The sequence below is a fragment of the Zootoca vivipara genome, chromosome 2, assembly GCF_963506605.1.
Source record: "Zootoca vivipara chromosome 2, rZooViv1.1, whole genome shotgun sequence".
NCBI lineage: Eukaryota > Metazoa > Chordata > Lepidosauria > Squamata > Lacertidae > Zootoca > Zootoca vivipara.
Window position 1 is genome coordinate 50016523 of NC_083277.1, and position 72089 is coordinate 50088611.

At 41.1% G+C, this 72089-nt stretch overlaps 1 protein-coding gene across 3 annotated transcripts; it reads left to right on the forward strand.

Annotated features, from left to right (window-relative positions):
• The first annotated feature begins 762 nt into the window (after positions 1 to 762).
• On the forward strand, positions 763 to 30077 carry RFT1 (RFT1 homolog). 3 transcript variants are annotated; one of them, XM_035106170.2, is made up of 13 exons: positions 763 to 968; positions 3890 to 3975; positions 4867 to 4983; positions 6618 to 6807; positions 7747 to 7848; positions 9060 to 9194; positions 12091 to 12169; positions 14031 to 14081; positions 14878 to 15008; positions 16430 to 16574; positions 18986 to 19091; positions 25010 to 25259; positions 26674 to 30077. In XM_035106170.2, exons 1-13 carry the CDS (start codon positions 906 to 908, stop codon positions 26839 to 26841), a joined length of 1623 nt encoding a protein of 540 aa, XP_034962061.2. In that variant the 5' UTR covers positions 763 to 905; the 3' UTR covers positions 26842 to 30077. The 3 variants fall into 3 exon arrangements, with proteins under 3 accessions (XP_034962061.2, XP_034962063.2, XP_034962062.2); XM_035106172.2 differs by having other exon boundaries at positions 911 to 968; positions 3890 to 3970; XM_035106171.2 differs by lacking the exon at positions 763 to 968 and having other exon boundaries at positions 976 to 3970.
• The last annotated feature ends 42012 nt before the right edge of the window (positions 30078 to 72089 follow it).

Here is a 72089-nt window from a genome sequence, read left to right on the forward strand (position 1 = left end):
GTGAACTCCTCCCTCATAGGTTCAGGTTGCATATGGTAGTGTAAATAAATCATACTGTATATCATAAAGGCACCAAGGTCGCTGCTGTGTCTCATTTCCAAAAGGACCCATGGCCCTTCAGCAACATTATCAGGGCCCTTTGCAATACTTCCCTTTACAAACACACACTAAGCTCCCGACCCTCTCCATAGAGATGGCTAGCAGTCACTTGGGGGTGCAAGGCTGTTCAAATAAATCCCTAGTCCTTAACCCGGCTGCACCTGCACTTGGTGTGTTCGATAAGGAAATCCAGAATGGGCAGGGAACCGGGAAACAACTTTGATCCCGCACCCCGAACTGTGGTGAGGCAGAGAAAGGTTGCCCTGCCGCCCTCCCGTGCCAGAAACATAGCTGCCAAGTTATCCCTTTTTTAAAGGGATTTTCCCTTATGCTGAATAGGCTTCCTCGCGAGAAAAGGGAAAACTTGGCAGCTATGGCCAGAAAGCACCGGCACAGCGTGGAGGGGAAGGGAGCGGCGCTGCTGCAGGGGACACGCAGGCTTTTTGCGCGCCATGAGCCTGCAGAAAGATATTGTGGCTCTTCGCATTCCCCAGCTATGCTATGGCAGACGAGCAGCAGCCAGAGGATTCCTGCCTCACTCCGTCCCGTAGTACCGGTAGCTACAACGAAGCCGAGCGGCCGCCTCTTTCTCTGGGCTGACGCGCTCGGAGCGCGACGGGGAGGAGCCATATTGGGCTTCGCCCTCTGAGGAAGCGGCGCTCGCCGGGTAGCAGGACAGGGAGAGAGGAAGAGGAAGGGAGGAAAGGAGGCTGGCGGGGCCGCGGGGAGCGCCTTCCCCTTATGCACGCGCCAGCTGAGGCGGCGGCGGAGGGCTCGTCTGTGGCAGGGAGGAGGCGGCGGCAAAGATGGGCTCCGAGGACGTGCTTCGGCAGACCAGCCGGCTGGCCTCTTCCAGCGCCCTCTTGCAGGTATCCGTCGGAGGCAGGTGTGGCAGAGGACGGAGGCGAGGCGGTGCTCGCTCAGCCTTTTAGCCTCGTCCCTTTCGGTGACTGGTTTGCAGAAAAGCCCTCTCGATTCAGTCGTGGATGCCTCTTCCTCCAGTTTGAATTGCTTGCCTCCTCCCTGCAAGAGGGTTTGCGCAACGGACTCTCTGGCCACCCCTGTGGCTTGGTTGCGTTTGGTTTGCTTGCTTGCTTTTGCCTCCTGTAACCTGTTTCCAGCTCCAAACTATTAGATGTGCGTGTGTGAGAGAGAGACATCCACATATCTTTATTCCCTCGCAGAAAAGACCCTTCGCCTACGATGGCACATTACCTTGTTCAGTGGGTAGACTCAGCTGATGTTGAACTAAGCTCCCATCATCCCGGACTGCTGGCGCAGCTAGCTAGGGATGATGGGAGTTGTAGTGCAACAACAGCTGGGTCCTCAAGTTTGAAAAACACTCTGGTAGAGCATGAGACTATTAATCTCAGGGTCGTGGGTTTGAGCCCCACATTGGGAAGAGGACTCCTGGCAGGGGATTGGACTAGAAGTCCCTTGTATGATCCTGCGTAGGATCCACACATTTGCTTTCCATTTGCATTTGTGGTCGTGGAAGAAATGAGGCATGGATTTTTTGGAGCCGGACCCAATTGGCGTATCTCGTCAGATAGTACTGTCTCTGTACAACATTGTCATACTGATCACACAAGAGTGTTCTTCAACATATGTGAACAGGACTATTGGCTTCCCAATAGTCTATTGGACTGTTGGTGTCCCTGTACAAGTACACATATGTACTGTATAGTATGGACACACTCTATACATGGACACGCTCTATACAGTGCAGTCTCCTTCACATATGTCTGGAGCACCTTTCACAAAAGTGCCATCTCTAGGGATAAGTAGTATTTGTAATATGTTCCTGAGCATCAGTTCCCAGCAATGCCCAGTATTTAGTTGTTGAAATAAATTCAGAAAGCTGTGAGTTCATGCAATTCAGTTAATTGCTTCAAATAATTTGTGACCTGTGGCAGAATATGTGTATAGGAGGGAGCTGTTAATCAACAACACAAAATAATACGATTTTAGGCCTGTTCCTTATATTCATGTTTGAGTTCTGTCCTTTCTGTATGTCTCAGCATAAATAAACAGATTGTTTATTTATTGTTTGGTTCCTTGTGTCTGAGTAGGACCTAGGCATAGCTGCCAAGTTATCCCTTTTTTAAAGGGAAATTCCATTATGCTGAATAGGCTTCCTCGCGAGAAAAGGGAAAACTTGGCAGCTATGGACCTAGGTTCAAATTCCCACTAGGCCAATAACGCTCGCTGGGTGACCTTGACTTAGTCACCTCTCAGCCAGACCTACCTCACAGGGTTGTTATGATGTTAATAAGGAGAGCCACGTACATCACTTTGAACTCCTTGAATGAAAGTTGGGATATGAGTGCAATAATAAAGTGACTTCCCTTTCAGGAATGTGGTTTTAGAAGCCTCAGGATACAACCATATACTTATATGCACACAGTGGAGACCATTTCCCCCAGCACTAATGGCATCAGGTGGATTTTTATTGAGATTGTTGCTGGACAGGAAGGAACAAATTTCTCCCTACACTCTTCTGTCCTGTGGGAAATCTGTTCTCTCCTCGCCTGCTCTAAATTAAAATCAAACAAACCCTGATGTGCTTTCAGGTGATGTTCTAAGTGCCCTGCCTAGCTTGGTCCTGAGAGGAACATGCATAGAATTTATGTAGTTGTGTAGTCTAAATGACTGTCTTCCCATGCTCAAAATTATTATACAGTGTACCTTGGGTTAAGAACTTAATTTGTTCTGGAGGTCCTATTTTAACCTGAAACTGTTCCTAACCTGAGGTACCACTTTAGCTAATGGGGCCTCCCACTGCTGCGGCACAATTTCTTTTCTCATCCTGAAACAAAGTTCTATTTCTGGGTTAGCGGAGTCTGTAACCTGAAGCGTCTGTAACCTGAGGTACCACTGTACAAGAGAAAAGGTGCCTATGTTTTCCTAAGTTTGAGTTATGCTGATGGTTATACTCTAGGTTGGACCATGGGAAGACAGGGCCAATTTCACATGAAATGATAAATCATGATTTAAGGTTGTGGATTGTGTCCCGCTTCCTCCCATGTGGCTGGGAGGATGAATTTTGATTTTAGTTTGGTTTTGAAGAATCTTCGCTTAGTGTTACCTATGAACCAGAGCTAAATTGGCAGAAGGACAGCGGAAGTGTGTAAGAGCAAAGCTTTGTCATGCTCCTGATGGAGTTTTGTGTGAACTGTGGTGAGGAATCCTGTGAATGTCATAGAAGAGAAAACTGAGGGCAGAAACAATCTGCATATTTAAAAATGATAGGCAAAGCTACAAATACTGTAAGGGATTGGCCTACAAATTTGCAGATGGGAAGCAAAACAATGGCATCAAAGAGGGAAATCCAGCTAGCTGAATTACCAGGATCCAGAAAAGTTGAGCAACTAGTATAAAACCAACAATAATGAAAATATTTAAAGATTCCATATATTGTGCAATTAAGTATTGCACATTACGAATGATAAATTAGAAGTTTATTATAAGTACTAGTCATTTAATAATAAAGAAAATGGAAGTTAGCTTCATTCTGTTCAGTTGGGCTTGCTTTCACATAACTGCAGTTAGGAGTATAATACTACAATGCTATACAGCCAAGAAGTAAGGTGTGTTAACTTCAGTGGGCCTAGTGTAAATCTGTATCATATTGCAGCCTTAGTAAGTATGGCTGAGGTGAAATTTGTATTCAAGACTTCCAGTTTACATAATTAGTAAGTTGCTCCTTGAATCTGATTTTGCTTACATGAGTTGAAAGCTGGTGTAAATTTATTTCCTGTTTCACTGTATTTTTATTTTTATTTTACAGATACTGTTCCGCCTAATTACATTTGGGTTAAATGCTTTTACCCTACGATATGTTTCAAAGGAAATCATTGGCATTGTGAATGTAAGGTAATAAATAGTAATCTGTTTCTTTTAAGGTATGAGTGATTCATGATTCCAAATTATGGCAGTTTGTCTCATTATATTCTGTTCTATTTGATTTCTTTTTAAACCTGGGCAGTGACAAAGTAAATTATTCCACTTAACTTTGTGCTTGGCAGGGATGCTGCAAAGAGACATTTTGAATGGTTTATTTGAATTAATGTCTGCTGTGTTGTCTAAATGCAAATTTGAATTTATGATTCGGTTTCTTGGACAAATGAACTTCCATCCTCTAGTATGCAAATCTATGGTACTATTGAGAGTGTTGTGTTTATGCAGTAGTTTATGACTTGGGTGGAGATTCAGTAATTTTGAGTCTTTCTTGAAATATGATATGTGGTGTGTACCTCTCTGATTTTTATCATATTCTCATGGTGTTCTTCTGGGGCGGGCTTTCCAATTCTACCAAATGTTAGTTTTGAAACATATATCTATTTTTATTGAAAATCTCATCTGTCTTCTGGGCTGCAAAGTTCTCTGGTTTTTTCTTTTCTTTTTGCTAGCAGTGAATTGAAATATTGAAGTTTCTTGCATGCTGTACTGTTCTTAAGTTGTTGTTGCTGTTTTATCTTGATGTTACTGTTATAACAAAGCCAATAACAATTTTAACATATAAAAAAATAATTGATACAATTGATACAAAATATACTGCTGAAACATTTGTTTGTCTGAGGCAGCAGTATAGTTTTGCATTTGGTGATATGTTACTGTAACAGTTGGCATTCCCTGCCCCCAACCACTTATATAGGGACAAACAAAATTTGGATTGGTTGGTTAACGGTATTATTGGAAGCTTTTGCCTCGTTGACAGTTAACCTTGTACTGAAATTACTCATTTTCCTTTTTTAAAACATTTAGGCTGATGCTGCTTTATTCTACAGTTGTTTTCTTAGCCAGAGAGGCATTCCGAAGAGCTTGTCTGAGTGGAAGTACAAGGAGAAACTGGACCAAAACATTTAATCTTTTGTGGACAATGTATGTTTAAATAAGATGTTGGGATGCTCAGATTAAAAAACAAACTCACTCAGTTAACCCTTCCCCCATTTATCCTCTTATGTCTAAGTACATAGGTAAAATCAAAATACTACCATCCTAATTTATTTTCTCTGGCAAGGGTTCCACCTGTCATCCTGGAGATTATACTTGCATTTTCAAAGATTCATAGCAGATGCTCCACTTGCTGTAGGAAGCTTTATTCTACAGCAGGCAGTGAAGTGTGGGACGCGGGTGGCGCTGTGGGTTAAACCACAGAGCCTAGTGCTTACCGATCAGAATGTCGGTGGTTCGAATCCCCGCAATGGGATGAGCTCCCATTGCTCGGTCCCTGCTCCTGCCCACCTAGCATTTTAAAAGCACATCAAAGTGCAAGTAGATAAATAGGTACCGCTACAGCGGGAAGGTAAACGGCGTTTCCATGTGCTGCTCTGGTTTGCCAGAAGCGGCTTTGTCATGCTGGCCACATGACCTGTAAGCTATACGCCGGCTCCCTTGGCCAATAACGCGAGATGAGCACCGCAACCCCAGAGTCCATCATGACTGGACCTAATGGTAAGGGGTCCTTTAGGTAGTGAAGTAATATAGGATACATTGGCTCATTTGGCTTCATACATTTTAAGGGAACAGGTAGGATGCCTGGAATGATAGGTGGCCATCCTAGTTTCAGTTTGTAGCACTTCTGATAATCTCAGAAAGGTTAAATCCTTTTGAAGTGCCCGTTTACCAGTACAGTAATTTATCTGAATTTTATGTGTACTTTTGAAAAGGTAGGGCAGCCTCTTGCTTTCAAACCATGAATGACTCAAAGAGTGAGCAGTTTATTTTTTTAGTTTAGTTAAGGTAGAAAATGGAATACTTAAATAACTCAGTGCCTCTCTAAACTGCAAATGAAATGTTGTGAGCTTATCTGTGGTGCTGCGTTTCTGGGGATTTAACTCTGTTTCATGAGAATCTAATGCATATATTAACTACCATGTCTACATGAAGCACAGCTGGGGATTGATGTAGCTTCTAAGTCAGTGTGCAGAAAGCTGCCCTAGATTGATGTAGTGGTCGGGGGTTTGTCAAATGGAAAAGTGTAGATTTCTTGAGGAATCGGGTATTTGTATTGGAAAGTTTTTAATGTTTTATGGTGTTTTTATGTTTGTTGGAAGCCGCCCAGAGTGGCTGGGGCAACCCAGCCAGGTGGGCAGGGTTTAAATAATAAGATGGCTGATGAATTTCCCATGCATTCTAAGGGGTAGTGTGAGTAACCTAGAAGTTGCATATAAATACAGTGGTACCTTGGTTTACAAACACAATTGGTTCTGGAAGTCTGTACTTAACCTGAAGCATGCTTAACCTGAAGCGAACTTTCCCATTGAAAGTAATGGAAAGTGGATTAATCCGTTCCAGACAGGTCCGCGGAGTACTTAAACTGAAAATACTCAAACTGAGGCGTACTTAAACCGAGGTATGACTGTACAGATGTACAGAAAACAGATGCACATATTTTTGATGTTGATTTTATTTGGACTCCTGGCTTGCAAAACATTGAACTTAACTCATTTATAAAAATTGCAAGGGAAAGGACAACATGTGATACTGTCTACTCATCTTTTCAACTTTCATAGAGTCCCCTTGGGCGTGTGTTGGTCTGTATTCTTGGGCTGGGTCTGGCTAGATAGACTTGAAGTTCCTGATGAAAATGCTGTTCCTTACTACAACTTTGGAGTGGTTGCCTTTGGTCTTTCTGCTGTGATTGAGCTTCTAGGTGAACCTTTTTGGGTTTTAGCCCAAGTACACTTATTTGTCAGGCTAAAGGTTAGTAAAATGTATGCAGCATTGTTCTTGTTTGGGTTTTTATGAATGTTATATTATATTATATTATATTATATTATATTATATTATATTATATTATATATTCACTACTTCATTCACTACTTCATTCATGAGTCCATATGGACTCATGAATGAAGTAGTGAATTGTTTTTTTAAAGCTGTTTAGTTTTTTATATATAAAAAAGAGCTAGTTTCACTCTAAATTTGGAGAACGTGATGTACAACAATAAAACATTTTTTCTCACTGTCTTATATTAAGTATTGATTTAGGAGCTGATCTAAATAATTTGTCTGGCTTGCACACAATGCTAAATCATGGCTTATTTCCAATCATTTATATATCACTTCCATTTATATAGTGAATTTTTAAATGTATCTTTTTTGTATGGTTTTTTCTTTGCTTTTTTCTGGTTTTTCTTTTTTCATGGTATGAAAAAGTGCAATTTTCTTTACTCTTTTAAAAAATTTGAATAAAAATTATTTTAACACGCTAAATCATGGCTTATTGCACCATGGTTTAGGGTTGTATTCAAACCTTGCCCAGCAGCTTAAGTATGGCTTGATTATTTCCAACAAGCCGAGATCTGAAGCCATTGTTTCTTGTTGGTTTATGAACCTTGGTTTGTTTTCTGTGGCTTGGTGTTATGAGCAAACTTCTCCTTGCAAGTTGTGTAAGAAGAGGAGGTGGGGACCATGTGAGCCCAAAGCTCACTTTGGCCCATTTCTACTTATACTGAACTTTACCTTTTATGAAAATAGGCTCAATTGCAGAGACTATTCATCACTATTCACAATTAAACATTCTTAAAGATGTTTGAAAGGCAACATCTGATCACAGGATTTTTGAAGCCAACACATGTAAGAATTACCATTAGGAACATAGTGTGTGTGTATAACATGCTTTTTGTATATTCTTTGTAGGTAATTGCTGAAAGTCTCTCAATCATTTGCAAATGCTTTTTGACAGTTATTCTAGTAGTTACGTATCCTCACTGGGGGCTTTACATCTTTTCTTTGGCCCAGGTACGATTTCTGCCATTCTTACTATTGTCTCTTTGATCTGATATAATAATTTTAGTTGAAGCAATTAACATTATTTTTGGTATAGCTTCCATGCTTTGGTCCCTTCAGTTTTTCATGGATAAAAGCAATGTTACAGTCCACACTATTAGTACCTCTATCCCAATATTAAGCTAGCTTAAGATAACATCAGATCAGGGGCATAGTCATATGCAAATGCACTTTTATTCAACAAATGTTTACTTAAAATCGACCCATTATACATAGTTCTTAGGCTGTTGAGTAAATTGCTTTAAAGTCAGTTGTATTTCAGTTAAGCATATAAAGAAAATATTATTTTGGACTGTTAGGCTGCAACTCTTTACTTGCATACTTTGGCGTAAGCCCCAGTGAACAGAGCAGACATACGGTATATATATAATTGTGTTGTTAATTTAGGAGGAAAAAAACTATAAGAAGTTGACCTTTTTCTGGTCCATTTAAGTCCCCCACAAAAACTGGTGTGGAAAGGATCAGGGATGAACTTGTAACAGAACTCACGAAAACCCTGGCTCTAATGTTTGAGAATTTTCTTAATTGTATTAATTTGGATTAATGGTAAGGATAAAAGTGCAAGAAGTAACTACAGAGCCTGAATAGCTCAGCTGGTTAGAGCATGGTGCTGATTATGCCAAGGTCGCAGGTCCGATCTGCGTATGGGACGGCTGCATATTCTTGCAATGCAGGGATTTGGAGTAGCTGATACTCAGGGTCCCTCCCAAATCTACAATTCTATAATTCTATGAACTGCAATACATAAATTGAGCATCATAATACCAGATTGTTCATTGAGCATCTTTGTGATAACAGTCAACAGCATGTTAAGCTCCTCTACAACTGCTTGTATCTCAGTGCTTTGATTTAGGACTGCACATCCTTAAAGGCCTTGTGAGAACTGCACAATCACCTGTGTTCTGTTGATGAGGTTTCTGCAGTTCCAGTAGTCTGAAAAAGGCCCACTGCAATTGCAGTTTAGGCAATCCCCACATGGAGCCGCTGGTTCATGCAAACAGTGCCCGTGCCGTGAGGCCTTAAGCCTGGGAGCTGCCATCATGTCTGAACTGGAGCTGAGTACTTGGCAACTGAATTTTACTGGTACCATGTATTTTGTTGCTGAAGTGGAAATGCTGCAATAAATGGTATGCTGTGTAGCTAATGAGATTTTGTTCTTGCAGCTTCTATATACCAGTGTTCTGGTTTTGTGCTATATAATGTATTTCATGATGTTTCTGGGTTCTCCTGAAGCAACCAAAAAATCATTTCCAGTTACTCGTATGATATCTGTTTTACCTAATTTTGGACAAGATGAGGTAAGTAAAACAGCTTTATGTTAAAAACCAACTATTCATAATTATGACACAAGAAAAAATGATGATCATGTAAAGCCATTGTCCCAAGTTAATACTTATAGTGAATCTCATTATAGGTGACTTGCTTAGTGGCCATCAAATCAGTGCCATGCTGCCATTTTCAAAGTCTCTTTAATTGCATTTCCCCTGTTATATTTTATTGTCAATCCATGCTTTCATTCATACTCTTTAATTATACAACAAATACATTTCTAAATGTAGCACCAATGATAGAAAAGTGAAAAAAAACCTTCATACCTCAAATGGTCTATATACAGATTTTGTTGACTGACTTTCATTTAGAAGCTATTTTTCTAGTATATTTCTATTTCCAATAGAGTAGTAGTCTCTGTTCACCAGCTACTCACAATTTTCCATATATAATTTAACAAAAACATGTGTGGATTTTTATGAACAGCATATCCCAATATTTCTTGCATTACATTTATAAGTCTCTACATACCTGTAATTTATATTAGTGTGTATTTTCACTTTGTATGGTCCTCTTTTTAGCATAGCATAGCTTTTAAATATATGTATTTATATTTCCAAATTTATCTATATCTTAAAGATCCATGTAGTCGTCGTTTTTTTAAAAAAAATATTAGAATGTTGAACATAGTGGCTATTTTGGTTTCCCTACATCTTTTGCTATATCTTGCTGCCATTTTATCGCAGGCAGTGTAATTTCTTCTGACAAGTTCCATAATAATACATTATTTCTGTGAGTCAAAGCAAAAATGTTTAAAAGAAGCCAACACTAGATGAAATAAGGTTTTTCTATATACTTTTTACTCCATTACGTTAAGCCAAAACAGTAATATTATCTCAAAAGGAGCTTTACAAACCTCTATGCTTAAATTAATATTTCAGTTATTAAAATACAGTATCATCCCCAGTATTTTGATTATATGTGCCAGATACATTTATAAAAGACGACTTGCATGAATTGAAGATGCTGACTCGTCTGGGGCACAATACATTCAATAAATTATGGAGCAGAGATTAAATTTAATATAGTTAAGAAATCCATGCATGAAAAGAAATAAAGGCCTCGTTTTTCAGCCTCTGTATCATTGAATATATTAAGGTGAAAACAGACCTTCTAACTTTAATGGAACTTGACATTGCTCGGTTTGCATAAAGTTTGTAAAACTACTCTGAAATATTTCAGAGAGGAAAGGGCTGAGGTGGAATGAACTGCTGTAAACTAGCCTTATTAAGTAAGAATATAGTTTCAGCTACTCTAATATTAGATTTAAATTTTTCCTCCATAGAATTCCTATTTATATAACCAATGTATTACATTTAAATCTCCAGAGACTATTCTTGTCTCATAGCACAGTATATTCGACCTTCTTTTGTCTATAGCTGATCCTAGCTAAATCTTCCTTAGTGGGGATGGTACTGCAGGGAAGTAAAATAAAATATTAACACTGTATTGTGATAAAAAGCAGCACACTTGACTCATACGAAAAAGCATAAATTAGCTTAAATGGCAGTGAAGTATAGCTGCTTTGGTTGTTCTGTTAGGAATTTTGACAAACAGCTTACATACTTGTGAAGGAAACTAACAGTGCAGTAGCCATAACATTAGAAGGATTTTCCGTATTCTGTACGGAAATATTTATAATGAGTATTTATAATAATACATTTCTGAGACCAAGCTGCCTGGATTACTTTACTAGCAAAATATTAATTGCAGTTCAGAATAAGAGAATGAGAGTACAGGTTCACATAGCATATTAGATTATATTCTTGAATTATATATTTGATTACCGGGTAGTTATAAGATTAACTATACCTAACCAGATCTATAATATCATGCAGCAGAAAGTTTACCAGTCAAAACTCTAAATATCAGCAATTTGCCTTTTTTGTTTCTGCAAAGAATATTTCTAATAATTGCATGCTTCTCTCTTTCATGTACTTACTTAATTACAGTTGATATAATAAAAGGCAAGCTTCATCAAAACTGTTTTTCAGAGTAAAGCATAATGGTCACAAAAATATTGAGAGTGATCAAATACCAACAAGCAATTATCATTTCGAAAAGCATACTTGGCTAGAAACCACTTCAAGCAGACTTTAATATCAATATTTTTTTTTTTGCATCCTGCCATGGCATCAAGGTATAATTAGGCAACTGAAATAATTTAAATACCTTTCCCTTCAAAAGGCCTTGTCTTACAAATGTCTGTCTGCTTTGCTTATCAGAAAGCTGAAGCTTGCTGTTCCTATCTACAAAGTCAAGTGAATTTTTTGTTTGTATTCTCGGTGTAAAAATGTATGCTGTCTCTGATTTGGACGATGGAGCGCTGGTTTTGGAGCTGGACCAGCCATGGCTTTGAGGCAGTTAGCTATCCCCTGCCCTAATTGTGCAGGGAATTTTGTGGCAGCCCGGAGGGCCACAGTGTAACAACCCTTGGGCTACAGGGAACTTGTGCAGCCCTGAGCAGAGAACCAAAAGGTTATTGGGTTTGTAATGCTGAGTAGCCACCTCCAGTTACTCAAGTTACTCCAGTTACCTCCAGAGTTCTCAAGGATGATAGTATTGTATGAACTGATGCTCCATGGATGCAATTCTGCTGCAGTTGTCGTGATGTAGTATCTCCAAAAGTGGTAACTGTAGAAATCATGGTAGGAGTTCATATGTCAAGCTCAAGCTCATACAATGCCATTTCAACATAATCCTTGCACCTGGAATATGTCTCAGGGTACCATGTCAAGATTGTTCATCTGTGGAACCACCAATAGATAGTATTACATGCATGTTGTACACAGTTTACTATTGATGTTTTAGGAGTATTAATTCCTTCAATACTTCACAGCAATTTTATATCTATTTAACTTTCAGGAATTTGTTAACTGGGAAGAGGCTAAATTGACTTGGAGTTTCTTTAAGCAATCATTCTTGAAGCAGGTTTTAACAGAGGGTGAGTATGGTAGCCTCTTCAGCATCAATTTAGCCCCTCTCTGCAAACACCTACCCCTCATATTTTGCGGTTTCCAGAATTGTTTTGTTTGTATAGCTTGGACTTAGACAGCTAGGAGAAACGTGTTTGTTGTTGAAGGATACCAATTTGGTTTTGCATATTCATTGGAATGTGAAAGTTGTAGATAAAATATTTAGGAAGGCATATACTTTGGGTTTTCTCCTTAGTCCTTCATGCTGTGGTTTCATTGTTAAATATTCCAATATGCGCTGAATGCTTAGTGGAATCATGTCACCATGGTGAAATGATGACACTATAATGTCATCATTCCTCTTTATTCATATGGACCAAAAATTGTACAATTGGCAGTTGTAACCTTCGGTAAAAGTATATTAGCGGCTCATAATCATTATTGGACTTGGCTCCGAGCTGATGTTGAAACAATAATTGATCAGATGTCTCTAACAAAAGCTGACTCCCCACCTTTTTCCATTCTCAAGTACAGTATCTATCCCCTGAGATACCTATCAGATCATTGCTAGGGTTCTAGTCATAGCTGCCAAGTTTTCCCTTTTCTCGCGAGGAAGCCTATTCAGCATAAGGGAAAATCCCTTAAAAAAAGGGATAACTTGGCAGCTATGGTTCTAGTTCCACAGCTTCAGAAGTTCTGTTATAGTAAAGTCGCTACATTATTCACTTTGCTTAGATCTTATTTTTCAACTTATTTTGCTGTTAGCAATACGTTTACAAATACCTATTGCTCCAAAATGCAGGGTTGTAACAAATGCAGGTGGGAATGGAACTGCTGAGAAGCAGATTTTGGCAGAGCATTAGAAAAAGTCTTCTAATGGTAGCTCTTTGACAGGGGAACCCACTGCCTTAGGAGGTGGTGAACTCTCCCACACTGGAGGTAATTAAGCAGAAACTAGATAGTTATCTTTCAAGGATGCTGCAGTTGCATCCTCCTGAAAAATTCTCCTTTTAAAAACAATTCTCCACCAATTAATAAGAGAAGGAACCACATTTGAAAATTATATTAAAAAGGTTTAGCAAAGTAGATTTGAAAAAAAAACCCAAAAGAAAAGGGAGATAAATCCTTACGGGTAGAACACAGGCTTTTTGTTGCAGGTATCTATCTTCTGAGATGGTCAAGGTGTGTTTTATTAGCATCTGTCCTTTCATTCTGTATTTTGCAGCCTTCTCAAGTGCCTGTACTTCCTAAAGTTCATTTGATTTCCACAGCTGGGCTTCCTTCTAAGAGCAAGCGAGTGGGGAGACTGCCTACTGTGGGCCTGAAAACTGTTTATTTGTTTTTAAAGTGATGCCTTTTTACTTCTAAAGAAATAATCAGTATATATATATATATATATATATAAATAAGAGGAAGCTCTTCCATTAAAGACAAACTCAGGAAGTGTACTGATCTCTGCAGCCAACTTCCCCAGCTTCACAAGTGTCAGTTAAAAGCTATGGGGAAGATCCCATGTGGTAACGGTCGCCTATGAGATATTTTGAGGTCAGGAAATGGAGGCTGCAGAATCCTGGAGAAATCTGCAAAAATCCTAAAGTAATTCTGAAGTACGTTGAGAACGGATGCAGAAAAAAAATGGAAGCCTCTCTTGCAAGAGAAGGAAACTTTTGAGAAATTGGAATACAGGATTCAGCACAGTGCTATCCTGCACTGCAGCTTCTGCACTGAGCAAGCTGGGAGTAAGTGACCTCCAAGATGACTGCCAGCTCTTTGATTTTGTGATACTGAACAGCAGTGACTCAGGATAAGTTTGAAATTTCTTGTTGTGCAATCGCTTGTAAGTATAATGGAAAGATAAATAAATACTAATATTAAGTATTACTCTTGTAGGTGAACGGTATGTCATGACGTTCCTGAATGTGTTAAATTTTGGAGACCAGGGTAAGCAAGACATTTTTTCACATTGCCTTGGTTCTTGAAATTGGAAGAAGCGTTCTTGGCTTACTTATTGTGGTTTGTTTGCACCAACCAGCATGCTTCATGTTCTCCTTTAAACCACAGTTTATTCATGTGAATAAGGCCAGTAAATGGTAATCTGATTCCACATTCATTTAGAAATGTGGTAAGTCTGCAGATGAATGGCTATAAAATAAGTGCAAAGGCGGCAGGTTTCTTTTTAATTTGAATATGGAAATGCATTTAATTATTTTTTAAAGTTTGGAACTTTAAAAGTGATTTACCTCTTCTGCTAGTGTAGGGCTGTCCAACTTCCAAGAGACTGCGATCTACTCCCACTATGAAAAAAACTGGCAGTGATCTACCCGTTGTTGAGGTTTTTTTCTTTTGGAAAAGCTTCCTCAAAGTTGTTGAGCTTTTTGGGGGGAGGATGAGCCAAAGTTGTTGGATCAACCAGGGGCATCCAGTGATCGACCGGTAGATTGCGATTGACCTCTTGGACACCCCTGTGCTAGTGGAAGCTAGCACAAGGCCTCTTGCTAGTGCAATAGGACTTTATACCATTCTGCACCCACCACACCACCCTTAGCTCCACTCTGGAGGGCCAGGAGAACCCTTGGAACAATGCATGGGGGGGGAAGAGTGGGGAAATGGGTCCGTTGGGCAAGCAGAAATGTTTGTACTGGAACGGGTGCCTTAGTGTAATTTCCCCCCTTCTTTTAAACCAAGCAATAATTTTACTATTAAGCACTTAATTATATGTTTCTGTTTATTTATAAAGGGGTGTATGACATAGTGAACAACCTTGGTTCTCTGACGGCTCGATTTATATTTTTGCCAATAGAGGAGAGCTTTTATGTTTACTTTGCTAAGGTTCTGGAACGCGGAAAAGATATCAGGTTTCAAAAACAGGTAAATTAGTCTTATTATTCAATAGTCTAAAAATGTACATTTAAAGCGAAGGATGAATAACATTTATTGATTTAAAGTAAGTATATGCCAACTTTCATTGGGCATTTTACACAAATAGAATAATTCCTGGGGTTGGATCCAGTGTTGTTGATGGGGAGGAGGCTATTTTCACCTGCTTGCCCTTTTCCTTCACTTCCACAACATCCCACACTGTTCTGATAGGTCCTCTCTACCAGATTTGGGGACGTGATGGGGGCTGCAGATGGGAGGGTGAATATATCAGGGGGGAACCTTTCGTATTCTGGTGACAGAAGCCTCCTCTAAACCAAGAAGCTTTCTGTTATCAGGGTACCATTGGATACAACCCTTTCAAAATATCAGGTTTGAAAGATAATTAGGGGAAGGAAGTGAGAATAAAAGTTAATTGTGCAAGCATTATCAGAGATAAGTAGATGATAAGGTTATGGCTGTGGTCTTATTTGTTTCATTTTTTAGGAATGGTTTTAAATACTTTTTTTCTTCATAAGTAGCCTTGAGTAAGATTTATCATAGAACGAGTATGCATGTTGAAATAAATAAAAATAATGGGTTGTATTCAGTGAATATCTACTCACAGTAGAACTGTTGTAATTAAATGTTGGTTGAGTACAACCCAGTAAATTTAAATAATGCTGTGGTCCTGGTGTGTATATTTGTCAATCTACTGAAATTATATGGTGGGGGGGGGGTCTCTGGTTCAAAAGAAGGACTTATGGCAACTGAAGAATGTGTACTTGAATGGGACTTACTGTGGTTAGAAGTGAGCTATTAGTGTCTAAAGAGACGCTGTGCCTATTTTTAGTAGAGAAGCTAACGTACGCTAATATATCTCATATATTGTATTGTATTGCAAATAAAGTATTAGGATCAAAGTATCAGGATCAAATGCTCTAGTTAAGCATAGTTTTAGTTCAGGAACTATATTCTATATCATACAGTACAATCTCTTATTTTTAGATTCTTTAAAATTTTCTGCAGAGGTAGAAGTTGCATACTGTTGTGTAATTTACCAGAAGTGTTAGTGTTCTTGGTTTTCTCTGATGCATTAGAAGCTAGTTTTTGTCAACCTGTTTCCTTTGTCGCAGCAGATTCTTAGGCATTTCCTGATCTTCTATTTAATGAAGGGTTTTGTGCAGATTAATTAAGTTCTGTCTGGAACTTGCAGCACATTTGATATATAAATATGGCCGCTATTGAATATGTTCATACTTCTGAACACAAATAGTCTAGAATTATTATTGAAAATTATTATAATTTGCCATTAACTAGCCAAGTAAAAATAGTGAATTGTAAAATCTAATTATTCCACATATAAATTTAACACAGTAATCTGGCATATGTTGTTTTGTTTTGCCTATTAAATGAATGCAATTCTTTTTTAGGATGATATCTCCATGGCAGCAGCTGTATTAGAATCACTGTTGAAACTAGTGCTTCTGATTGGCCTAACTATAACAGTTTTTGGTTACGCGTATTCCCAGTTGGCACTGGATCTTTATGGAGGTTCAATGCTCAGTTTGGGATCAGGTAATGTCACATCGCAGCTACCTTGCTGAAAAGTAGCTTCATAAGCATCAAACAATTTGTGAAAGCCTCCTCGGTTTGCTTTTCATATATGAAAGTACTACATCCACATGGAAGAACTAACACAGAAAATCCGATCCGTTCACATGGCATGCCCTAATATGTCTGTTTCAGAAATGGTGCTTTTCCTTGTGTTAGAAAATTTTATTATGTATATCTTATGGAAGAGCAATCTAGGATGGTTGCAGTATAACACTTTGCATGTCGCTTTTAGTACTGAGAGAAACAGGACATCTCTTTTCAGCAGTATTAATCATTGTATTCTTGAGTACTTAGCCCTCTTGAAGATAGTAATTACTACACTACAGTATTGGGATATACATGTTTAAAAGCTCTAAAAAGAAGATAAGATGGATTCCTCAAAAAATTGATCCAATACTGATTAATAGAGGAACGTTCATTTTCTATTATGTGCTGCTTCTCAGCAAAACCGGACTTAGATCAGGCTTCTTGGCATGCAGTTTGAGCTTTGTGGTTTAAAAAATTATCAGTAGAACAGTTAACTGGAAATAATCAGCAGCTACATTCATTTATTTATCCAGATAAACATGCATAAGATCAATCTGCATTAGCAAAGCTGCTATACTGTCTTCAAAAAGGCCTTTGAAACATAGCTGCCAAGTTCTCCCTTTTTTTTTAAGGGAAATTCCCTTTTGCTGAATAGGCTTCCTCGTGAGAAAAGGGAAAACTTGGCAGCTATGCTTTGAAACTGTGTGGCAGGGTTCCTACCTAGTAAGAATTGTTGTCCTGTTCCAGTTACAGGTAGGTAGCCGTGTTGGTCTGGATCGAAGTAAAATAAAAAAATTCCTTCAGTAGCACCTTAAAGACCTGTTCCAGTTAGGGGCATGTACTTGCTTCAGACAAATCCTGAACCCAGACTGAATCAGGCTGCTTTGGAGAGATTTGGTAGTTGTTTGAAGCAAAGCAGAAGCCCTTCAAATTGGTTTTAAGCTAATCAGACTGTTCCTGAACATCCAGGCCCAATTCAGAGGCACATAGACACTGGGTCTTTTAAAATCCATACTTTCCCCCCAGCTCCCCATATAAGCAAAATGCCAGGGAGGGAAGGAGGAGGAGCTTTGTGAGCACTACTGTATTAAAAAAGAGAGAAGTAAATAAAATTTCTATCTCACCCTTCCTCCCAAAGGAGCAGATCCCCTCTTCACTCCTCCAATATAAAATTTAAATGTGACTATTCATCCCCTGTGCATTTTACCAATCTCCCCATGACACCTCTCTCTCTCTCTCTCTCTCTCTCTCTCTCTCTCTCTCTCTCTCTCTCTCTCTCTCTCTAGCAAACTCAAAACTTAAAGTCTACTTGCACAAACATCCCTGCACCTATTTTTTTCTGATATTTTGTAGGCATCATTCACTCACAAACTGCTACTGTTTCTGTCAATTTCATCCAATTCTGTAAAAAAGCAAATAAGCTGTCACTGCTTATTGATTCTCCCATTATAGTCAATGAGACGACATGAAGCTTCACGTTATGTAAAGTGAAGTTCTGATTCAGCCAAAATGTGAAGTGTGTCCTCCAAAGCAGTCTGAACTGAATTGACTCACTTCTTGAAGTGGCGTTGAGATTGAATTTTGTATTCACTGCATGCCCCTAGTTTCAGTCAGAATTGGGTACAGTGGTATCAGATGGAATATACTTTTTGTGCTTCCATTATTTATTTCAATAAAGTACCCATCTAGAAGTGATCATTCATCATGGTTGAAGTGAAAAGGGAGGAGGGAAGCCATGTGTCCATTTGAATTGGGAGACCAGGTGACTGAGTGGAAGGTAACAAATCAGAAGAAAGGAAGGTCTTCCTCTCTTGAACATAGATTGAATTTTGCAGATGCCAAGAGTGATATGGGGATGGGGAAAGAAATCAAGGAGCTCTCCAAAGTATTGTGGTAATAAATCACTCCAAACTCCCTCATATTGGTTGGATAAATGCAACAAAAAAGGCAAAATTTTGTAGACTGGGTCTTAGAACTGCTTGTCATAGGCCAACCAGAGGAATGGCAACAACCCTGGATTAAATTCTAAATGTGACTTAGTACAAAATGTCGTACTGTAGGCGATTTCTGACTAAGTCATGCTCAGAGTAGTCTCACTAAAACAAATGGACCTTCTCAGAGTATTACTAATATTGGATATTGGCCATTGTGTCTTGCTGCTCAAGTAATAGTAGGGATTTTTTTTCCCTGAGCATGATTTTTTTAAATAAAAAATAACATCGATTGCAAGTTGACAGTCTGATGCTGTTATAATTCATTAATGACATATTAAATTGCGTTAATGCACAGATCTCAGCAATGAGGGGTTTCATTTTACTAATCTTCTTGTCATAATATTTTCTCAGGGCCAAGTCTCCTGCGCTGCTATAGCTTATACGTCTTGCTGCTTGCTGTTAATGGCGTAACAGAATGTTTTACGTTTGCTTCAATGTGTAAAGAAGAAGTGGACAGGTGAGTTTAAAAAGGCCATAGTTCCATACTATTATTTAGCTTTTCTTTGATTCCTTGTAACTTTGTATGAGGGTATTTTGTACAATATACACCTCAGCATAATGTGCCTGATAACTGCTTGATGTGTCCCATCAGTAGAAAATGTAATGATATGAGGAATAAGCACTTACATTTGGATATCTTATATGGTTGGGAATACTGGGAACCGTCTGAAGGGTGTGGATTATATATGGTTCCTCCTTCCTTCTCCCCCCCTTCTTCTTCCCCTACCCGGCACCAGGCTCAGCCCACGGGGGCAGGTGGCTCCTTGCGTGCGCCGTCCCCCCTCCCTCTGCTCGCTGGGCGGGGTGTGCGGGTGCCTTTAAATTGCTTTCACGGGAGCTGCCGCCTGCTCAGTCTCATCTGTGATGTAAGGAGACTTTTAGGTGTCTGCGCCTGACTTTCTTTCCTTCTTTCCCCCTTCCCCCCCTTCCCTCCTGCCGCCGGTTCTCCTGCTTGCTCTCTGCGCTACTGTCCTTGGCCGCCCTGCTGCTGAGGCGGATTTGCAGGTCTCCTCCTCCTCGGTGGTCTCGCTCCAGCAACGCGCCCCGCTGAAGCACCGACAAAGCGCCCAGCAGCGCCACGCGGAGCACCCCGAGCCAGCGGGACCCAGCAGCGCTCTGTAGCACTTTGAATCCTCCTCTTCCTGCCGCGGCTCAGAGCACCCCGAGCCGCAGCAGCAGCAGGAGGATTCAAAGTGCTTCAGAGCACTGCTGGGTCCCGCTGGCTCGGGGCGCTCCGCGTGGCGCTGCTGGGCGCTTTGTCGGCGCTTCAGCGGGGCGCGTTGCTGGGTCCCCCTGGCTCGGGGCTTCACTCGGCGCACACTGTTGGGTGTTTTGGTGGGGCTGTAGCAGTGGCAGCATCCGGTTCCGGGCCCCAACCCGACAGGCCTCTTCCTCTTCCTTGGTGCCCTCCAGAACTGCGCCTAGCACTACGGCTTATTTTCGGGGTATGCCTTATATTTTGTCAACGCATAAAAATCCTGCCATGGCTTATTTTATAGGTATGTCTTATTTTATGAGAAACACGGTATATATATATATTTCGTATCAAATTTGGACACAAACACCACATTCCACAATGGGGAGTGTTCTTAGCAACATAGGGTATACAAATGTCACACCTGCGCAAGGTAAAAGCCCCTTTTTGGGACCTCAAAGCTCAGCCAGCAGACCCTGCCGGGCATGCTGGGAAAAGAACCTACAGGAGAGGTAGCAAAACATCGTCCTCTAGCAGCGTCTATACTGTTACTGCAGCTAAAAAAAGCTTCCTTGTATGTTAGATGACCCTATATAATGTTGTATATATGTGACTCTAAAGCTTGGGTTCAGTTTAATATCTGCTTACAGTGACTTCAAAAATGGTCAAAAAACTGATAAATAAAATTTTTTGAATCATTTTGTGCGTGAGGTTTTTTTTTATCAAATCTTTTTGAAAGTAAGATTTTATCTAATCTTTAATGAAAGCTCATCAAAATATGATACAGGGAAATGAGGTTGTAAAAAAGTCATCACCCTAGTGTTTATTATTACGAGGGAGAGTTCTGTTGCATTCAGGTCCTGTTTGTAGGTTTGCCATAGTTGGCTACTGTGAGAACAGAGTGTTGGATTAAATGGTCCTCTGCTCTGATCTAGCGGACTCTCCTTATGTACTTAGATTATTATTATTATTATTAATTGAATTTATATATCACCCTATACCCAGAGGTCTCAGGGCAGTTCACATAATAAAATCAAAATATAAAACCACAAAACACATAATAAAAACAAAAACAACCAACCCAGGTGTAATGATCTCTGGCAGGCAAGCAAGCCCGATAAGAAGTAATGACTCTCTGGCAGTTTTATGTATGTTTATTTACAAAAAGACACATCCAGAGCATGGCTTCTCGCCTGCTCACATTGATGATAGTTGGTCAGTCTGAATCATTGCCCCTCCCACAGCAAGTAGAGCACCAAACTCCTGCCTTTCCCCTCTTGCCCTTCCGTTGCCCTCTGAACTTATCCAGTCTCCTAGAACAGGGACTGCCCTTCACACTTGCACTTGACACAGTCTCAGACCTCTGCTTATCTGCTGATTGCCTAGCAATGCTCTGGCTGCCTTCCAACTCTTCCTCTTCTTGAGAGCTAACAGTGTCTTCCTGTGGAAGGGGGGTCAAACTGCCCTTTCTCGACTCTGTCAGCCAGCTCTCATCTGCAGAGCCTGTCCCTCTTCCACTTAGCTCAATTTCTGAGTCTGACTCTTCTTCTGCGCTCTGGTGAGTCACGTTCCTGACACCAAAAAAAAACCCCAACACACACACACACACTCTCTCTCTCTCACACACACACCACATTTTAAAAGGGCATGGCTATCAATCAAATCAACCAAAGGCCTGGTTAAAAATGAACATTTTTGCCTGGTGCTTAAAGGTGTATAATGAAGGCACCAGGCAAACCTCTCTGGGGAGAGCATTCCATAGATGGGGAGCCACTGCAGAGAAGGCCCATTCTCGTGTTGCCACCCTCCTGACCTCTTGAGTAGGAAGCACACAAAGGAGGGTCTCAGAAGATGATCTCAGGGTCTGGGTAGGTTCATATGGAAAGAGGCAGTCCTTGAGTTAGCTTCTGTCTGACACAGCTGCATATTACTGGAGGGCACAGGTAGATAAGAGCACCTATAAAGCTTGTGACAGAGTTCCCTGAAGAGCCAGTGTGGTGTAGTGGTTAAGAGCGGTAGACTCGTAATCTGGGGAACCGGGTTCACGTCTCCGCTCCTCCACATGCAGCTGCTGGATGACCTTGGGCTAGTCACACTTATCTGAAGTCTCTCAGCCTCACTCACCTCACAGAGTGTTGTGAAGGAAGAAGGGAAAGGAGATTGTTAGTCACTTTGAGACTCCTAAGGGTAGTGATAAAGTGGGATATCAAATCCAAACTCTCTTCGGTGCAGCTCTTCAGTGCGTAGATTCTAATGCCAGGGGCTCTACAGACGTCAGTGCTTGCTTGGGGTACCTTCTGTGCTGCAGTAGCTGAAAGATCTTTTAAGTCCCATCTATCTTTATAGAAATGTCACATTGCTGAAAACAAATGTTGAGCTCCATGCTCTTTTGAGCTTTTGAGTTACATATTTAGGGTAATGCAACGTACTTTGCTGGCCACTGTCACTGCAACTGAGAGAGCGAGAGAGAGGTTTTTTTGTTATTTCATTTTAAATTTGCTTTTTTTCCAAGTACAATGCACTTTTAAGGCTGTGGATTTGTAAGATGTGATTAATTGGAAACTACAGCACCAGCAAATGTATCCTCTAGTGAAAGAGAACATCCTTGAAGATGCTCATTACAGCATTCTAGACGAAGATCAGTACAATGTTGACTTATCCTCATTTATCATTTTCATGAATTAGTTATTAGCTCACATTTCCTTTACATGTGTGTCTTTGTGAACTAATGAAGCCGTCTGACATAGTACAACTGTGTGTCAAGTAGAGATATGAACTCATTTGGAATAAAGTTTGGGATAATATGCAAGGATCTTGTGCCTTGGGAAAATATTTCTGTAAGTTAAATGTAAATGGAGAGGGGCAATACGATGTTCTGAACTATCATAGAATTGTAGAGTTGGCAGGGACCCTGAGGGGCATCTAGTTCAACCCCCTTGCAATGCAGGAATCTGAACGAAAGCATCCCCAACAGATGGGCATCCAACCTCTGCTTACTTTCATTTTGGGACATCCCATGATACCATTATAAGCCTACATGCACAGAGCAGAAAAATAAATATTGAGAAACAATAATTTTAAGACCCTTGTCCTGCTATTCAATATAATCAGTGTTGTTTTGATATTAGCTGATCTAGTTATTATATGTGTAATCTCACTTATAATCAACATTTTCAAGAATTTATGAGCACTTCATTTTAGAAATAAAACTTTGTGGCTGTTTAACTGAATAAATCTTTAATGCTGAGATGAGAAGAGATACCAAAAAACAGTTTTAATATGTTTATTATCATTTGCATTTGACACTTGAGGTGTATATTTTTAGGCTCCAATGTATTTATGTGATTAGGAGTTGTTTTAAACTGTTTTTAATACAGTACAGGGTTTTAATGCTGTTCATGGTGAGTGCTGTGGCCTGGACAGATTCCCAGGAACCTGACAGAGTTCCCTGGAGGGCCACAGTCAGACTCCAGGCCTAGGGTTGCACAGCCTTGGTTTAGTGTTACAAACTCCAGGTTTTTGTGCCTATCTCCCTCTGCCCTTTCTCTGAGGTAGGCAGGAGGAGATAAGAACTTATTGCTTTCCTTTTCAGTTAAAAGTAGTTTGTTTTGTTGTTGTTTAGTCGTTTAGTCGTGTCCGACTCTTCATGACCCCATGGACCAGAGCACACCAGGCACTCCTGTTTTATCTAAACCCAATCATGTTTAATCTTAACAATGGTATGTTTTCCTGTCATTCACCTGATGTCACGTAATGTCAAGTGATTCAGCTTGAAAGGAGTGCACAAGCATGTATCCCCAGTTCTTCCTTTCCAGCTATAATGCGACACTTTTAAAGTTGGCAAGTCTTTCTGTGGCAGCAGGTGCCCAAATTTACCTCTGCTATGAAAGAACAACTACCAAGTTGGGGAGTGCAATATTTTAAAAAATCAGTGTACTTCTCATGTTTATAAAGCCAATTTTATAATTACAGTGGTACCTCGGTTTATGAACACAATTGGTTCCGGAAGTCTGTTCATAAACTGAAGCGAACTTTTCCATTGAAAGTAATGGAAAGTGGATTAATCCGTTCCAGACGGTCCGCAGAGTACTTAAACTGAAGCGTTCATAAACTGAAGCGAACTTTCCCATTGAAAGTAATGGAAAGTGGATTAATCCGTTCCAGACAGGTCCACGGAGTACTTAAACTGAAGCGTTCATAAACTGAAGCATGGGTGTAATTGGTTCCGGAAGTCTGTTTATAAACTGAAGCGTTCATAAACTGAAGCTAACTTTCCCATTGAAAGTAATGGAAAATGAATTAATCCGTTCCAGATGGGTCCACGGTGTTCATAAACCGAAAATTCATAAACCGAGGTGTTCATAAACCGAGGTTCCACTGTATATTAAAAAACAGCTTATTGTGTCGCTAGAATAAACAAACACGAAGTCCTTTGTAACAATAATAGATGTGTTTTGACCATTACTTGTTAATCTACATCCCCAGTATCACAATCATCACAATTTAATATATAAAAATATTGAAAGTAATATCCTGGCTCTTTGCCCAATATAGTATAATAACAGCAATGGTATAATAGTGATTATATCTGTAAAGTGGACAGAAACGGAATGTTCAAGGTATTGTGATTATGAAGAGCAGGCGGAAGAGATTGAATCTCTCTCTTTCTCTCCTACTATGTCTGTGGCACTGCTGCTTTGGCTCAGATGGATAAGTTGTCTGGTTAAAGAGGCTAGGGGAGAAAGTGGACAACTTTTGAATGTCATATTAGTTCAGAAAATAAGCCAATCTATTTCTAATTTGGGCGGGTGGGTGGGAGGTAGTTCGGCTTACTTTCTGAGCCAATGGCTGAGAGTTGATCCATCTCTATTGCTATTCTCATATTGCAGATAGCTGGTGTATAGTAGCTCATCTGTGGCTATCCATTGAGTTAATAGATACGGGAAGATTTTTATTGGGGACTTGCCAATGAGTCATAAACAAATCAACAAATCAACAAACAAAACAAAACAAACAATTGAGACTTAACCTATATGCAACCAGATATAGGTTTGCTGCACTTTACCATTGATAATGAATTTTCCTTCTCCATCCCATTCATCTTAGAAAGCAAATTGTCAAGCATGTAAAATACCTATACTGAAGCCATTTATACCGTTCCCTTTTTGTTTTGTTTTTAGGTACAATTTTGTCATGCTTGCTTTGTCCTTGGTTTTTCTGTGCATGTCCTATTTCTTGACCTATTGGCAAGGCAGCATAGGATTTATCTTTGCAAACTGCTTCAACATGGGGATCCGAATAGCCCACAGCATCCGCTACATCCACAACTATTTTGCACAGAGCCCTTACAAGCCTTTAAAGGGCCTCCTTATATCACCGTTGCTGTTGGTTGTTTATGTCGTCTGCGGAGTAGCCACGGCATTTTCAGAGGTGGGGAGTGCTTTTTCTTTGTGCTTTTGTTCTGCCAGAACAAGTTAATAAAGTAGTCTTTTCTTGCTAGTAAGTAACCCGCAAGTTAGTTCCAATTTATGATGTACACAGAGCATATCTACAGATATGCATAAGATATGAAACATACCCACATGTAGAGAATTAATTTTTTAATGCTTTGAAATGTTATTTCTTTATTTGTGTTATTTATTTATTTAAAAAGTTTCTCCAGTACTTCTCACCCAGATTTATCACAGCAGTGTACAACTTATTTTTATGCACACAAAAAAATCTAAAACTACATAAAGGTGCAGCATACAGTAGACATGAATGAGTCAGCTGTTGATTCAAATGCTTGGGTGAATAAAATTGCTGGGGAAAACACTAATGAAGGTGCTAATGAACAGTCTCTGCGGGAAGACTGTTCCGTAAAACAGAGTGACAGAAGTTTGCAGAACCTAGATTAGCTTTTACCTAAACTACAGTGGTACCTTGCAAGACGAATTTAATTCATTCCGTGGGTCAATTCGTTTTACGAAAAATTCATCTTCCAAGGCACAGTTTCCCATAGGAATGCATTGAAACTTAATTAATGCGTTCCTATGGGCTCCGGGGGACTGTCGTCGTCGTCGTTTGCTTGCTTGGCTTGGGGAAGGCAGGCAGACAGGTGGCAACAGCCCAACAAGGCTCCCCGATGCCAGCTCTGTGCGAGGTGGGGGGGGGAGAAGCGGAGGAACAGATCCGTTCCCCTGCTTCTCCCCCCCCACCAGACAGAGCCGGCATCGGACGGGGCTTTGGAGAGGCGCAGCACTTCTCCAAAGCTCCGTCCGATGCCGTCTCTGTGCGAGGCGGCGGGGGGAGAAGCGGAGGAACATATCCGTTCCTCCGCTTCTCCCCCCCCTCTTCCCGCACTACAGCTGGTTCCCCTTTGTGTTCCACTGGTCTCTGCTGGTTGCCCCTCACCACTCGCCACAACTGGCAGAGACCAGCAGAACACAAAGGGGAACCAGCTGTAGTGCGGGAGGAAGGCAAAGGAAGATCAGCTGGCAGCTGATCTTCCTTTGCCTTCTCTCCGCGCTACAGCTGGCTCCCCTTTTGTTGCCGCTCACCGCCACTTTGTCTTTCTATGGCCACGCTTCGCAAGACGAAATGGCGGCCATAGAAAACCTTGTCTTGCGAGTCTCCTCGCGCAACGCAAAACGCTTTCGTTGCACGAGGCATTCGTCTTGCGAGGTACCACTGTATCTTAAAAACACAGGGAGGCTTTACTGGGTTGTAGTTAATTCGTGCAAAAGTTTTCCTGTGAAGAGAATTACCAGGTTTGTCTTACCTCTGAATCGGAGCATGAACCATAACTTAATATAATATATTGCTTAAAACAGTAAGTAAACATTCTGTCTGTCTTTCTTCGTAGGTGTTCCTGTGCTGTGATAAAGGGTGGCTGGCAAGGTTAATCCATGTTGCTGTGGGAGCACTGTGTTTTACAGCAACTCTTGCCACTATATTCTTCACAGAGACCAAGCTGATCCATTTTGTTAGGACGCACATTTTGTCAAGATATACCAAAGAAGTGGTAAAATAATAATGTACAGACTAATTTCTGTATATGAAATGTATATATTTGCTATGGAGGAGATATACGGAGAATTACATATGTAACTACTGTAATATACAGGTGATATCTGTCTGTGAAACATACATAACTGGTAGGAAGGTAATTCACAGCAATTTAAGCTGATACATTTGTTCAAAACTCCAAAATTATACCCGTGGCAAGCAACTTGGTAAGTTTACACCGGAAAGTTAGTGCTGCCCGGTATATGAATGCAAATATTACGCATAATCCTCACTTGCGGAAGCCAGCAGCTGGATAGTACTGGGCATTATTCTTGTGATGCCACACTAATGTCACATTGAACTGTAATATACTTTAGAGACTGGGGGTGCACATCACCTGACTGCTTCTTAACTCTTCACAGTTAGTTTACTCCCAAATTTTATTCTAATCCCAAGGAAAAAAATGTTTAAGTACACTGGAGTCCAGCTATTTGCGCTGGCCAGGGCAGAAGGTTGTTGTTGTTTTTGGTGGGGGGGGGGGCGTTGCTGTGGCAGCATGAGGCTGGTGCAGCAGAGAGATTGAATTAGGCCTATTTCTAGTAACAAACCAGAATGCCCCATTTGGGAGGTATATGCTGCTGGTACCTTTTGCTTGCCTTCAGTTTAGGTGGGCCCAGCCAGGAGCTTGACAGAGGTGGCGTTCCCCCATGCCAGGACAACCGTGCAGAACTTGGTGGAGACAGCTCTGCCTCATCAAAACCCCATTCAGTTCGGTGGATTGCTGTGTTTAATAGGTAGTTTGTCTGAAATGTCATGTAGCCATGCTAAATTGTTGTTGGACTATGGCTCATTTTAGGATTGGATTGCTTTACTTTATTGGGCCTGAGCCCGGTAGGCACTATGAAAGAATTTTAAATTTTTTTTTGCTGTCCTTATAAGATTATTGCAATCTAGACAAGCATCTCTGGCCACTGTAAAAAGTGCTATTTGTAGCACATAGCTGCAAACCCCTTACCTACATTGGGACCTCTGAAGAAAATGAGATATCCCCCCCCCATGTATTCTATGTATCATGATTTACCAGTAATTCTTAAAACAGTTGTTAGTAAAAATGGATAGAAGAGGCATAAAATAAGCATAGGAGAATTTCCCTCATTTAAAATCAGGATTTTCATATATTGATGCCTTAACTATTTTAAAAAATAGTTTTGAGGGCTGCTGTAAGCTAATGTTCTGAAAGCCTTATAGGGGAACAGGAAGATTATCTGGAGAATTGTTAAAAACAAAAGCCAGAATACAGTATTACAAGAATATATATGGACAAATAAGTTTCTTGTCAGTAAAACTAAAACATGTAAAGTATTAAGAACATAACTGTTTACTATAAACATCTCTTATTTTGTTGAACACAAACAAATCAAGCCTAAAAACAACTGTTTCCGTTTCCTCCAGCTTGAGGCATTGCAATGTATAGGATTGCACTATAAGGGCCTCATCACACTTAAATTTTGAACAAGACTATAACAAGAGTGTGTGTGTGATATGGTAAGAGTGTCAGCTGAATCATATTCTGCGCTATAATGAGAATCTGGGTGAGGAAGTATGTTCTGTGATTTACAATTAGAAAATGGTTCAACTTTGTTGAAAACTGGACATGTAGGAGACATAATTTGAGGGTGGCCCATACAAAATTTAGGGGAATTTTTTATTAATATGAATAAGTAAAACCTTTGCTAAGAGAGTAGCATGTTGACAGATGCTGTGCATTTTTCTTTTATGGACTATGCTAGGGTATTTTTTAAAATAGTCATTTGCACTGCATCTTGTACTGGGGAAATGGTTTGTTGTGTTAGTTTAAGGGGCACATCTATCATGTGCTGTTTTGACAAATAGTACTTTTAGTACTATTAGTATGTAGTTTTTTTTCTTATTGAAGAGACATTTTTATGGCCAATGTTAGTCAATAGACTTGATTATTCTGCTGTTGCCAGGTAACAGTTTTGGCCAATCTTAGCCTCAGGAAGTACAGAAGCTTGCTGTTGCTAGGTGAGATTCACACAGACCAGGCCTCAGCCTTGAAGAGTTGTCTAAAATGTTAACAGATAAACCAAAAGGTTGTTTAATTGAATGTATTTTTTATAATATACTTTTTCTAGCATTGTTCTAGTTACAGCTAGAACAATTACAGTTGGTCTGCTGTAGTCGAAACAAAATAAAAAAAATCCCTTCCAGTAGCACCTTAGAGATTGTTATTGGTATGAGCTTTCGTGTGCATGCACACTTCTTCAGATACCTGGTAGGTGCTACTGGAAGGAATTTTTAAATTTTGTTTTCTAGCATGTTCATGAAATGTTCCGTGGAATAAGGATTGCCTTCTATTTTCTGCTCATAAATATGCATACATTGCCAATTCACTGTTTCAAAAAATGTCAGAAACAAATTAAAATGTTTCTATAGAGCCAACACTTTTTTTTTAAAGTTAAATGTATAATTTGTTTCCAGAGTTTGCAACCGTTTGTTATCTTGAATGGCAGTGTTGTACATTTAAGAATGAAGTAAAGTTGTAGGGGGCCAAAACATACCTGTGATTGTAAGCTGTGATTAATGAAAGCGGGTGGGTTTGTTCTTTTTCGTTGTTGGTTAAAATTATCTGTCTTTTGGATTGTAATGCAGGACTCAAAATGAGTAAAAGATTTTTTAAAATTTAATGTTAAAATTGAACAAATCCTTAAATTTGTACTTCTGAAAGAAAAGCATACTTGGTTGCTAACTTGGGCATGTGTGTGAATGTAAAAGTGCTAGTGGAAAGCACATTCGGTAGCAAATGTGAATCAACTTGTGAGGCAGTTGCTAAAGGTATGATCCTGAAAGATGCTTTCTTCATAGCTATATTTAACCCATTGACTCATTTGCAGGCACACTCCTGATTCTGCCTTGTAGGGTCATGTGTAGGCACTGCACGAGTCGCAAATCAAAATTCTAAATTATTTAATTTTGATTAATTTTCACATGTAATCTTACCTACAAAAATTCATACCACAGCAAATACGTATCCTACAAGATAGAGTAAACAACACAAACTGCCTCTCTGGAATTACTTTTAACATTTCTCCAAAGTTTGATATAATCTGAATATGTATTATTGAAGCTCTGCCTTATAAAACAAAAAGTTGGAATATTTTATATTCTGAAAGTGAAGGCAAGCCTGGTTCTATTTTCTTTCCTGTCTTAATTTTATTACAATAAAAAAAGCAAATCTTACTCTGTTTTGATAACTCTTTGTAGTTCATATAGATCTCCTTCTTCAAAGATTGCAACTATGGTCTATGCGGCCCTCCAGATGTTTTGGCCTACAACTCCCATGATCCCTAGCTAACAGGACCAGTGGTCAGGGAAGATGGGAAATGTAGTCCAAAACATCTGGAGGGCCGAAGTTTGGGGATGCCTGCTGTAAACTATGGGAGGCATTCAACTACCACATCCTATTAGCTTAAGGATTTCCAGTTGTGTATCAGGACTCCTCCCCCCTCTCCTCCCCATGCATGTGCCTTGCACCCTCTCAAAATCTGCTCCAGAGGGTTGGGGGACCTCTAGGAAAGATTTAGGGGCAGGAGATGTGGGAAGAACATGCAATTGCATGAGGAGAAATCCTTGCACGGATGGAAGCAGAGACTACATTGGATCCCACCCTTTGGAGTGTTGAAGAAACAGTTTGGGGGAGGGCTGTGAAGTATTTGGCGACAGAAAGGGCTTTGTGCTGTGGGCAGCTATGGAGATGAGGCTAAAGTTATACATGGAAAGAACATGAAATAAGACAGAGCAGATACTAGGTTGAAAGGCAAAGAGCTTAGACAAACAAGAGTGAAAGGAAACTGAGGAAAGATGAAAAGACTGCCTGCAGTCAGGACAATGGAAGTGAATTGGTAAAGGAGTTTGAAGGCTGTAGACCAAGGAGGGGATGAGGGATGAGCATTGAATTTCATGTATTTTGATTCCAGACCTGTAAAGAGATGATTACCAGACTTTTCTCTGTGCCATATGTCTGAAAAGAAATTTGGGCTTAATAATAATAATTAATATTATTAGAAAAATTGAATGTTGGACAGAAGGAAATGTGTTTCATGAAATTGAGAGGTGAGAAGGTTCCTATTACTGTATTAATTTGCTTCATCCATCACTCTTCAGTTATTTCATGGCCATCAGTTCCATCATTTTATTTAATTTTTCGATCAAAAAGCCATGGAATATGAAGAGGAATGCAGCAATAATTGAGCAAATGGATTAATTAACAAAATGCTGTTCTGATAGCCATAGCTGCCAAGTTATCCCTTTTTTAAAGGGATTTTCCCTTATGCTGAATAGGCTTCCTCGCGAGAAAAGGGAAAACTTGGCAGCTATGCTTGATAGCTACATTAAGACATTTGCATTAAAGCCCTTCAAAATGACGGAAATTGGCTCAAATACTGTCCATTGTTTATATGTCTCTGTTTTTACATGGCCAATTCATGAATATGTTTACATTCTACTGACTTTGCCCTTGGCAAATGTTGTTCTTGGAGCAGTGAGCTGATTTGCAAATAGAAACCATCTGGCTATGCTTTGTGGATGAATGGGTGTTAAGGAACAACCCCTACCCTTAATTTTAAAAGGCCTTTCAATTTAAAAAACTTTCAAGGTAACAATGCCTTTTTGAAAGGCTGATTCTGGACCTGAACTAAAGTTGGTGGAGCAAAAATTGCACCACCTGGGTAGACTGGTGCTAAGAGATTAGAGATGGGGTTGGAAGAAAGTTACTGATCAGTGTTGGTTTTGGGATCATTCCTGTATTTTCAAGGTTGAGTAGACCTACCAACCAACTGCACTGGTAAAGGCAGGAGGGTTCTGGACAGACAGGATCCTACTTGCAAATGGTTTGTATGAGTTCAGGAGCCACTGTTACAGCTAACAACAATGAGATCTTAAAGAATTTGAGCTTATGGCAACAAATAGATTAAAATAATAGGGTTCAGAGGCTCAGGTCAAGTCTAAAAGCAACAACAAGATTTGAAAGGGCCAGAGATAGGCACCAAGACAGGCCACTGGTTGGGCTCTAAGGTAGGGGCCAGACTTTGGTATAAATTATCCTCATGATTATTCTTTCTTTGGCAGTTTTGATGTCGAGAAAGAAAGAGCAACCAGGCTTTTATTCTTGGTGTACAGCTCATGCACTCAGGTTCCAAGACATCATGGGCCTTGTATTGTGGCCATACTTATTTTCCAGTCCTCTTTATATCAGGCCTAAATGTCAAAACATTGGATTAGACAACAAGATATATAACAGCAATGGGGTTGCTATAAGTTATGAATGCCCTTAGAAAGGACATCAAGCCTACTGGAGGTATTCTTCACAAATGTTCCCTGAATATTTTCATGTGCATATTCTGGTGGATTGTGGAAAGCAGAAATAAAAAATGAATGCTTTTCAAGATTTTAATAAACTTCGCGCGGGTGGCTTACGTGCTTTCAGTTTTGATGCCAAGTTGAAACCTCTACATTCCAAATTCTGTTTAATTACTCTCTTGTATGTGATGGACTCACTAATCCTTCTGTGTTCTGAAACTGTTCACTAGGAGAAAATGCGTTACAAATGCAGCCCTTTGTTCTGTCGAACTGTCAGCTGAAGTGAGGCTGAATACAGCTAGAAGCAGAACATGTGCTAGTTGAGAGCTAATTACTAATGAGAACGAGAAGTTTTTTTAAATAAAGAAACAACAATGAACCTTGCTGCCTGGAAGTGTTAACAAGAGAAAACAAATAATTTCTTACAAGGTGAGAGAAATTGGCTTAATTTGTGGGAAGCAAGGGCCTCTTCTACCCTTATGTAGCAGCATCAGGGTATGTGTAGTCAACATGCAATGTATTTTTCCACCTGGAGGAAAGAAAAAGCCCTGCTGAATCAGATGAAAGGCACAAACCATCCAGCATCCTATTCCCAATTTTCCACACTGGCCAACCAGGTGCCTATGGGAAGCCCCCAAAAGGACATGAGCACAACATCACTCTCTTTGTTCATGTTCCCCAGCAAAACGCTAACCTTTTTAAAACCAACCATGTTGGTGGCCCTCACTCCATCTTGTGGTAGGGAATTCCATATAGTTTATCCACTGTATGAACCGCTAACTGCTTTTGTCAGCTCTGAGTCTTACAACATTCAGTGTCCTTGCCTGGCCCCGAGCTCTATCATCAAGAGAGAGGGAGAAAAAATTTGCCCTCTACATGGGCGTAGGCAGGGGGGCAGGAGGGGGCAATTGCCCCCCCTAGAAGCAAAAGGCTGAGGGGCGCAGGCATGGCAGCCCCAGGCTTCCGCTCCCGGTAAGCGGAGGAGCGCTAAGCAGGAGCGGGGAGCGTAAGCGGGGGAGGCAGCCACAGGCTCGCGTTCCCTGCGTGCCTCTGGAGCTTCGCGCCGGAAGCGGGAGCCTGGGGCCGCCTCCTCGGAAGACCGGGGAGGCGCGGAGGAGGCAGCCACAGGCTTGCATTCCCAGCGCACCTCTGGAGCTTCGCGCCGGGAGCAGGAGCCTGGGGCCGCCTCCTCGGAAGACCGGGGGGGCGCAGAGGAGGCAGCCACAGGCTCACGTTCCCAGCGCACCTCTGGAGCTTCGCGCCGGGAGCAGGAGCCTGGGGCCGGCTCCTCGGAAGACCGGGGGGGCGCAGAGGAGGCAGCCACGGGCTCGCGTTCCCCGCGCACCTCCGGAGCTTCGCGCCGGGAGCGGGAGCCTGGGGCCACCTCCTCGGAAGAGCTGGGCGGCGCAGGCAACATAGCCCCGCCCACATTCCCACTGTGGCCCCTCCCCTCCTGTCGCTTGCCCCGCCCCTTGCCCCCCTAATTTTGATCCTGGGTACGCCCCGGCCCTCTACCTACTTTCTTGAAAATTTTATAGACTTCTATCACGCCCCTCCTTGCCTTTTTTCTGAACTAAAAAGTTCCAAATGTTGCTCGTTTTGGTTACCTTTTCTGAATCTTTTCCAGCTCTACAGTATCTTTGTGAGGTGTGTGTGTGTGGTGTGTGTTGGGGTACAGGACGAGGATTCAATTTTGGGTGGAAGGAGAAGCCAAATAGAGAGCACAGGAAACAGAAATAGGTGTAGGGCCTACTAAGCCAAAGAAGAGTGTGTGTGAGTTAGGCTCTCACAAACACCCATTGTGTGTGTGTGTGTGTGTGTGTGTGTGTGTGTGTGTGTGTGTGTATTAGCTTGCTCACAGAGGTGAAGAATCACATCTCTCACACAGTATGATGGAAATGGCAACTGAGCAGACTCCAACAGCATCATTATGCAGCATACAGATCTGTGATAATATTTATCTGAGTCACAATTCAGGAGTAGGAAGGGAAGTTCAGAACTGGATGGAAATGGAAAATATCCCAACAGTTTCCTCATCCCCCCCCCCCCCGCCCGCTGCCTAGTGGCATGCTCTTGTGGGAATGCTAAGAGAGTGAGCGCCTGCTCTTGTCAGGACCATTGAGTTTGCTTCCATCTGAGGAAGCAGTACCTGCTTTGAGGCACCTGGATGACACCCTGCAATTCTGACTGGTTCAGACATCGCTTTCTGTTCAGCTTCCCCCCCTCACCTGCTCAAAGGCCTTCCCAACCTCCACTGAGGCTCTGTGCTCTGCAGGAAGGTTTGAGGGGCAGCCAGCATCCCTGCTCCCCCTCCCAAAGTGACTGAAGTCAAGGTGGAAAGGAGAGATCCTTCTTCCTCCAACTTGGGTTTCCACACTTCCATCCCAGTCTGTTTCCTCCTCCCTGTAAACCCAGTCCCCATCCCAACAGTGCTGCAGGCTTCTACACAATTCTGCTTCCAGCAGCCATTTCGAAGGTTTATTGATTTTCAGATTTAGGTCCTGTGTTGCTGCTGTTATATGCAGTCAACCAAATTGGCTCTTGCATTTTTAATTTCTTGCAAGCTGGCGTTGGTCTTTAGGTGCTGTCTTTCAACATGAGTGAGCCTGCTTGTTCAGAAAATAGAAGGGAAAATTGAACGAGGCATGTCAATGTCTCACAAGCATTTATCTAATGCTAGTGTGAATTCCAGTGTGTGATTTTTACTTGACATGGTAAAGTTTATATAACGATTGAAACACAGGACATGAAAATGATGTGCTGTGAAATCACAGGGCACTAAGCAAAAACACTGTTCCGGAAACAAATTGCTTCAGCCACCAGAATCGGGGCTGGGATGCTTAAGAATGTTTGCCTAATCATTTTCATCAGTTTCGTAAATTGCTTTGGCGGGTTTGTTGAGGTTTTCCTGCAGCTGTGAATTAGGCTTTAGAGGGCTGGGGAGAGAAATGCAGCAACCGGATGTTGTTGTTTAGTCGTTTAGTCGTGTCCGACTCTTCGTGACCCCATGGACCATAGCACGCCAGGCACTCCTGTCTTGCACTGCCTCCCGCAGTTTGGTCAAACTCATGTTCGTAGCTTCGAGAACACTGTCCAACCATCTTGTCCTCTGTCGTCCCCTTCTCCTAGTGCCCTCAATCTTTCCCAACATCAGGGTCTTTTCCAAGGATTCTTCTCTTCTCATGAGGTGGCCAAAGTATTGGAGCCTCAGCTTCACGATCTGTCCTTCCAGGGAGCACTCAGGGCTGATTTCCTTAAGAATGGATAGGTTTGATCTTCTAGCAGTCCATGGGACTCTCAAGAGTCTCCTCCAGCACCATAATTCAAAAGCATCAATTCTTCGGCGATCAGCCTTCTTTATGGTCCAGCTCTCACTTCCATACATCACTACTGGGAAAACCATAGCTTTAACTATACGGACCTTTGTCGGCAAAGTGATGTCTCTGCTTTTTAAGATGCTGTCTAGGTTTGTCATTGCTTTTCTCCCAAGAAGCAGGCCATCAAGGTTGTGTCATCTGCATATCTGAGGTTGTTGATATTTCTTCCGGCAATCTTAATTCCGGCTTGGGATTCATCTAGTCCAGCCTTTCGCATGATGAATTCTGCATATAAGTTAAATAAGCAGCAACAGCAAGACAACAGCAACCGGATATAATGTTGCTTTGTCACTAAAGCACTCATAGCTGCCCATGAATGCAGCTTGGAAAAAGAACAAGAAAGAAGGCAATGACACCATATCTGGTTTGAGGAGAATATAGATAGCTATATTAGCGCCATGTAATTCAGGAAAACTGGAGTGCAACAATGACTCCCAGACTGATAATGGTACCTTTTAGAGCACTGATCATATTGCAGGGTTTTGTTAGCCAACTCAAGTCATGGGAGTGGAGGAAGACCACAGTGCTTCAGGCAATGGAGGCAGGGCTGGCAGGACTATTAGGTAGAGTGAGGCAGCCACATCAAGTGTGGATGCCGAGGGGTGGGGAGTAATGGCAAGGTGTTTGAGAATGGAGCTGTGTGTGCCAGGCAGTCACCAAGCTATGGAGGATGTCCCCTCTTCAGTATCAAAGTTAGAGTCATCTGCTGGTCCAGTTGGCCTTAAATGGGGAGCAGGTTCCTGCCTTGACTTTATATCAGGCAGCGAAATGTCTTAGGCTGGCTCTGGTTATAGGCGAGTTCATACACACTAGTTCATTACTTGATGGGGTGGGGCTGAGCCAAGGGTGGGGTGGGGGGCCTGACTGATTCATTTGCAGGGTTGGTTCATGCAAGGTGTGCCTGTGTGAAACAAAATGCGCAGTGTGTTGGGACCATTCCAGTCAAACTCATCCAACTACCCAGGGTTAGATACTGAAGTAAAATATGTCAATGCTCTCAAATATTTAGGCAATATTTTCAGTTGAAGTCAGACAGGCCCATCCTGACTGAACTTCTGGTGCCTACCAAAGGCGGCTGCTTCTATTTCAGTTACAGCAGTTGAAGTTTAATTTTATATTCATATTTTTTGCATCTTTGTAAATGGCTTAGAGACTATTGCAGTTAAGTGGTATATAAATGGTTTAAATTAAAAACAACAACAATATTCACACATTCAGAGAATATCTGGTGCCTATTTGCAAAAATACAAATATCAGAAGTGACTTTTGAAAGAACCCTTCAGAACAAATTCATTTTAATCGATTATTCTTCAATCCACTTTGTGTGTTTTCTGGGCGATGAGAATTCATTCCCTGGGTTAGCCCAATTGTGGCAGAAAAATGTTTGTTGTTTTAAGGGATTAGGCTATCCCATTGTTTTAATAGTAAAGGTCTCTCCTTTAATTTAACCTGTCATCTGTAGTTGCTTTGCATCTTCTTTCCAACTGTGTTTCACTGACATAAGATGAACAGTTCTTCTTCATCTCCAATTCTGTTTTTGGCAGCAGTGTAAATACGTATTGATTAAAGTCATGGCTTTCTCTTTAAAGTCAATAACCTTTGAATAACATTAGCTGGAAACTGTAACAAATGTGTCTGATGATGATGGATTGTATTTTGAGGTGAAGCGTTTTCTGTGCTGGAAGAGGAACCTTTTGCAGAAATCGCCATAAGTAAATTTGGGACAGTTGTGAATCTGGGGCCAGCAACTGGTTTCAGATCAAAGTGCTCTTGATGCCCCCTGGCAGCAGTGGCCCCCAGGCCTAACTAGCTCCAGGCAGCATGAAGGGATCCTGTGGAGGTGTGGGTAGCCTAGTGGCAGCCCAGCAGAACACAAAACAATACCCATGTAAATGAATTTGCTGATGCAGCAGCCATTAAGTCCCTCACAACACAAGTTACATTGTGCATACAGTGAAATGGCTGCCACACCCAGAAAGTCCAGTTGTACTGGATTGGCCTTCCATTCAGTGTTGCTGTTAGGAAGACAGCCTAGTGGGCAATAGGGCAGCAGCAATGGTCTGGCCAAAAGGCCTGTGCACCTGGATTGCCATTTTAAATTACCCACAATGCAGTCTCTGTGACATATATGTAGGAGGCATTGCATTGTGGGGGAAATAAAATGCCAGTTGTGCCAGAAAATCTAACTACTCTATGCTACAATTCAAAGGATGTCCACAGGCCCAGTGTCAGCAGTAGACATTCCATGGGCTGCAGCATTTGCCAGCGTACACCATGTATTGGTGTTGGCCCTACTAAACTTAATGCACTGGAGATCGAAAAGGGAATCAAATTCAACCTCCAGCTGGTGTTGTGTAGCTTCCACTCATTTGGGTGGAAGGACCGTAGCTCAGAGGTAGAACATCTGCTTGGTATGCAGAAGTTGTCAGTTATGATAGGGTTGGGGGAGGCCCCAGTTTGAGCTCCTGGGGAGCTACTGCCAGGTCAGTGTACACATACCATAGCATAGCTGCCAAGTTATCCCTTTTTAAAGGGATTTTCCCTTATGCTGAATAGGCTTCCTCGCGAGAAAAGGGAAAACTTGGCAGCTATGTACCATAGTGATGAAGAGAGAGTCAGTTTCTTACATTTCATTTCAGTAGTGCTCATCATGCAGGACAAAGCTTACCACTACATTGTGGCCAATTTCTTGAAAGCCCCCCCCCCATTTTAGAATCTGAAGTGATGGTGGCTGATAAACAGGACTGTATGCAATAGACCAGGTATCCCCAACCTTTGGCCCTCCAGATGTTTTGGAATACAATTCCCCATCATCCCTGACGACTGGTCCTGTTAGCTAGGGATCATGGGAGTTGTAGGCCAAAACATCTGGAGGGCCGCAGTTTGGGGGTGCCTGCAATAGACCACTGAGCAATTCTATGAGCCTTAGATTTCAAATCCCCCTGAAGCTCATGGTTGTGTGTGTGTGTGTGTGTGTGTGTGTGTGTGTGTAGGGGGGGATATTACAGATTTGTGAAGCCTCCTGAGAAGTATGACTATAATAATGTTGAAACCCCTTTTGTATCCCTCAGAACTGGCAAACTCATTCTAAATTTTGTTTCAGGAAGATATTGGTAACCTCCCTAGAGCAGCCAATCAAAATGCATCCTGGCAGTCAGAGAACCAGTAATGGTTAGAGTACTGGACCTGGGCTAAGAAGATCTGGATTCAAATCCCTGCTCAGCCACAGACCTTAGCCTATCAGGGCCAGCCATGGGCGGAATCTGGAAAGAGTCGGAACTGAAGGGAAAAGGCAGGACTGGGAAACAAGTAGAGGTCACAACAAAGCACCACCAGCGTCAGACAGCAAATGCTAACACTCACATACACCTCCTTCCTCAACCTCAGCTGGAAAAGGGAGCCATGTAGATCCTTTCCAGCCCAGCAGGAGCCAATGTTCAATGATCTGGAAGGTTGTGAGGATGAAGGGAAACCGCAGCGAGGAGCTCTTTAGAGAAAGGTCAGGATTAAAAAAAAGCATGTGAGATACTTTATTATATACATTTTCCCTTCCTTGGTTCACCTCTGCCTGAGTGACACTGCATCCCTCCCCACTGGCCATTGCTGCATATACTCTTCTAGTCAAAACTTCTCTCCTATTAACCGTCATGTGAGTGGATGCTTTCTTGCTCCTCTTGACAAAGGATATGGAATTTGCATCTAGGAACCATTTTAAACACTCCCTTTACATTCATTTCTGTACTTTTATGTTTAATTGTTTTTTCCAGTTCTGTTGGTTCACATATGCAGAGTTGAAAGTTAACCCTGAGAAAGAAATGGAGCATTGTGTCTGTTCCTTCCCTTCCCCATCCTTTAATTTGCCAAAGATCATTTGTTTCATTAGTTTACTCCATAAAGCAACTACGTTAAGTTACCACAATAGAAGTCGAATAAATTATATTTACTGAAAATAACTATGCAATTAATTTTCAAATGATTTGCCTGCAGTGTTCTCCCACATATAATAGAATTATTCAAATGCCTGCAAACATTTTACATGGCAGTACTGGAGTGAATTAGATCAATCAAAAATTAATTGCTTCCAAGGCATCAGCATAGTCTTCTGGGATTTGCAAAACTCCAATAAGTCACAATAAAGTCATAATAATTGATGTAGCATGGAATGTTACAAGTGCCACTTCCTCATAATGGAGATTTTATTAGCTAAGCACACTGGGTAGAAAAATGAAATAAAAATATAAAGAAAAATAAGTTAAATATCAGGAAGAGGCCATTAATATTAATTTTATTGTGTGGTAACATGTTTAGTCATATTGACACTTTGCTTTAGCTAACCTGTCACTTTTTGGCTGATTCACATGAATCTTTACATGGTCAGAAATCTCTGGGTGACGGTAGCACATATTCAAATAACTGGCAGAGCTTTATAGCCTTGGCTGTGTAGTCTGAAGGAAGCCTCTCTCCCCTGAATGTTGCATCTGGCCATTGAAAGGGCTGGTGACATTTCCTGTGCAGCTAGGCAGTGGGTATTGCGTTGGGAAAAAGCTGCTCAGGGCTTCCATCCTGACCCTCTGAGAAGTCGGTGCTTCAGAAGACATCAGAGCCAACTAACAGATGTGTTCAGGGAAAGAAGATGTAGATGATGGACATGGGAAGGATTTGGAATGGCCTCATCTCCTCAGGTCTTCTGTTGTACCTGTGGATCTCTGGCCCAGCACCATGAGCTTCATCCGTCTACTTCATCTCCACTGTGAAGGAATTTTAAAAGAGCAGCTCTTGTCTGCCAAATACATGGAAGTGGTGCCTCACATCATTCCAAAGAAACATTACAGCAAACATGGTAAGAAAAGGCTGTCAGAAATGCTTCCTTCATGACATGGGCTGCCTTATCACAAGCCAGCTTATTCATCTGTTACACGCTGTGCTATTTTCTAGTTCTTCTGTGGACTCAAAGACTGAGGAACCATAGCCATCCCCATCAGCATATGGATAGGTCATAGGAGCCAACTCCTAGGGCCTTAAGTCCTTTTGCTGCCCCTAAAATATTTGAGGGGGTGGGTCCCCCAAAGTTGATGGGCATTGCTGATAAAATGGTGTGTGTGTGTGTGTGTGTGTCTTGGGATCAATTATACAGGGTGGGGCTTCCCTGCCCCCTCCAATATTTTATTCAGGTTGACACCCTGGGATGGGTAAAGCCGGGTGGAGTTGCCACTGCAGGGGGATGGGATAGTTATTCAACCCTAAAGGAGCTTCTTTTCCAAACTAGGAAACCAAATACCAGGTTCCTTTCCTAGATCTCAGGAACAGCTTATTCCTTCTCATCAATGGGTCACACCTTTTCTGGCCCTCGACATGCTCCACCTAATCGTAGCCCACAGCTAACAGAATCATTGAGCTGAAGTGACATTTTGAGCCAAATATAAAAGAGCGGTGAGCAGATAGCTGATTGTTTTGTCACCTGTATGCTCCAATGGAGTTAGGTGGCTTGTCTATCACTGCAGGCAAATACATGCATATTTGTGTGTATCTATATTTATATGATCTATAGCTATAGCTATATGAACACACACACACATATGCAGTTCCTTCAACTTTTGAAATAGTTTCTTTCTATCTGCTTGGAGCTGCTTGTTGAAAAGATAGAATAGTTTTAGTTTTAAAGTTATCCAATGCTAACAACAACAATAACAACTCAGAAGCCATGACTTGTCATACATGTGTTAACACCACATGTTCATTAATTAATTGGCTTACGACTTTGTATCCATTTGTACTTGTTCTGTTAATTAGTCTTGCAATGATTTTGGTTGCAGTAGTAAAAAATAAAATGAAATAAAAATAAAACCCAGCTATCTTATTGCTGGAAATTGATCTAAAAATATCTTCCAGGGACATCTCTTGTTTTCCTTCTAAATTATTGCAGATCATTGCTTCCCATTTCCCTCCATTCATCTACCCATCCATTCTTTCAGACATGACTATCCTTCCTGATCCTGCACTGGAGACGTCTTAAAATCATATTTAAAATCATAACAACTACAGTAATGAAACCAGTCATGGCAAAATTATAAACAAATAAAACATTAAAAATAGCTGCAATTAAAGAAACAGCTTCACTGATCTCAGCTTCCAAATGCCTTTCTATAGCAGGCAGAATGATAAATTATGAGAACCCCTCATCTGAATCTGGCACTCGGTGCAAGGAACAAACAATTGGTTGTGATGCAGATAACCTTAACAAAAATGTTGAACAGCAGTTTATAAGTATACTATTTCCCAGACTCTACCCCAAAGTGGCCTGTGTGGGACATTGGGCCACCAGTTTTGTTCAGCTTCCTACATGTTTGCTGTGCAACTTGTAATATGGTGTCATTTCAACGCCCCTTCTGAACCAACCTATTGCTTATTGCTTCTGCACATTAAAATATGTGCTTCATCTGAGGGATAGTAAAGGGAATGTTAGCAGGAAAGCTCCCCACCAAACTTTCCAATACTACTCATCCCCTGAGTTCAGCACTGGACAGCTGCTCATCAAGTCTTCTAGGAAGAGGATGGCTTTGGATTGGCTGGTGTGATGGTTGTTGTCAACACCAATAGGTGCTTGTAGAACTAAAACAAATTCCACATAGCAATGGTAACTCTAACAGCAGTAGCTACACAATTTATTTATTTATTTATTTATTTGCAGGAGGACGGGAGTGGAGAATTAATATGTCTTACATATAACATGTAGTGCTGGCAGTGCTTGAAAATACAAATGAAGGTCTTCTGTATCAAATACCCAGATCTGTTGTGTCAAAATCACATACCCAGAGCAACAACAACAACAAAGTTACATGGAATTCCACCCCCCCCCCCAAATTCAAAATCTACAATTGTATCTACAACATGGGGATGGATTTTTAAGAACAACAATGATAATGTAAGAATTTTACATTAAAAGGACCTTCAAGCTTACTCTTATACATATTGTTAGTAGGTCAGCCATGTTTATGAAGCCTGTTCAAAATTAAGAGTGGGAGGGATTCTTTGAAAGCAGAGACACAGTATATACTTTTGTAACGAAGAAAATCTTCAGTAAAAATAATAAGAAAGAAAGAAATAGCTAGAGATAAAGATAGAAAAATAGATAGGGTTAGATATAGTTTTAATTTTAGCAATATGAACATATTGTTTTCATTTGCATTTTAATACAGAATGACTTAAGTAATATATATATATATGCTTCTATGTTGTTATTCAATAAGTATTTCTAGGGGGCTTACAAAAGAATAGAATACAATGGTGATATAATCATAAAAACATTGAAACCAACCAACCAGGAAAGCAAAATAGGAGCATTAAAAACTCAGAATGTGTTAAAAGCTCAGCAAATGTTTAAAAGCCTGGTAAACAAAAAGTTATCAACTGAGGTGAGTAGCCCTGAAAAACAAATTCCATAGGGAGATCATCACTAAGAAGGCCCCTTTTCTAGTACAGATAGCAGCAATGCCTGGAGGAGATCTCTAAAGGTCTCAGTGTGCAGACGGATGTGCACACAGCGTTGGAAGAAGATATTCCTTCCTCAGCTCCTTGGGCCCAAAGGCATACAGGCTCTTAAAGGTAAGCATGAATTGTTTTGAGTTGTGTTTATAAACATCAGGAGCCACTGAAGCTCTTGAAGCACCAGGATGACGTGTTCTCAAAGACTAGTCCCAGCTGGTAATCTGGCAGCTGTATTTATCCTAACCGAAGTTTCCAAACATCTTCAAAAGCAGCCCCACTTACGATGCATTGTGGAATGTGGAAGTTTGCTAGAGCAGGGATAACGTAGGCTAGGCTGGAGAACAGTAGCCACTGATGAATGTTCCCAGTGCTTCACCAGAGAAGAAAAAGTGTCACAAAAGTATCCCAAGTTGTCAGTCCTTCATATTTGTTAAAGTGAATGCGCCAGGGCCTCAAGATACATCACACATCAATATAATTTGGTAAGGAACAGTATTATGTGGGGCTCAAATCTCACCTTTCAGGTGCTTGACTTTTTTCTAGCCTGGTGCAGGTTCTGCCTGCCATGGGTGGTTTCGAGGAGGGAACTCTCCTTTCTGAGCCTTCCCTGCTGCTGTCTTCTCCATCTGATCATCATACCACATATCCCGGAAGAGGAAGATCATTGTGTATTTGCATGGCAGGAAGTCCCACACCTTCTTTGCCCTGTCCATCCAGACCTAATTCAAGGGACTGAGGTTTGCCTAGTACATGCATTGAGGCTTTTGTTCATTGTTGTGAGTGCTGGATCATGGAACTGCTGGGTAGGAATGGCGTTTCCTCTAGGAGCCACTGTGCAGGCTGGCTAGCAGCTGGCTTCAATATGCATAATAGAATAGATCTCCTGTCTGTTAATAAGTTCAAAGAATGATCTGAAGTACATGATACAGGTTAATTGTTGAGGCTAAGCATCTGGCCCCATGAAACTGCTCAGATGGGAGATCACCTGGGAATCATTTCTCAATCTCCCTCTGCCCCTTGAGGTATCTATATAATAAATAAATACAGTTAAAATCCTCCTACATAATTGTGTAAAAAACACACTCTTCACTCATTATATTTTTACAATAAATAAAAAACCAGACATGTCTTTTGGTGCTTAAATATTTCATTACTTACCTAGAGGTACATTTACCAGGGAAAAGACAGCATAAAGGTGCTTGACTTATATTAAATTTTAATGGAAAGTAGTCCCTCTCTAGTTGTGTTTGAAAACCCCTCCCCATAGTCATGTAGGTTTTCTTTTTCTTTTTTATTTACACTTACAAATGATCTGTATGTCCACAAATAGTACAGAATGTCTGTATAGCATAAGGAGCTTGTGTGTTTGGAATAATTTGCAGCCCAATTTTGAGACTTGCTGTGTTAGCATATAAGTGCTTAGGCTGAGGCATACTAAATGCTGTGCCTTTGCAATACAAGTAACAAGCTATGATGCTATGATGATATTGCAGAGACGTTGCACTGACATTGCAGGCAAATAATTATCATGCAAATGCTTAAGATTAGGATGGCAGTCTGTTTCTTTGAAGCATGAATAACAGTTTTTCTTTTTTTACCAGTGAAACTGGTTAAGAGTTTTGAGACTGACTTCTCTTATCATGGGGTTTGAAGTGTGAGATTTGCAAGATTTTTATGGTAAGGCACACATTTTTATTATTATTAATTTGCTCATTCTTGCCTCCATAGCAACAGTCAGCGCATTTTAGCTGGCAGTATCACTGATGCATCATTCTGTACCTAAAGGAAGTTCCTGGTTGTACAAACAGATCAAACTGCATTTCAACCTTGATAGGAGACTGCTCATCAACATATATAACATGGCATAAAACAAGGACCCCAGTGCAGTGCATGCAAAACAATATACCTCTTCCACTGATTTTAGTGTGGTTTCCCATGAGAAAGAAAGCATTTGTTTCTGTGGATTTGGGGCTTACAGATGAAACCTGCAAATAGAATAAAAATGAGCTATGAGAACACTCTATTAGATGCATTTCTCCATATGAAATGTTTTTCTAGTCCCTTATTATTCCTTTTTTAAATTTTTATTCAATTTAACAGAGGCATACTTTTTGAATCTTGATGAACTCTTTTTTTTTAAATTGTGTGAATGATTCTTCAAGCTGTCAGTGCAGATGCCTTTCTAATGGGCATGCAAGACCTTTGTACAAAAAATTATCTGCAGCCATTAAAACGCTAAAAATAGTTTGGCATCTTTGCTTTTACAAGAAGTTTTTTTTTTTACAATATGGGCTTTAACATGTTTCACTGCTGTTCTTTTACAGCTAATGAATTAATTGCAAACACAAAATGAAAGCTTGTAAAAGGCTAATGGCAAATCATTTACAACATGGTTCCCTTTAGTTTCTTCCAGTAAAGTTTGCTCTTCCTTAATGTGTGCCTGGCTCAGTTGTTTTCCATGAGTGGGGCAACCCCGAGCAAGAAGAAGCTAGAACAAATAGCCACTGCTGTTCTCAAGCAGCTTCATTAATTATGAACCCCAGAAATTGGGATGCCCTCCAATCTGGTGCCAAAGTCTTGCAATAATTTTGCAGTGAAAACTTTATGTTAATACTGTAATAATAATAATAATAATAATAATAATAATAATTATACCCCACACATCTGGCTGGATTTCCCCAGCCACTCCTAGCAGAATATTAGTAATAAAAAAGCGACAAAACATCAAACATTAAAAACTTCCCTAAAAAGGGCTGCCTTCAGATGTCTTCTAAAAGTCAGATAGTTGTTTATTACCTTGACATCTGATGGGAGTTGCGTTCCACAGGGCGGGCGCCACTACTGAGAAGGCCCTCTGCCTGGTTATATAATAATGTAATCATAATAATGATTTATTATTTATATCCCTCCCATCTGGCTGGGTTTCCCTGTAACCTCACTTCCTGCAGTGAGGGAACCTCCAGAAAGCCCTCGGAGCTGGACCTCAGGGTCCCGGCTGAACAGTGGGGGTGTTTTGCAGTGCAGTGCCCCCCTCCAAACTGTGTAATTGGCACTGGTTTGGAAGGGATCCCGAATTTGGAGGTTCATAGTTAATGAAGCCCTGCCCCAATGGATACAATGCTCAAATTTCTTTACTGGAAACGTATACAGTGGTACCTCGGGTTATAAGAACTCCGCTAACCCGGAAGTAGTACCTCGAGTTAAGAACTTTACCTCAGGATGAGAACAGAAATCGCGCGGTGGCAGAGGGAGGCCCCGTTAGCTAAAGTGGTACCTCAGGTTAAGAATGGTTTCAGGTTAAGAACAGACCTCCGTAACGAATTAAGTTCATAACAAGAGGTACCACTGTACATGCTGATTTTTCCACAACATGACTCTTGCAGTGTCTAGACAAACACTTAAAAGGTTCTTCATCTTTAAAGGCAGGATGCAGATTGGGATTCTTAGGGCATCCGCCCTTCAGTAAACCTATTCTAGAGAAAGTATAGCAATCCATTTTTTATGGCATTTATATCCCACCTTTGTCTCCAAGGAGCTCAAGGTTCTCCTGCTCTTCATGAAATCCCAGGACAAGCCTGTGAGGTAGATTAGGCTTGGAGGCAGTGACCAGCCCAAGGTCACCCAGTAAGCTTAAATGGCAAAGTAATGCTGCACAAAAGCAACATTAGAAAACCAGGACAGAAGCACTAGCATTATAGTTAGGAAAACACAATAAATACCATGTATGAATGCACACTTAGACTAGAACCAGACCTTCCTGATACACAGAATGGATATTGTTGGCCCTGTCCTATGAAGACCAGGCAAATCAAAATCTGTATAAAGAACAACTGTTGGACTGTGGCATCATTTGAGATCCTCAAGTGAAGGGGGAGGTGTCAACATAGAAACTCCAAATTAGTCTCCCCAAATAAATACAACTGGAGGAGGAGGAGGAGAAAACTGTCTGTTCAAGTTATTCTGAGGGGCTGGAGAAAAGAAAAGAGTTGCCAGGTTTGTATTATAATTCTTAACCCAGTCAAACCTCTTAAACTTGGGATTGTGATGGCTTGGGGGCTCCTTCCACTTCTATAGGATCTGCCACACCACATTTTGACAGTCCTGTAGAACATTAGGACATCTGTTTCTCTATGTAGATTGACAATGTATGTAAGAAGAAAGAAAACGAAGAGAAATGAATTGTAATCTAGTTTCATCTGGATTGCAACCTATATTATTGTTATGGTTCTGAAATGGCTCAGTGGATCATGGATACAAGTTGGGTGGAGATTACCTCACAGAACTCTCAACATTCTTTGCAATATCTGAATTTATTTCAGTGGATTCTGTGTGTACTTTCTGATTTGGCTAAAATGAATATCTGTTGTATGTAAGACCTAATATGGTTCAGTCAGAATATTTTGTCATTTTCGAAACTGACAGTGGAAACATTGATTCTTACAGGTCATGTGGATAAGACCTTGAGTTTATGGAGTGCACTTTTATTGCAAGTTGAGAGAAGTAAGAAGTAACAATAAACGTAATGGCACTGCACTTCTCTCATGACAGTAGGGGGAGCAAGTGATCTGCAAAAGATGCTTTGTAGTTCACTGGTTCCATAAAGGAAGCCTTTTGTTGTGACATAGAAATGGTGTTTTTTCCTGTTTCCTTATGCTGCCCCTAATATAATGAGACAAGTCTTCTTAATGAAGTGGCCAAATTGATTGCTGACAAATGGGATCAGGAGAAGGAGCATGTAATCTATAGCTTCGTTTTAAATTATTTTGGAAGCATTTGTGGAAAAAGCACCTTCAAGAATAGCTCTCTTTCAGGAGGGAAACACACTTGTTGCTGAAGAGAATAAAATGGCTTTTCTGTATGCCTGGGGATTTGGTTTGTTTTCTCTATTTCTGAAAAGCAGTTTGCCATGAGTGGGTCAAATCAGTTCACTGTAAGACAGTAGCATGTGGTTTTATTTTTGGATTATGGGATTTGTCTTTAATAGCAAACAGTTATAATCCCCCAGGCAAACAAACCCAAGGGGAAATAAAATATAATTTTACATGTTTTAAAACCACATTTTTTTTATATGTATAAAAGCATTTTAGACAAGTTATGTTGAAAGCTGTGTTTTCACTGACTTAAAAATTGGTTTGTGTGCAGCAGGTGTATTGGAAATTAGATAACATGTTTTCCACTGCAATTTTCCTTCCTTCCTTCCTCTCTCTCTCTCCCCCTCCCCGTTTTGGATTTTTTGAGAGCTGCATATAGGACTTCAGCAAGCAAGGGTTTGTGTGGCAGGATTGAATGAAAGGCATAAGCTGCCTCCTTTCATCACCTGTTGACATCAGGTACATTACACTCCCTTTTACTGACGAGGACGATCTAATTACTCCAGCCAGCTGTGTCAAAAGCTGTGACATAATTGTGGAGCCCTCTAGAATGGTAGACATGTGTCACACTGAGAACTCAAAGCACAAGGAAAACAAATGGTTCTGTAACCCGTATGATTTTATCACTAAAATAAAATAGCCGTATACAACAAAAGCAAGAGGAAAATCAGAAGCAAACATTCTTTTTCATAGTGAAAAAGCAGCTTTCTTACTTCTGTTTTAAATATGGATATGTTCCTTGAAATGTCCATATACTAGCAGAGATTAGCTGGGGCTGTTCAGGAATTTGAAGAAACTGAAAAATGTTTGTGATTTTTAAATAGATTGGGGTCTGTCTGTGCATGCACATATACACACCAAACCCAGGGCTCTGATCCGAACCAGGGAGCAACTGACTCAGTCCAGAATCAATTCTTTTTCTGCAGGGGAGGGAACTAAGGTTTAATTTATTTAATTTTGCCCACCATCTTGATTCAGAATGGCGCCTAGCATCCAAACGTAGCCAAAGACCTCTACCTTGGGAACACTCAAGCGAGGTTTTGTGACAATATCTCAAGAGATATCCAAATTGGTGCAGGTTAGAACCATCCTGCCAAACTGGGCAGGATGCCCAGAGCTGTCCAAATTGGTGTAGTTTAGACCTGTTGTGCCCCAGAAATGGTGAAATCACACCAAAGTCACATTTTGGTTCACCATCTTGATTCAAAATGGAACCTGTTGTTTAAATGTTGACAAGCACCACTGTCCACACCTCGGGAACCCCCCTGCTGAGTTTGGTGATAATATCTTGAGAGGTGACTGAACCTATACAGAACAAATTGACTTTCCAAAATATTTAGTAGGTGTGTATTTGAAGGCACCTATTCAGGATCAGAACCCAAAGGAGGAACACTTCTGTTTGTGCTCAGTATTAGAGGATTGTAGAGCTGTAAAAATATGAATCAATTCCATCCTACTTTTTCAGTGCAAATCTACACCAGCCTGATCATAAGGTTAGGCCTTCAGGATGGTGTTTGCACATGAAGCCATGAGCTTTCTGAACCTAAGCGGGTCTGGACCTGGATGGATGGCCACCTGGGAACCTAGGATTCCATGACAGAAGAAAGGTGCTCCAATTAATTCAAAGACAGAATCACAACATTGTTTGAATTGCTGATGCAGTTCAGTTGAGAAGGTCCATGGAACACTGGTCTTCACTGTAAACATATACTGTTTTCAAGAATACTTAAATAATTTACTGTACTTTCCCATTGGTAAGATGCCCCCTAATTTTCAGGACTCAATATTAAGAAAATGGGGGGAGATAGTCCAGAATGGGAGGAATGCAAAAAAAAGAAGAAGCCTCACCCAAATTCCAAACGCTTGCAATTGAACGCAACAAAGAAGCCTCCTATCCTATTTCCGTGACACCAGCAGCCGCCAATCACACGCCCATTTGCTGCAGCAGAGCCCAATCACCAGCAGCCATTGTTGTAGCAGTGACCAATCACCAGCGGACATTGTCGCAGCAGCCTATCACCCACAATAACACCAGGGACAATCTACTACTCAAGACAGAAATCATTTCCACCGTTCCCCCTCTGCACTACCCATGTATAAGACTACCCCAATTTTTAAGCGTTGTTTTAAGGTAAAATACATTGTCCTATAGACGGAAAAGTACAGTAATATCAAATTGTCGATCTACCAACAAACAATATGCAAATTCTTATCAAGATTTGCCTTCCTGTACTGGACGATTAAAATATTTGAATTGTAAGTATTTGGATTGAAACCAAATACAGTACCGGTTTTTAATAATAAGGACATTTCAGACCAGTCAGTGTAGCAGATATCCCAAGTGAATTGGTGGAAATAATTATTAAAGTTGAAACTAGTCAACTTATAGAAGAACAAGTCTTGTTAAGAATCAGCATGGCTGCTGCAAAAGGAAAGACCTGCCTTATCAGCATTTGGATTTTTTGGAGAGTGTGAACAAGCATCTGTATGATTTTTAATTGCATTTTTTACAGACACTCTGAAGGAAGCTAGTGAAACACTGGTGGCCCATGAACCACAGTTTGGGAACCCCTGCAGTACACTTATAGCTTCTGACAAAGTCTGTCACAGAGGGCTTCTTACATAGCTAAGTAGCCATGGAAGAAAAGGACAGGATCCCTTCTTGACTGCTAATTCATTAAAGAAGAGAAGGTGAAAGTAAATACATATTCTCACAATGGAAGGAAGTATGCACTGGGATCCCTCAAGGATCTGTATTGCTGCACTTTATTCCTAAGCAACCTGAGGTCAGGAATTGCGTGTTCAGACCCAGAAACCTCCCCCCTAACTAAATTCACACATGACTCAAATTTTGGTTTGGTGTTTGGCAGAATTTAGGCCACAACTTTATTGATTACAGAAAGTGAGTAGTTGCCTAGGCTCTGGTTCGACTAGCTCCCTGCACCCTTGCAGGTAGCGCTGACCCAGGGCACCAGCATATGTCAGCGAAGGGTGAACACCTGGATAGGCGAAGAGCCGGGAACAGGTTATGTCTGCCACCCAGATGTCCCCCTGGACTCAGGCAGAATTTAGGCCACAACTTTATTGATTACAGATGTGCTGCCTCCTACTGCAGGAAAAAAACATGTGTTCTGGACAATTAGGATGTCTAGATCAGGCACCCCCAAACTTCGGCCCTCCAGATGTTTTGGACTACAATTCCCATCTTCCCTGACCACTGGTCCTGTTAGCTAGGGATCATGGGAGTTGTAGGCCAAAACATCTGGAGGGCCACAGTTTGGGGATGCCTGGTCTAGATGGACAGGTAGCATAGACAGGGTAATGGTTCTCCAACTATAAGGCAGAGATTTCAACTGAACCAGCCGAGCCGTTAAATAGCCTTTTCCCTTAATTGTGGCTTTTTTGTTTCTTTAAACTGGCAGAGTAGTTGTTACAACTAATAGTTGTTTAAATAGCACCTATTTAGTGCCGTAGACAGTAATAAACAACAACAGCCAAAGAAGCTTACATTCTTAAAATAGACCAGAGACAAAGGGATGAGCAAAGGGAAATGAAGTAACAGGAATAAATATAATTTTAATGTGTGGTTTCAACTGGTAGAGTATGAAGACATTAAAAATATTTATACTGGCATTTCAAATTAGCACTTATTTGTGGAAAGCATGGGACTGATCTCCCAAATCTGCCTTTTAAACTTAAAATATTGACAGTGGTGTAATCAAAGTCTTCACATTTTACAACCAGTTTCCTGAGGCTGTCCCTTAGAAACCTATTAAATGTGAACAAGAAACTAAATCCCAGTGTCCCTGGGTGGAATTAAAGGGCTGAGCACAACCCTGTTCTCTACTGAGAATCTTCTTCATCTTAGACATAAAACTGTCATATTATCCTATTGGCACCTTCTGGGTCCTAACATTTGTGGCTATCATTTACTTTGGATAAAGCATCTCATTTTAGCACAGGGTGGGGGGGGGGAGCTGGCTAACATTATTAAATGTATATAGCTACGACTTTAAAGTGTAACCATTATTTGTATGTCATGTGTTTTCGACTACCAAGACAATCTGTCCAAATATGACTTATTTATTTATTGTATAACTCTGTGCCACCTTTCTGCCATGGCACCCAAGGCAGTTTAGCGTTTTAAAATACTAAAACAAAAAATGGTACAAAATACAGTCCTCTGAAGTTGACTGAATGCACAAAGTCTTTGGCTTCCTCACTTTTGCCAATGTACAGAAACAGACACAGGTCTTAAGTACACGCTTCCCCTCCATTTACCTGGGGGTTATGTTTCGTGTGCATAAGTGACATCGTATAGAGTGGGGGGCACCCCCTAAAAAGCCTCTAATTACCTATTTTCTCCGGCTTTCCAGCTTTCTCTCCACACAACTCTTCTTCAACTAGAGTTGAAACTCTGGGGGTGGCTGGAGGCCGCGTGGAAAAGAAGCAGGAAAGCTGCTGAGCATGTAGGCTGAGTGGTCTAAACAAAGCCTCACTGGCGCATCAGGTCTCTCAGAAGCTTTGTCTCTCCACACCGACGTCCTCTTTGGGCTCTGGGGAGTGTCTCCTCGTGAGTCACAAGGACTTTCTCTCTCTCTCTCTCTCTGAAATATTTATATTCCTTTTATAAGATTAATAACAAAGACACACACACAAAAAATAACAATAAAACAACACAAAACAGAACAAAAAAGACAGAATTACGAATCTTATCATATTTCTATTTCAATCATTGTTATGTGGACTTCCCCAAGTCCCTCCTATCTGATTTTCATTTCCAAATCCTTTTTAGAAATTTCATATATCATATTCTTGAACATTTGTATACAACTTAACCATTCTTAATAGAATGGCCTCACCACCAATCCCCTGGCTCTGAGATTTCTTCTCTTGGGGGGGTTCCCCAGCTGGTGCCTCTCACCACTCTCCTCCATGCATCTAGGCACTCATTTTTTCAGCACTGTAGTTCAAAATGTTGTATTGTTTTTCTTTAACAATAGGGAGTTGCCCTGTTGGTTGAGCTATGTTTTACTTTAAAGAAGTGAAGCCAAAAAGGAGGAGTGTGGTTTGAGGAGGAAGCCAGGGGCCCACTGATATCTTGTGTCCAAGGGCCCCCAGAATCTGCCCAAGATTTTCTGTCTTATGATTCTGCATAGCACAATAGTGAATATATCCTGTTGCAGAAAAAAGAAATTGTTAAGGCCCTGAGGATAGGGGGAAGGAGGAAGTCAAGACGTGCAAATGCTCCAGTGATGTGGTATCAGTAAATTCTGCTTGGTATTGTGGCTTCAGTCAATTCCGCTAGCAGCATTTCATCATCAATCTGTACCTTTACTTTGGTACCGATAGGGAGAAAGGATGCTGTAGGTGTATTGAGCAAAAAAATTGATTCTGTGTGCTTTCCTGAGTCAAGGTGAAACTATTAGGCTCCACTGATGGTCCACTAAAGGCAGTGTATATTGAATCAGTCTATTGATCCATCCAAAATTGTCTACTTGTGTGAAGTGGAAGGCTGGTTAGTCCCACGCCATCTGTTTCATACCGAGACTTATTAAGGAGTATGAGAATTTTGTTGGAAGGCGTCGATAATGTAGGCCTTTAAAGTCCATAATAACAAAAAAAGGTTACACAACGCTGCAATATTACTGTAAGTCAATGGTATCTTCTTGCAGTTAGAAGAGTATTTTACCATGGGCATCTCTGGGAAGATTCAAAACCAATCATTAATGCTGTCATAGACTAAAGCAGCCTTCTTTAACCTGGTGCTCCCCAGATGTTTGGGACAATAGCTCCCATCAGCCCCAGTCTGCATGGCAATTCACATTTACGCTGTTTTATCACAGAGTGTATGTAACCCAATGTAATGGAGTGTAGGTCAGTAAGACTGAAACCCTAACTTACCTGGGAGTAAGCCCCACTGAATTCAGTGGAACATACTTCTTAGTAGACATGGTGAGGATTGAAGCCTTAGTCATTCTATAATTGGAGAGTATGAGATACATAAGTTAAATTTTGGATTCTTTAAAATGACAGGCAAGAACGGGAGTACCTGTTGAGCAGCATGCATTTCCCTCATTAATGAATGTGGCCAGATGTTTTATGGTTCCCAGATAGTGAAAGGTAAACATTAATTTGTTAGTGTTATTTCATTTCTTGATGTAGATTCATAATTATGCTATTTATTAATTTAAAATATTTATTACCTGCTCTGTTGCAACAGCAATCCCAGAGTGGGTGACATAAAAAGTTAAACTGCAACATAAATAATAAAGCAGCAGGAATAAATAGATCATTCTCAGCAACTGAAAAAAGCTAAAATAACAACAACAAACAGGCCCTGAGCATAATATTCAGCAGATGCCTGAGCAAAAAGATTCATCTTCTGCTGGTGCATAAAAATCCTAAGAGTCCTGTCTCAGAGGACAGTAAATCCCATAATTGAGGTGCCGCTACTGAGAAGGCCCTCTTATGGGTTGCTGTATAGTGTATCTCAAATGACTGATGTACCAACAAGTGGGCCTCCCACATTGATTTTATTTATTACAAGTATTTATAAACCACCCTTCACCTAGTGATAGATCTTAGTGAAGAACATTCCCCAGATTACAGCCCTGCTCTTTCAGAGGGAGTGCAATCCCATCCAGAACAAGTCATCCACCTAATTCCTGGATCTAGAATCCACCCACCCACTAGGCCTCTGTCTTGCTGGGATTTAGCCTCCTGCCTATTGACCCTCAATTATTTGAACAAGCTGTAGCTCAGTGGCAAAGCACATGCTTTGCATGCAAAAGATCCCTGGTCTCTCCAGGAGGAGCTTCTTTCTAATCCCTAGAAAAGCTGAGTCTACAAATAAAGGCAAGTATTTGGTGTAGACAATACTGAGCTAGATGAACCATTTTCATACTGGAAACTCAAGCATATAATTTGTCCATATATAACTCAACAAATACTGGAAAGGTTTTTTTTTTCATCCTCCCCATTTCCCATCACATAACAATTCCAACTCTCTCTCTCTCTCTCTCTCTCTCTCTCTCTCTCTCTCTCTCTCTCTCTCTCTCTCTCTCTCTCTCTCTCATAGCCATATGTTTAGCAGGGGGGGGGAGTAAAAAAAGAATGGTGAGTTTCTTGCAAGATTTAATCTAGAAAACACATCCCAATTTCTTGCTTCACTTTTACCTCAATGAAATTTTCTTAAAATCTCCTGTCAAGACCAGCTGAGTGGCTGACTTTAAATGGTATTTCTATTGGTAAATCTATTTCTGCAGTAGCTGAATAATAAACATAAAGCAAATGTAATCTTCACAGGGTAGCATGCTCAGTATAATACGAGGTGATGGCATGCATTTTCCTGGAGCTTCACAAATCCTCACTGAAGTAAGCTTAGAATGCTGAATGCGTATCTGATTAGAGCAAGAACCACCATCTCTTTATACATAGTTACTCCATAAAATGGAGATTCATTTTATGCTACATAATAGTTGGAGGAGACCAAATGGCTATACTGTACAATTCTCTGATTAATCTAAGAAGCGGCTATTCAATCACATGCTACTCACAACAGAAGAGATGGTTATTCTAATGATTTTATTTATTAAATTTATTTACTACCCTTTATCCCAAGATCACAGGGCAGTTTCCAGCATAAAAATACAAATGAAAACATAAATTATCTATCATAACAACAACAACAAAAACCCCATTAACAACTCCTCCCACAAATACATTTAAAAGACTGTATGTTTATTTTGTTTTTGTTTTAAAAGGCTAGAAAAACCATGGAATGTACATACAGATGAGCTTAAGCAACTGCTTTTCAAAGGAAGGGGTGGACTTCACTGTTTAGTCCAATTCAGGGATAGCCAATGGGGCTGGACTTCAAGATGGCCAATGGGAGCCATTATAGTCCAATTACACCTGGAGGGCCATGTTGGCTGCTCCAGGTCTAGTTCCTCTGTTCACTTGGATCTGCTCCAAGGAAGTGTCCATAGGGGTACCAATTTGTTCATTGAGTTTGCTTGGTTCCTTGTGGTTGTTCATAGGCTACAGTACAGTGGAACCTCGGTTTATGAACACCTCGGTTTATGAATTTTCGGTTTATGAACGCCGCGGACCCATCTGGAACGGATTAATTCACTTTCCATAACTTTTAATGGGAAAGTTCGCTTCAGTTTATGAACGCTTCAGTTTATGAACAGACTTCCGGAACCAATTACACCCATGTTTCAGTTACGAACGCTTCAGTTTAAGTACTTCGCGGACCCGTCTGGAACGGATTAATCCACTTTCCATTACTTTCAATGGAAAAGTTCGCTTCAGTTTATGAACAGTTACTCCGCGGACCGTCTGGAACGGATTAATCCACTTTCCATTACTTTCAATGGGAAAGTTCGCTTCAGTTTATGAACGCTTCAGTTTATGAACAGACTTCCGGAACCAATTGTGTTCATAAACCGAGGTACCACTGTACAGCAAAGTTCTCAGGCTGGCTCACAACAAGAAATAAAGACAATTTAAAATTCAGTCACAATAAAAATGAAGTACAAATACAGCGTTAAAACAGTCAGAGAGAGTAATATGCAGCGTACAGCTAAAAAAAAAGGCTTTAGAAGAGGCCTTTGCTTGCTGTCAGCACCTCACCTAAGCTACTGTGTCTGGTGAACCTAGCTGGAGAGGGCAAGCATAGACAGACATTTAAAATGGGATATGCCTTCAGGGAAGAAATAGGTAAACGAGGTTGGATGTTTCCATTATATCAGCAGTATGAAACACCAGCTCATAAATACTTAAAGCTCCCGAGGTCCATATAAAAACATTCAAAAGTAATGAGATTCTATCTAAATAACGTGTAAATAACAGTGTGAAGCTAATCTTGATGTAAAACACTAGTTAGGGCTCTGCAAACATTGGTGATGGTAATTAATAACAAGGAGGTCTTTAATTAAATACATAAAGCATTAACTTTGGGCTTTATTAACAAATCATTATGAACCTAATGGAAAAGATAAAAGGTGAGCAAACGTTGCTATAAAGGTCTTTCTGCCAAGGTTGAGATATTAGAAAGGAAAATTTCACTGAATAATATTATTTTACTGAGCTGCATAGAACCTTAGTTATCAAATTATATCTATCACCACATCTTTAGCCCTTGAAAGTGAGCATGAAATGAAAGTTCAAGCTCTGTTATTGTCCTTCTAGTATTTATAGTACAGATATTCTGGACCTCTATTCTTTGAGCTACTAAGCTTAAATGCTCTTGCAGAGGAATGACTGTTGTTCCCTACACTGCAATTTAACTTCTACTGTATATTAGGAAAAGATAATGTAAAGACTCTATTTGCAATCAAATAGGCAGTGAATTTTAAGCCATTTTAAAGCCGTAAAGTTTCCGAATCTCTAACATGTATTAATTTACTGCATATTTTATTTGATATTCAAAGTTATTAATACATTTTAAAAGCAAACTACGAATAAAAATCCTGATGCTATCTGTTTTAATGAAGCACAAGAGGAAAATAATATCTACTCTGTCACTTTTAATACCAATTCATCTTGAAGTTTTAGTTAATTATTTTTCACAGTAGTACACCCTTGGACAATTGAAGTGTTTTTCTCCATTACATTTTCCTATGGAGAAGTCTTACTGGATTTGACAGAATAAATCAGTATGTGTCTCTAACAGTTAATTAGAGTATACTCTTTAGAGAGGTATACAGCTGAACAGTGGCATCTCACCTGCTGATTTATTTTAAAGAATCCAAAATGTTGTTTGGGTGATCCTAGTCATACAGTTTGAGACGGTAATAAACAAAATTCAGCAGGGAGTACTGCATTTATCAGGAACAGCTCTTCAGAAGAGGCTGCATTTTAGAGATAGATTAAGCATTTTGGTGAGGCTGTGCCTATCTCTGCCCCCGACACGAGCCCTTTTGGGGGGCAAATTTAAGCAAGCTTTGATTCAAGGCCCTTCAGTGCCGAGTAGACCACGGTGGAGAGAAAAGTGATACAAGAAATAATTTGTTTGAAATGGAAAACTAATTTATATTTTCTTTGTAGCCCTATCCTCCTCATCTTTTGGGGACACTTGAAATATTTCATTTTCAGAGCCATCCTAATGTCGCGTTACACTTGGGGAGAGAGGGAAATGCCACTGCTATGCTAGCAGAATGGACACTGCATCCAATTCATGCCCAGCCTGGGAAGGAGGGGTGGGGTGGGGCGGGAGAAAATGCATAATTAGAAAAGGACAAAAATGGTGTACAAATGGAATACCTGCTCACAGCAACCTTGGCAGTGCTCATTAATCAGGGGCTGTGCTGCCCCAGTTGCGTGTGAAGACCTTTAAACCTCCCCCTGAAATAAATTCAGACAAGACTCAAATTTTGGTTCGTTTTTTGTGTGGCAAAAAACCAAACTTGATTACAGCAAGTGAGTGGTTGCATAGGCTCTGGTTCAACTAGCTCCCTGCACCGTGGCAGGTAGCGCTGACCCAGAGCTCCATCGTAGGTCAGCCTAGGGTGAACACCTGGAATGACAGAAAGCCGGGAACATGCTATGTCAGGCACCTCCAAACTTCAGCTTTCCAGATGTTTTTGGACTACAGTTCCCATCTTCCCCGACCACTGGTCCTGTTAGCTAGGGATCATGGAAGTTGTAGGCTAAAACATCTGGAGGGCTGCAGTTTGGGGATGCCTGTGCTATGTCCACTACCCAGATGTCCCCCTGGACTCAGGCATGGGCACAACCCCTCTCAGGGTTGACCAAACCATTGAGCCCCTAGATTCCTTTAACGGAATACCCCTTCGCATAGGGATGGCGAGAGCGTTCCCCCATCCCTATCACCTGAACCAGAGCCTATCAACAACCTTACAAGTTGTGACAATTTGCTACACGGCAGGTGAAACCCAAATGACACCAGCCAATCAGCCAAGTGGGGAAAATTCCTGCTGTGCCCCTGTCCCAGTGATAGATGACACACGACAGCATAGCAAGGTCAAGCGCCCAAGCCCTAAATATAGGGAGAGGTGAGCAGGTGTTCCGATGCACTGACTAAGAGAGAAAGCTCAGGGTCATGTGCATTGGCATATATTGATCCCTTGATCCATTTTGGCTAGCATCCCCATTGGTTAGAATCAACCCATTATCAAGGGACCTACCAATAGGGTGTTGTGGCTGACCAATCATACCCACCCACAACACAAGGGTTTGGTTGCCAGGTCTCACCGCAACATGTGCCCTCTTTAAGGGAGGACCCGATTCACCAACACACAAGAGGAAGCCAATAAACCCACCATGATGAGGCATGCCCCCAGCACATACCATAAGCACAAAATGCAAGATGATGCGCTGGTTTCTCAATTCTATCAGCCTCAGCGGCACAGCCAGCAATGATCCCATTATTCCTCAAGTATCCCTAAAAGCAGACATTCACATGCCCCTGTGCTCATCACATTAATCCACTACACACACACAAAGGGTAGGAAGGAGAAGACATACAACACGGCACCCAGAGAGTTTCCTGGGCAGGAGACCTTCACAAAGCACACCACACAGAGTTCTTTTTGGCAGAACTGGATGAAACTTGCAGGATTGTTAGCCCCTTCTAAGACCTGCTTAACTTTCCCTCACCTTAGCCCTACCTTAGCTTTCCAACACATATCTATGGAACTTAGAATACTGTACTTAGGTTTGACTGGACTGTGCCCCAAGTCTTTCTTTTTTGCTATTTATCTGCTGTGGTTAACTGAAGTCTGAAGGCTTTAAAGGTGCGAGTTTTTTGTTGTTGTTGTCGGGTGGGGGGTGGGGGAGAAAACCCTGACCCTGCATTCACAAAGAATAATTTCAGATAAGAGAACCAATTAATTTGGTAGCTCATTTTTGTAGACTTATTTCCCATAAGCATACAATTGTGGCAACTACAGTTTCTCCTATAATTATTCATGAGTCTGGGCCAACACATTTCTCAGAACTGCATCTTGGGATTGTTTAATCTGACAAATAGGGAGCCTAAGATTGTAGTTGCACACAGGCTGCCAATAAAAACAACTTTCTTCCTTTCTTTTTCTTTTTCAAAGTAGCTGCAATCCATTCCATTATAGTCATTAAAATGCTACAACCATAACTGCTCCGCTGCTTGGAAGTGAATATCTAGTCTAGACTAGAGATACTGGTTAATGAATGTACATATTGTGCATATGGTGGGTTTTGCTACTGATTGTCTTTTACACATGGATGGGAATTAGGGCGCCATCTTGTCCCCTGCTTCAGGTAGCAAAATGTATCCGGCCTTCCCTAAAGGCTCTGTATTTCTAGAGCACATTTCAGTCCATCAAAGCAACTCACATACATTCAATGAAGAGGACTCTTAGGGTGTCTCATAACTGTTGAGTTACTTGGTTCCCATGGCCACTTTGAGCAGATTTCCTGTGAATTCAGTCTTTTAAAACTAACTTCTATTCATCCACAGAGAATGGCATAAATACGGATCCAGCTATATTGCACTGAGGATACGAACTGGAGCATGTCGACAGTGAATTATAGGTGGCAATATATAAGTGAATGTATCCTTCCATATATCCTTTATTTTAGGCAGCAGAGGTGTTCAAATTACCAAGAGCTGAAGCAGAAACTGTTCCACAACAAATAAATAAATAAACAGATTTGTTATTCAGTCCCTAAGGTGAATTTTTGCTCCCCCCTGTCTTCTTTTGACAGTTTCCCTCAAGTCATTGAAAATTGGATGCCCAAGTATGTTTGTCTGTTCTTGTTTGATAGTATTTTGATACATGGACCAAACAGCAAGAAAAAACAGAAATCTGTGTGAGTCTTAGCATTCTAGTTTAACATGCATGGTAGAAGCTGCATACCCAGGAAGAAAGAAAAAGCACTGTTATTTGCTAGGTATGGATGGAATTGATGAAGGCAAGGAAATACCACTGAAATTGAGGGAGGTTTACCTCCAATGAAGCATGTTTACGATGAGCTGGGTTACACGGTAATGATTTGGGATACAGAGCATATGATTTTTGTAGAATGTTGTCCAATTATGGAATTGGTAAACAACAATAAATGCAGCCTTGTCAGGCAATCTATCTGCCTGCACACAATTCCAGCTGCGTAGCAGAGACTGTCCGGCCTGCTTACGCTGCGTTCCTCTGCTTAAAAGTCCATAAACTCTTCCTTCTGAAGTTACTCTTTACATTTATTACTCTGTAGAAGGAGTTTAAAGGGAATGACAATATTGGGGAATATTTCCACGTGCCATCAAAATCTATAGTCTGCTAAAGCTGTAGATGTATCTGACTTTGTAATATGAATAGGCAATTCACAGTGCTGGGTGGGATTAAGTAAATCCAGAGTTTGGTGTCTGTACTTTAGCAAGGTGATAGTCCTTGTGAAATTTAACAGATGGACATGTGGAGGAAGCTCTCCCAAGCACTAGCAGCATATGTTCCAGATGAAAGGCTTAGCTCTTTACTTTGATCATCTCTTTCACCCTCCCTTCTATAATTTTCATATCTGAAACAAACAGGTGCCTGTTGCTGATGTTGAGAAAGGGAAAAACGAGCTTGTGAGTTTTCCCTAGCTATACCAGAGACACCGTGCCCAAACCAGAGACCATTTGAATGTGATTCAGAACCTGAGCAAATCTGTTAGGAAGTAACTTTCCCCATGAATAGAATACAGTGGTACCTCTACTTACAAATAACTCTACTTATGAATTTTTCTACTTGCAAATGGAGCTCCGTCCGCCATCTTGGATGCGGTTTAGATAGGATTTTTTCTACTTACGAATTTTTAGATAGGGTTGCTTCGACTTACGAATTTTTTCTCCCAATGCATTCCTATGGGATTCGACTTAAAAAAATTTTCGACTTACAAATGTGTGTTCGGTATGAGGCATCCTGTATTACATGGTTGAAGGAATGGGTCACACTTAAAGATACCGACCTCCTGGACCTCGAGGGGTTTAACAACGTATTCGGTTGGTACAGTTACCTTTGGTATGAGAAAAAAATGGGACATAAAGGCTTTATAACCCATGTAATTAGGAAACCACTATATGAGGTTTGGGTTAGAAATAAACATCTCCTAGAAAGGAAAACCCCAAGGTGGCTGTCGCCAACAGAGGTCCTAAGTATAAAAAAGATAAATATGGAGGCAAATTGGCTACGGTATGATGACATCCTTATAGACTCGAAAGAAGGCTGGAAAATTAAGCCATACGAACAACTAAAAGAAAAAGGAATAGGATGGCTGCAGTATCATCAAATTAATGCCCTGTTCATGAAAGATAGGAAGAACCACGGATTTGAAAACAAAAAATCTAAATTCCAATTAGAATTAGTGGAAGGTAACGAGAAACTACTGTCCAAAATGTACAACCTTCTACTTGAGTGGCACACGAAAGACGAGGCGACAAAAGAATGTATGATTAAATGGGCAGTGGACCTAGGCCATAATATAAATATAGATCAATGGCAAAAGTTGTGGAACCACCAGATTAAGTTCACTGCCTGCGTAATATTGAAGGAAAACATCATGAAAATGATGTACAGGTGGCATCTCACGCCCGTCAAATTGGCTAAAATATATAAAACAAACAATAAGAAATGCTGGAAATGTAATATAAAAGATGGGGATTTCTACCATCTCTGGTGGACGTGCAATAAGGTAAAGACTTATTGGGAATTAATCTACAATGAATTAAAAAGACTATTGTGTTATACTTTCCCAAAGAAACCTGAAGAAATGCTGTTGGGTATACTGGGGAGGGAGATTAAGAAGGAAGATCAAAACCTCTTCATGTACGCCACCACGGCAGCGAGAGTTATCTTAGCTCAAAGGTGGAAGACACCAGAGGTTCCAAATGTAGATGAGTGGAGAGAGAAAATGACAGAATTCTTAGAGTTGGCAAAAATGACAGGAAGACTAAGAGACCAAAAAGAACAAAGGTACCGAAAGGAGTGGAATAAGTTCATGAAATATTTGAAGGATTATGTTAAATGATTAAAAACACTAGTAGAATCACATTTAAAATACAACAAAGAATTATAAAGCCATTGTCCACAAAAATATAAGTAAAATTATATGTTAAATACAGGTGAGAACAAATGGCAGGAATATATATATACCGGTATATACAAAGGGAAATCCTAAGTAAGATAAGGACAGGCAAGAAAGAGTATGGCACCGAAAATGGTGGAATTGGAAATAAAACCAAGAAAGAAAACATGAGGAAGTCCAGTTCGAAAGAACAAGTGGAGAAGATGAACGTTATAAGAGAAGTAAAGATAAATACGACACAACCAAATTTTGATTGTATAAATGTAAGTTTATTCAAGAGGTGCACAGACTTGTATGTTTGCTTTTATTTCTGTATATGTATTAATTTTATTGCTGCATGTACCTAACTCAGAAATGTTTAAATAAAAAATGATATGAAAAAAAACAAATGTGTGTTCGGAACGCATTAAATTCGTAAGTAGAGGTACCACTGTATTTAAAAAAAGTAAAGGTAAAGGACCCCTGACAGTTAAGCCCAGTTGCAGACGACTCTGTGGTTGCGACGGTCATCTTGCTTTACAGGCCGAGGGAGCCGGCGTTTGTCCGCAGACAGTTTTTTCGGGTCATGTGGCCAGCATGACTAAGCCGCTTCTGGCGCAACGGAACACCAAAACCAGAGCAGTGCATGGAAATGCTGTTTACCTTCCCACTGGAGCGGTACCTATTTATCTACTTGCACTTTGATGTGCTTTCAAACTGCTGGGTTGGCAGGAGCTGGTCCGAGCAACGGGAGCTCACCCCGTTGCGGTGATTCAAACCACCAACCTTCTGATCAGCAAGCCCAAGAGGTTCAGTGGTTTAGACCACAGCGCCACTCACGTCACTGTATAGAATATATTCATGTACAAATCATAGTCAAACCTCCATAGGCACCTCCACTCCAGTTCAAGGGCAGAACTTAGCCCACATGACTAGTGGCAAGAATCTGGATGGTCTCAGTTATGTGTCCTGACCAACAGGCAGAGCAATAGGTGCACCCATTTCTCCAAGCGGAAAAGCCAGATTCAGGAAATGTCTGTTTGCATGTCGAGACTCAGTCAAAGACCATGCATACAGCCAGTCATCTGAAGGGCAATGGAAGGACTGAAACCTCTGGTGTTGCAATTATGAAAGAGGATGTCCTTCAGACTAAACAGTTACATCAGATTGAGGGTTGAAAAGGAAACCTTGGGTGGATCTAGACACAGGAAAAACCTGCTACAAATAAGTCAAAAATTTTCTCTAGAGAAAAAATCTAGAAAAAATTCTCTCTATAGAGAATAAATCTCTATGGAAAACCCTGTTTTAAAATTTCCTACTCTCTGGCGCTATCTGGAGTTGCTTGTTTATAGTGCATTCAAACCGCTGTGTCTTTAGTGATGTAGCTGAGTCGCTTGATGCTTACTTTCCGATCACTATTGAACATCCGATCACTATTGAACATACTGTATTGCTCTGGCAGATAGTTGAACAATGCAAGATGCTATGTTGATGACAAAGATTTATATTGATCCATTCCAATCTGGTTTCTAACCTGATTTTAAGATAGAAACAGCCTTGATACAGCAAGGACTGTATGGGGAGGGAATGCAACCCTGTTGGTTTTCCAGGTCTTCTCTGTGGTCCTTGATACCATCAGCTACGGAATCCTTCTGGGTTGTCTCGCCGGAGTGGGGCTGAGGGAACACCGTGCAGGCTGGCTTCCACAGTGCAATCCTTTCTGAGAGGTGAACCTTGAAGGTTATGCTGGAGATCACTGGAGTCCCATCAAGGTCCCGTTCTGTCCCCTATGCTTTGAAGCACCTGCATGAAACTGTTGAGAGAAGTTGCCTGAATGCTTGCGCTACAGTGTGATCAGTATGCTGATGATATGCAGCTCTATCTCTCGTTTCCCCAGGTGTCTGGGAAGCAGGTTTCAGAAGGATGAGAGCAAGCAAGCTGAAGTAGAATCAGGTGGGGAAATCTGCTCATCTGGATGTAGGGGTACAACTAGTGTGGAATCAGCTTACAGTCCTCCTGAAGTTTACAGCGCCTTAGAGGGTCTCCAGGACTCAGTGATGGAGATGCAGGTAACATCACTGGCCCTGAATACATTCTATCAGTTGATTGGCCAGCTACAGCCCTGTCTTGAAAAAGCAGACCTTACCACAGCGATCCATGCCTTAGTTACACCCAGACTGGTCTCCTGCCATGTGTTCCATATAGGCCTTCCTCTGAAGATGGTCCAGGTGCTTCAGGAGGTGCAGAATGCAGCTTCTCCTTTACTTGTGGGGACTAAGCAACATGATGCTGATTCTGTACTAGCTGCATTGGCTGCCGCTGCACTTCTGAGCCCAATTCAAAGTGTCGGTTTCTACTTTTGAAGCCATAAATGACATGGGCCTAGGTTACTTGATGGATTACCCACACCCATAGACTCCTTCTCATAGGTTCAGCTATGGAGACCCTGCTTGCAATAAGGTCCGTCTGGCTGGTGGATACAAAACACTGTCTTCCCAACCCATCCTCATGGCTTCCCTCCCATGGGAAGTGAGCCTGGACCCAGCACTGACTGTTTTTCTTTTAAAAAATGTGTTCTAACAATCTGATTGTTTTTACATCTACTTCAAACTGATACATATCGGCCCAGGTTTTTAAGTTGTGACTTAACTGTTGTTGCTATTTTATCATTTTACTGATGACTTTTAAATTGAATTGCTTGATACTTTTGTTATGATGGATTTCTATTTTATCTTCCTAATTTGTTTTATGATGTCAGCTGCCTGGAGAGGTCTGTATATCATCTTGAAAGGCAGCATATAATACATAAATAAATTCTGTAAAAGAAAATCCAACTGCCAGTTGTTGTTCTGGTTTTTTGTGTGTGTGGCAATCTGAACACATAATCAGCTGTCATTCCTTAGGCTCTGATTGCCACATGAAGGTTGCTGGAAACATCTCCATGAGCTTGCAACAACACGTTAGAGGCATTGTATATAGCTGCTGCCATACAACATCATTCTTACTGGCTTCCATATGGCAGTCATCTTTTCTTTTCCATTCTGTATTAATAGTTTATTGATTTTCTGGCAGCCAAAATGGGAAAAGTCAGCCCTTAGAATTTAGAACAATTCCTTATAGAACAATTCCCAATCTTTCAAAGGATTGCTAGGGGGAACTGCAATGGAATGTTGCTGTATGAAGTGCTCCTGTTAAGTATTCCATCCAGGATATTCCATTCCACCCCCTCTCCACCCTTATTTCCCATTTCCCCCCTACCTCCAGCAGGTAGCCAGCATTCTATGCCACTGAGCATGCTCAGTTGTCATTTACCTCCCCCGTTTATGGTTTCTTCCTGCAGATACCACTGTCTTGTGCGTGGATGGTGCTGTTTTGGCTACCTAAGTATGAGGACTTGGAGAATTGTGTTCATTATTAGTATGTACTAGTGATGGGCCACCTCAAAATATTGCAGTGTATCCCTGGTATGCATGGGTACTTGAGCTTGTGGCTGGGGAGGGGGGGGGAACCCAAGTTAGTTTGTGCTGCATTGTGGGTCTAATTTCACGTACATTAAAAAAAAAGCAAACATTAGAAGTGCAATCAGTCTGTATTAAGTACTGTGGGCAGTTATAGTTCTGACATTGGGGACATCTTAAAATTGCTTCTGTGTACAGTACCAGAAAATGACCTATCCAGACAATGAGGAGGTTCTCTCTGAACTTCAACAAAATCTGGTTGTCAGCATTTTCTTTCCAAGTCTCTCAATAGACCATTTTTTTTGTATTCTTATGGGGCTGTTTTGAGGTTTCCCCCTATGGTCTCCATAAATTTATTTTGTACTTGTGCAAACCTTGGGGTTCCCTTAGCCTGCCTAATCCTCCCTCTTGCGGCACCCTCATGAACTTTGGAAGAATGCATGTGATTATGACCTGAGTCCCCTGCCCATTCTAGAAGCCTGATGTGAGATGTCAGAAACCTAGAACTGGGAGCAAAATAATCCTCTGTGTTTGAATAGTTCACCTTTGGCTATTAAGAGGTCTGTGTGGTCACATAATACAATTTGATTGATTGCTTGACTGTTAAGTCAATCTAAGAAATGGTCTTGTTCAAAATTATGCCTAGGAACAAGAGCTTGCGTACTTCATTTGCACACACCGAAAATCAACTGCTTTGATTTCTTAATTATGCGCGTTCTCTGCATTTCCTAATGTTGGTTTTATCATCAACGTTATGTACAGAGGTGTATAACTTACGGAAACATTGTAATGTCCACAAAAGCAAATGCTTCCTGCCCCCCCCCCCCAGCCAGAAGAGAACTATTAACATAAAATTATAAAACTGTTATCAAATCATTTTTTGTTAAATTACTAAAGGGCAAAGGGTGGTGGTGGGGAAATAGTTTATCAGTCATCTCAACATTTACTTGCATAAGAGTTACTAATATTTAATTAATGAACTCTTCATTCCCCTTGTTCATTTTCTGCTTTCTAAGCATTAGCGCATGATGGGTATTTCTCAGCAACCGATGCTTGAGCAAAGGGCACCTCAGTTTCCACAGTATAAATGTCACATGAAAGTAGGTGCAAGTAAAGTGATTATTCCTCACCATTTCACTTGCTGGCGTATGTGGGCCTCATACAAAATAAACAGGCTTGTTCTCTGCTACAAAGGAAAGGCACCAGAATTGCCTGCAGGCATTCATTTTGCTGCGAATTTATGGCATGACTACAACATTTGCATTAATCCCAGTATCCATAAATGCATTCACAAAGCATCCATAAATTTATTCTGCAAGTATTTCACTTTGCTCATACAATTTACATTAAGATCCATGCTAGCTTTACACATCATAATATGCTATTCTTTTCTCCCATTTTTCTCTTGCCAATACGTTGCATATTTTAAAGCTTTGCTAGACTCCAAGCCAGCAAGGAACTGCGCGGCTCTATGGCAACTGCCACGTTTCCACTTTTTCATTTACAAATCAGTAACTAAATTCTCATTAAATATTCTTAAGCAGTCTGTTCAACATATGTTTCTCTGGGTATCAGCACTTATAAGGGGGGAGAAAATTAAATCAGTAGTTAAATTTACTTCCTAATAGCTGAAGATATCTTTGAGACAGAATAATTTTGTAAATTAAAGAATATGAAGGGCTTCCCAGAGTTATCCATCTCCTTAAACGAAAATAAAATATAAATTAAACTAGTCTTGATCAAAGATGGATGCTCATTTTCTTGTTTAAATTGGAGCAGCACTGATAAATTGTACACAAAAGTCTGGCTGAGTAGAAAGAGTGAACACTGAAACACCCCTCCCCCCCCAGCTATGACTTCTTTTTCAAATCTTAAGCATTCCCCAACTTATGAAAGTATCTATGCTTTTAAGCAGAAGGCTCTTTTTAAGTAAAATACATTGCAACTCTATGAATGTTTACTCAGAAGCCCAGCAGTGTTCAAGATCTCGTTTAGGATTGTGGTCTTGCAGCACAATTTTATAGATCATAGAATCATAGAGTTGGAAGAGACCACAAGGGCCATCCAGTCCAACCCCCTGCCAAGCAGGAAACACCATCAAAGCATTCTTGACATATGGCTGTCAAGCCTCTGCTTAAAGACCTCCAAAGAAGGAGACTCCACCACACTCCTTGGTAGCAAATTCCACTGCCGAACAGCTCTTACTGTCAGGAAGTTCTTCCTAATGTTTAGGTGGAATCTTCTTTCTTGAAGTTTGAATCCATTGCTCCGTGTCCACTTCTCTGGAGCAGCAGAAAACAATCTTTCTCCCTCTTCCATATGACATTCTTTCATATATTTGAACATGGCTATCATATCACCCCTTAACCTTCTCTTCTCCAGGCTAAACATACCCAGCTCCCTAAGCCGTTCCTCATAAGGCATCGTTTCCAGGCCTTTGACCATTTTGGTTGCCCTCTTCTGGACACATTCCAGCTTGTCAGTATCCTTCTTGAACTGTGGTGCCCAGAACTGGACACAGTACTCCAGGTGAGGTCTGACCAGAGCAGAATACAGTGGTACTATTACTTCCCTAGATCTAGATGTTATACTCCTATTGATGCAGCCCAGAATTGCATTGGCTTTTTAAGCTGCTGCATCACACTGCTGACTCATCTCAAGTCTGTGGTCTACCAAGACTCCTAGGTCCTTTTCACATGTACTGCTCTCAAGCCAGGTGTCACCCATCCTGTATTCGTGCCTTTCATTTTTTTTTGCCCAAGTGTAGTACTTTACATTTATCCTTGTTAAAATTCATCTTGTTTGCTTTGGCCCAGTTGTCTAATCTGTTAAGGTCATTTTGAAGTGTGATCCTGTCCTCTGGGGTATTAGCCACCCCTCCCAATTTGGTGTCGTCTGCAAACTTGCTCAGGATGCCCTCAAGCCCATCATCCAAGTCATTGATAAAGATGTTGAATAAGACTGGGCCCAAGACAGAACCCTGTGGCACCCCACTAGTCACTACTCTCCAGGATGAGGAGGAGCCATTGATTAGCACCCTTTGGGTTCGGTCAGTCAGCCAGTTACAAATCCACTGAATGGTAGCATTGTCTAGCCCGCATTTTACCAGCTTCTTTACCAGAATATCATGGGGCACCTTGTCAAAGGCCTTGCTGAAATCAAGATAGGCTACATCCACAGCATTCCCTTCATCTACCAGGCTTGTAATTCTGTCAAAAAATGAGATCAGATTAGTCTGACATGACTTATTTTTCAGAAACCCATGCTGACTTTTAGTGATCACAGAGTTTCTTTCCAGGTGCTCACAGACTGTTTGCTTAATGATCTGCTCTAGAATCTTTCCTGGTATTGATGTCAGGCTGACTGGGCGGTAATTGTTTGGGTCCTCTCTTTTCCCCTTTTTGAAAATAAGGACAACATTTGCCCTCCTCCAGTCTGCTGGAACTTCGCCTGTTCTCCAGGAATTAACAAAGATTATTGCCAGTGGTTCTGAAATCACCTCTGCTAGTTCTTTTAATACTCTTGGATGTAGTTCATCTGGCCCTGGAGACTTGAATACATCTAAACTAGCCAAGTATTCTTGTACTACCTCTTTACTTATTCTGGGCTGTGTTTCCCCTGCTGAATCATCTGCTCCATATTCTTCAGGTCGGGAATTGTTTTCTTTTTTGGAGAAGACTGAGGCAAAGAAGGCATTGAGGAGTTCTGCCCTTTCTCTGTCCCCTGTTTGCATTTCACCATCTTCTCCTCTAAGTGACCCCACTGTTTCCTTGTTCTTCTTTTTGCTACGGACATACCCATAAAAGCCCTTTTTGTTGCTTTTAACCTCTCTGGCGAGCCTGAGTTCATTCTGTGCTTTAGCTTTTCTGACTTTGTCTCTACACGTGCTGGCTATATGTTTGAATTCCTCTCTGGTGATTTCCCCCCTTTTCCATTTTTTGTACATATCCCTTTTAAATCTTAACTCAGTTAAAAGTTCTTTAGATAGCTACCCTGGCTTCTTTAGGCACCTTCCATGTTTCCGTCTCATTGGTATTGCCTGAAGTTGTGCTTTTAATATCTCCCTTTTAACAAACTCCCAACCATCATGAACTCCCTTCCCTTTTAGTATTTCTGTCCATGGGATCTCACCCAGCGTTTCCCTAAGTTTTCTGAAGTCGGCTTTCTTAAAGTCTAGGATTTGAGTCTTACTATGCTTGGTTGCTCCTTTCCGCTGAACAATAAACTCCAGAAGAGCATGATCACTCCCACCTAATGATCCTGCCACTTCTACCCCACTAACCAGGTCATCACTATTGGTTAGGACCAGATCTAAAATGGCTGATCCTCTTGTTGCTTCTCCCACTTTCTGGACAATGAAGTTGTCTGCAAGGCCAGTGAGGAATCTGTTCGACCTTAATGTCTGCTGAGAAGTAAACCTCATTGAGTTGCTCTGCCACTTGGGCCTCTGATTGGCCCATTTGAAGCCAACTTACTGGGTGGGAAGTTCCGCCCCATGGTCAAGACACCTGGGGGGAATTTCCCAATAACTAGTGAACATGTGCATTCAGCTTCCAGGGGAAGACAGTAAGGGGCTGTGACCACTGCCCACTAGGAAAGCAGTGAGCATCCAATGGGTAACCTCCCTGTGAACAAGTCTAGGTGAATGTTCAGTAAACGGCAACCAAGAACTGAAATAATGATGTAATGAGTCACAGAAGAGGAAGCTCGGCATGTGCAGCTTCTATGGTGCTAGCTAAGCATTGTCCTGCTTTAGCTGTTTGTAAACATTGTGACCTGCTAACCCCTGCTAAAACACGTGCAGTAGTAACTTGATTTGGAACTATAGCTCTGATTTGTCATCCCAGCAAGGAATATATTGGTTTTGTTGCTGCCTCAGGAAGATATAATGGCCTCCTGTATATAAATGTTTCCTATATCAAGAAACAGGACTTCCGTTTCTGTGAGGTCAAGATCCTTCGCTTTTGTTCTGCTGCACCTGCAGTGATGCTGCTCAGCGTCAGGTATTTATTCAACTTCATGTCAGATGTCTGCTGTAGTTTCTAGGTGCAATTTTTCCCTCCACCTCAGAAAACAGTTGCTTGACAATAGCAGCAGCAGTAGCAGCAGCAGCAGCAGCAGCAATAACAACAATTTCTGTCAGAAATGCTTTCAGAAATCGTGTCCTCCCTCAAAGAGGGCATGTGTTGCGGTGTGACCTGGCAACTGAACCCTGGGTACGATTGGATAGCCACAACACCCTATCAGGCGCATAGCAAGGTAGGGGCAAAGGGGTGTGTGCCACCCCTAGCTCCAGTCTGGCAGGGGCAGCGCCCCCGAGCCCTGGCCCGCCCCTCGTCTCCTCTGCCTGAGCAGGAAGAAGCAGAGCGCCGGCCGAGTGCCGCCACTGCACCCTATTGGTAGGTCCCTGGATGCTGGGACCCAGCATCCAGGGCCCATGCATGTGACCCAGAGCTTCCTCTTTTGGTCAGTGCATCGGAACACCCGCACACCTCTCCCTATATTTAGGGCTTGCGCACTTGACCTTGCTATGCCATCATGTGTCGCCTGTCATGGGACAGGGACATGGCAGGAATTTTCCCCACTTGGCTGATTGGCTGGTGCCACTTGGGTTTTGCCTGCCGCGTAGCAAATCGTCACAACTTGTAAGGTTGCGGA

Bases quoted from the DNA above. Each gene is read 5' to 3' on its own strand.
- RFT1 (XM_035106170.2), top strand. From the start codon at position 906: ATGGGCTCCGAGGACGTGCTTCGGCAGACCAGCCGGCTGGCCTCTTCC. The intron at 3,976-4,866 runs GTAATAAATAGT...TAAAACATTTAG, and splicing joins ATTGGCATTGTGAATGTAAG to GCTGATGCTGCTTTATTCTA. The intron at 16,575-18,985 runs GTAATGTCACAT...ATATTTTCTCAG, and splicing joins AATGCTCAGTTTGGGATCAG to GGCCAAGTCTCCTGCGCTGC.